Genomic DNA, 72089 nt, shown 5'->3' with positions numbered 1-72089 from the left:
ATCTTGGAATCGGAAAGTATATCGATTAATAATTATACATATTAGAATATACATACATTAATAATATAAAAAAATACAATAAATATTTTATACCTTTTTTAGTTCTAATCTTAATTGACTACCCATTTCACTCATACCCATTTTGTCGTTTTCCTTCGTACTGATGCGATTTTTGCGTAAACACAGGTGCACTCTCTATTCCCTTGTTCTCATAATCCGATGAGACGGCAATCTGACAAGACCGAAAAGAATTCAGGCGCAAGACCAAACGAGGCAGCTATTTCAAGACTAGTTAAGGCGTGAAAGTGTAACAAACAAATTCACTTTTGCATTTAAAATATTCATTAGTATAACACTACTTAACCAATTTCTGTTTTAAATATTTTAATCGAGTTCTAGTTAGCAATAAGACAGCCTATTGACATTTCATGTTCATCCTTTTTTTAAAACTAACTTTAATTTATGTAATGTGGTCTTCAATAAAGAAGATAAATAAAAAATAAATACGACCTCGAAACTAAACTGTCATGACTGCAAGAAAAACATTAATTATTTCTTTTAAGCAAAAGAGTTTTCTCGTGCTTCTTATTCTATAATGTTCCTAACAGTAGTATACAGAATTTGTTCCTGGTTTTGTTTTATAATATAACAAATACTGGTGGTAGGGCTTTGTGCAAGCCCGTCTGGGTAGGTACCACCCACTCATCAGATATTCTACCGCAAAACAGCAATACTTGATATTGTTGTGTTCCGGTTTGAAGGGTGAGTGAGCCAGTGTAATTACAGGCACAAGGGACATAAAGTCTTAGTTCCCAAGGTTGGTGGCGCATTGGCTATAAGCGATGGTTGACATTTCTTGCAATGCCAATGTCTAAGGGCGTTTGGTGACCACTTATCATCAGGTGGCCCATATGCTCGTCCACCTTCCTATTCTATAAAAAAAAAAAAAAAATGTATGTAAACTTTTACCTCATTATTTTTCCAAATTAATATACAATTTCAGCCATTGTTTTTGACAAGTTGATCGATTGACTTGGAATTTTGACAAAACGTTGCTTAACTATAAGCGCGTGTTTTTGTATTACACATTTTTTTTCTATATTTATTTTCATAATATATTCTCATTGTGGACTTAAATATGTATATATAAATCAAAATTATAAATAGTTACAGTGCAAATCATGATCAAGGGGAATGGTGGCAAGAATGCAAGAAATATTCCTGGTTGAATCGCAATTTCGGTCTTCTGAAAAGAACCAACATCCTGTTATGTAAAATTTTTAAAAGCCACAGTTAAACAAACAAAATAAACCAGAAAAATTATAGTAAGTCATCAGATATATCATATTAAATAAAAAAAATCTTAAGTATTATATATATATATAGTTAAAAAAACTTGGTGGTCTTAGTAGAATAAAGAAATTAAGATATGGAACTACTGGAGCATGAAATGAGACGTGTCCGTGCGCCCTGATTTACAAATAGGTCACTGTAATCTGTGGTAATAAAACAATTACTTAGTTCTCTAAAAAAAAACTCTGACTCGTGTTTTTAATTACAGGCTACTTAAATTTAACAAAACAGATTTGATATTACTTTAGAAAATGATTATGAGTTTTAGAATTAAAATTTGTATTAGAAAACAATTTTACGATTTAGTTCGTGTTGATTTTATGATATGGAAAATTAATATTTCTTATTTACTTAGTAAGGTTTTCATTTGTCGTGATATTGTTAGGAAATAAAGTAAGGGACTATACAAAGTGGATTACTTTACAATCGGATGTTTATCTGCTTCTTCCTCTCATTCGAATATCTAATTTGATCTTATAATTGGCGTATTTATGTAATCGGTGTAATATTATATGTTAACATAAAAACATAATTTGTTTTTTTTTATAATACCAGGTGGTGCTTTGAAAACGAGTTAAGTAGAACGTTCTGATTTTCCTAAAATTGCTTTTATGGAGGCCCGTTTATTGCTCGCTATGCAAATATCATATCATAAATTATTTTTTCATATCCCTAATGGTCTATAATACGAGTAATTCGGTATTAGCTCTTGTTTGTTATTGGGTGCCTTTATTTTATAACTACGTTAATGTGTAATAAAATTAAAATAAGTACTTGTCGTATTTCTTGTTTTATGAAAAATTTCGTTTTCATCAGAGATTTTACCTGAATGACACCTATATAGATAAAATTAAAAAGAGAAATCTTATCTGAATACAAAATTTCAGCTTAATCGTTAGAACCGTTTCCTATATAAGAATTGCTCATTTAATATTCTGGTTTAAACGTTCATAGCTTTAAAGCTAAAATATAATAAAAGGTAAATATAACAAAAATGGTCATTGGATTTAGTTTGTTATTTAATAAAGTGTGTATTATTTTGTTTAAAAGAAAATAGATTCAGTAAAGTGCGCTAGCAGCGTCGTGATAAAGATGAGTTCACACAGGGATATTGTTACAACGACTATGTATTATATATACTGTCCAATGATATATAATACACTAAAATAGGTTTTATTATTTATGCTTTTAATATTGACCTTGATTCTGTCAAAATATTACATAGCCTCCAGCAGTTAACTGCCGAAGCATTCACTTCAGCACAGGGCCCTGGGTGACTCTCGCTTCCATTCACTTGCTGTCGATATGGCTTGTCACCCAAGAAGTAGTCACATTATTTGACGACCGCTACATCATTTTTGATTTATCTTTTCGTTATCGTTTTAGTTCTGAATGATACAACCGTAGCCAGGGGCTGCACAGGGCTCTTGTGGTCTTGATTGTGCTTAATTTTGCGTAATGTTATATCTCCTCCGCACTTAGCTAATCTTCATTGAGAATAGTCGCCGTATCAAAAATACACCATCATATTTTTATTTTTTTATTTTAATCATAACATAGAAGGTTTTTTGTTATGAATAATCTCCCATTTGACTAAACAATGGCAGAGATTCCTTTTAAAAGATAAGTTATCTCTTATATCCTTGTTTCCTTTTTGTGTATTTTATGAATTTTCAGTGTGAAGAGTAAGTAAATATATAAAAAAATAAATAATGTATTTGTATCTATTCCCTATGCACACATCCTTAATCCGTTCCCGATTCACGCTGACCCTTCGCAAGCGGACAGGCTTTGATTATCTACAGCCATATTCCAGAGAGACTATCCGTGCTCGGAACCCTAAATTGATATTAATTTATTTATCCGTGCCATAAACGGATATAATGTTCTTAGGCATTAAATACATGTTATCGTATTTTGTACGAATATCACGCTTGATACAAATACTAATGCTAAAATGGAAACTATATACTTACTTTATTTCTGCTAATGATTGCGTTCAGAAACAGTAAATTAGTTATACAATTATATAGTATTAGATCTTGGCATTTTTACTATAAAGTAAAATACAATTTTATCATACAAGTTGTTTAAATATCTGTACGATATATGTTTTTAATTTCTGACATTTATAATAAATTTACTTAAACCTTAAGCGAGCTATAAACAAGATTAGTTACCAACATAACAAACTACCGGACAAAGTGAAATAATTAAACTTAAATCATTTGCAGCACAAAACCTTGAGGCGGTTCAGTGTTGATTCAATGCTGGGATAAGTTTCAGCACCGCAATGTATTTGTCTTAGCGTTGTGAACGCTGTAGATTTAGACTGTCACGGACTCCTTTATGTGTTCACTCAGGGTGAAAACTAAACCAAAATTAATTGTTTTCTTTGTGTAAAATTATTAGAAATTTTCGTTATCTTCACCTGTATCAAATTATACTATATATAGTTTTAAAAAAATATCTTTAATATTAATGACAATTGATTTGTATAAGTATTGTATAAAATCATAGATCAATAAAAAAAGCCACCACTGAGAACTAATACAGACTAAAGAGAGTGAGTTTTAAGTTATTTATTAAAAGATGATGATTAAAAGAAGATTTATTATATTTATTTATTTGCCTATATAAGAGTATACTTTTAAAGAAAGCTTAAAATTTTAACGCTTCGAGTGGTTGTGAAAATTAATTATCTTTCAAATAAAAATCACTCAAACAGAATATTACATTCAAGGCGCTATAAACTAGCGGCAATTTTGAGAGTCGTAAATCAGTCAACACAGCAATACTTACACGTTATCATACAAGTACGTCTGGAGCAAACATCATATGCAAACAAATATGACATTTATGTATACAGAATACCGCTGACTTCGGTTTGAATACAAACAAATTTTAAGTTATAACACACGTGCTACATTGTATGAGTAATTGCTCAAACCGCGCTCTGAATGATTACTGTGACGCTACGTTGCATGAATACGTGTTCATAACAATGAGATGAAGGAAATACAGGAGGTATTTCCTGCTTATTTAACTTTGACAATAAGCAGCTTTATGTTTTTTGTTTACTAATAGTAATTATGAGTTTTGCTAATTCATTATTATCCAAATTTAACAGATTCTATTTTTAACGACCAGTTATATATTAATATTCTTATTGAAAAAAGTAAATTAAAAGTAACAGCCTATATATTATGTCCCACTGCTTCGCTATCGTCCTCTCTGTTTGATAAGGTTAGAAGCTTGTTCCACCACACTGCGGATTAGTGTTTAACAGATTTCAGATCCAAAACATGGAGGTTTATCACGATATTTTCCTTTACTATCAGTCAATCATCCGCCAAAAATCAGTGGTGCCTTCCTGAGCTTAAACCTACAATCTTTGGTTAAGATGCAGATGGTTAAGATGGTGGGCTCGAACCCACTGGGCCATCACGGTTCGAATATCTTTATATATATCACAATCATAATATGTTTAATAATGAAATAATAGTAATATCTTTATTACTAGGTGGAAGGGCTCTGTGCATGTTCGTCTGGGTATGTACCACCGACTCATCACATATTCAATCGTCAAATAGGCTTGGATGGTTGGTAACGTATTGATGACTTAAAGATTGGTTAATATTTCTTCCAGCGCCAACGTCTATGGACGATGGTCACCATTAGATGGTCCATCAATCCGCCTTCTTATTTTATAAGAAAAAATATTTTCTTGCCTTACTAATAAAATGTAAGCTATTGATATTACGTAATAAAATCGCATTTTCTCTTGAATATAACTTTTTTGTGAGATCGAAAATAGGTTTACTTGACCGCAATTTAAATGTCAGGATGTAATTGAGGATAGAACTAACTATTAAGCGCTGAAAATTAGGTATGATGTTAAGACGTGAAAAAATAATAGATGCTGGCCTTTTAGAAACGTTAAGAAACCTTATCTAAATCTTTGTTGATTTAATAAATTGATACAGGAATTAAGTTAATGTAAGTTTCCATTATATATCAAAAAGGCAAATTTGAGAAAATCACTTCCAAATGAGGGTAAATTATGAAATATTATTATTATTTACATTATCGATAATAATAATTTGACATAACTTGTGAAAATCGATTTTGCTTTGATAAAATCATAGAAATAACTACGTCTGGTTCATTTTTCGCCCAGAGAATCGGAATTGTGATTCAAAGAGTAAATGCTGCTAGCATTCTTGCCACGATTCCACATGGTCACGATTTGTACAGTAACAATTTTTAATTTTTTGTATTAAGGCCTTAATGTAAATGGGCTCTTCTGCGGAGGTCGCAAAGAGTCATAGCGGTGAGAGTGATACGTGGGTACCGTACGGTGTCGTGGGCGGCAGTGACACTTCTCGCAAGCGATCCACCCTGTGAACTCCAGGTGGAGGTGCTTGCGGAAGTGTCCGTCCAGGGTCGGCGGAGGTTGAGCAAGTCAGCCTAGCCCAGCGAGCCTTGATTCGCAGGTGAGAGGAGGCCCCCTCAGCATGCCTAGTGACAGTGGGGGCGGTCTGCCCCCACTTGAGTCGCTGGGTGGAACGGAGTCACGGCACAATCACATTCAGGCTGACGCAGGTACATACCGGACACGGTTGTTTTGGTAAGTACCTGCACCGGATAGCAAGGCGGGGGAGGTGACACCCTCCTGCCATGAGTGTGGTGTGCCTTAGGACACAGCGTGCCACACTGTGACGGAGTGTGCCGCTTGGGGGCCTCTGGTGGCTTTAGTCAGTGGAGACCTCTCGCTGTCGAGTGTGATAAACGCCATGCTTGGTAACGAGAGGTGCTAGTTAGAGACGGTCCCCTTCTGTGAAAATGTCATGTCGCAGAAGGAAACAGCGGAACGGAGGCGTGAGGAGAGGGCCCCCGCTGACTCGCTTCGTCGAAGAAGATGCGCTATGCGCATCTTCTAACGTCTCTGTAACGTATACAGATACAAGTTACAAGTTAGAACTTTACATATTTAAAAAAAAAGTAAAAAATAAATTGTAAATTAATCTGGCTTGTCTCCAGATTTACCTCGGCGGAAAAATATATTTTTTATATATTATGGTTTACCAACAAAATACTCGTATTGATTAAAAAACGCAAAATGTTTATTTTTAGAAGGCTTAATAAATATTGAAGATGATGTTGCGTGATATTATCGTGATATAATACAACGGATTTCTTACACGAAACACCATCACCTAATCAGATATGACTTACCTAATCTATAAAAAAAAAGAAATAACATTTGAAAATCCTTTTAGTGTGATCATCAAATTATCAATATCATAGTGACAATAACTTCGGCTCAGTGATGATCTATAAATCACCATATTCTTTATAAAATAACAAATCCCACCCGTGAATCCGTCTGTGTGTGTGCTAGATACCCTAGGTATTAGCTGCATTCATGTCATCGTATATTATGATCGGTTTAATAGTTAAGACGTGAAAGTGTAACAAACAAATAAACAAACTCACTTTCACTTCATCTTTCTAAATAACAAAACTTTATTCAGCGGTTTTAGTTGTGGTTTGCGGTCTGCTTAAATCTGCATCCACTTACCAGTTATCTACCGCAAAATACCAAAGCTTCGATTTGCTTTTAACATTCATGGTGATGTTAACCAGTTAATTAAACATAAAATGGAGAGCATATTTTATTAAGAGATAAGTTAGTTGCAAGGATTAAATAATATATCGGAAACCATCAGCCTCTTTGTTAAATAATTTAATATTGTATATTTGTTGTTTCATTGTGACATTTAAATTTTCGAGACAATGAGTAATAGGGCCAAAAATATTTTAAAAGAGTGTTGCGGTAATAAATTCTAAGTAAGAATTAAGTTAAGTAAATCTAATAAAACATGCAAGTCTACACTTACGTGTAGTGGTGGGTAACCTACCACCAAAAATGGTCTCACCCGAACGGCTGGCCGTAAATGTCTGCCAAATTCGTTCCACATAACTTACACTAAATAAATGAGGAGTGTGAGAGGAGAGAGAATCATGATTAAACTTAAGATATCGTAGCTGCTTCTGCGCAATGTCATACGCAGTCCGTCAGTGTTTTATGCCAGGCAGGATACGAACTAAAGTCAAGCTCTGAAAATGTTGTTAAATTAAATATTTATATTGCAAATGATTTGCGTATAGGTAAATAAACAATCTCATGTTGTTAAAGGTGTACTAAATAATTTTAATAATTTGTATAATAAATCTCTAGGTCCTACTCTCTAATAGTTGATAAAAAAATTATATCTATGGAAATATTTGTTATAGAAAATGACATACATACAAGTTCCTTGTCTGCATTGAAATTTTCTTACATATATCTTATGAGGTTGAGTTATATAAGATGGTGAAATACATATTATTATAGAACAAAAACGTCATGACAAATTACTTCATCTTCTTGACTCGCCCGAAGCGAACGAGAAAATGAAACCGCAATTTTTGATATATGGCGAAAAATATAACATTCATGTTGAGAATATGACGCTTTTGATTTAAAATTGAGCTAAAGCGGACTAAGTATTAAATAGAAGATCTATATATTTGTGATTAAAATACATTTCTTTACTCTATACCTTTTCTCAACCGTTTGTGAACTAATTTTTTTTTTTTTTCGCTTAGCATTTCTTGAATGAAATAAATTTTCAAAAAAATAAGGTAAAAAACAATTGGAATATTTTGGCCATCAAACCTTATGTCACAGCTGCCAACCATGGGACTAACGCAGTTCATACCGTAGCGTAGCTCAAAAAATTAAAATTATTTGACTAGAAACTAGTAGACTATAGGATCTGCTAATTTTGTCCTATGGCATTCTCAATTCTAGCATAGCCTTACCTTAAAATGCGAAGTGTATTTTAAACTTCTCAGAGGAAGTTGATATAATGGAGCTAATTTTGTGAATACATATTTTTGCATATCTCCGCGTGTCAAGGTCACCAGAATCAAAATCCAACGTTTGTATAAAGATATCTGTGTTTGTGTATGTACGTATGCGTGTATGTTCGTGTAATCGATTTGAAAATGTATTTAAAGTTTTTTTATCTCACCCCTGGGAAGTTAGCCATGTGGAATTCACGCGACGTACCCAGCTTATAATATATATTTACTGTTAGTACCCGAAAAGTCTAGTGAAATAGTGATCTTATATAAGCTTTAGTTTTTTTAACAAGCACGTTTAGTAGTATTTAATAAGTGCTTCTATTCGATGGTAGTTATTGTATGCAATAGTTTTATGAAAGGCATCGATAAAATTCCATTTGTAACACGAGTCAGGTAAACAGAACCTCTTAAATCCAACGGGTATTATTGTCGTGAAAGATCAAATAAAGGAAATGGAAAATGGATCGTAATGCCCTCTCTGCATTATATCGAATATATTTTTATTGTAAGAGAAATTCTCTTACTCTTAAACAAAACGTCTTATGTGCAGTAAAGATATTGTTATAAAATTGTTATTTGTAATAATATTTTTTTTTGCATATTGATCAAAGCTGCATAACAAAATAACGCAATAGTTGTCTACTTTTAACACAATCTCTATTATGACTAGACCAAATATTTTCGCTTAAGTTTCTTTAAGCTTTGAGTGAAACCTTAAAACCTTTAGTCCTTTTTTTATTTTAGGTTAAGTGTTTTTTCGAATCGTTGCCATTTAAGTGATGACTAGACACTCAAAATTGCTACTATGTATAATATTTTAGAAAATCTTACTTACCTAGACATTCTTATTATAATTTTACTATAAAGATTAATTTTATAGAGATTCGTATGTGTATATGTTCGCCTTAAGAGTAACAGCTAGTCTTATCTCTTTGATTACTCTAAAATTGTCTCTATAATATTAGTACGTTCAAGTCTACGCAGTTAGAATTACCTAACCGCTAATTTCCTTTGAGAATGTCTATTGATCCTTCGTAGACAGATAAAACAGTTAGCTTTGCACGACGTCTTATATCGTTAAGTTTTATTTGTTCCCAAAGTAATCATTTTATTTTAGTTTGCTATTGAAGTATCGCGATAATGTAAGGGAATATTTTATGAATATTTTTTAGCATAAGCAAAGTGCAATGTAAACATTTGTATTTGTATTTTTTTTTCAATTTAAATAAATCTTTTTAATAAAATATATATAATGAGCAATATTTCACAAGAAATATTTCAATTAATTATAATAATATAATTGGTAATTACAGATATTTTTATAATTTATTATTATTATTAAATTTACATTATTAATTTTCAATTAATTTAGAAAAAGAGAATTAAAAAAAAAGTCATTAAAAGAAACGGTACATGACAATTAATTATTATTTTGTTACGTAAAGCATACTAACAACTATTGAGCCGGTTGGCGTGGTTGGAACATTTGCCTTTCACGCCGAAGGTTGTGGGTTCGATTCCCACCCAGGACAGACATGAACATGCCTGTTTGTCCTGAGTCTGGGTGTAATTATCTATATAAGTATGTATTTACAAAAGAAAAATAGTATATGTAGTATATCAGTTGTCTGGTTTCCATAGCACAAGCTTTGTACAAGCTTAATTTGGGATCAGATGGCCGTGTGTGAAAAATGTCCCAGGATATTATTATTATTATTATTATTATTAACTATAAATACTATTAGCGTTGAGGCGTTCCTTCGTATAAATTACAAAAAGTACTGACAACAAAATAATTATACTTAATTGACGTTTCATAATGAAATTAAAAATATATACGATATTATAGCATTCTTTTAATGTATTGCGTGAGAAATAAATAGGTATTGTTCCAAATCACAAACTATTGCTATCACTGTCAAAGAAGTGGTAACTTGAAAAAGTTGCTTGCGTAATTAATTTATTTTAATATTAACTACATATAACTAATAAGTCTGTTATATAATTATATATTAAATACTTGTAAACAATTTCAACTTTATAATAAAATACAAATACGTACATCAAATACATTAGATAACGTAATCAAAATCATATGAATTTGCTTGTGTGTGTATCATTAAAACATTTAGGCGTGGATTTGAGTTAAACTACAATATTTTATAATTAGTATGATTTATTTAGTATTTCGAGACAGGTGTATATTAAAAACGTATTTAGACGTGTAACTACTTAAATATTTTTTATTATTAAATAATAATAGTAATATCCTCCAGACCGATTTCGGCCACGGCGGCCAATCTCAAGAGAGATTAGCCAACTGCGCTGGACATACTAGTGCACAAGGTGTGCGCAAACACAGATGCGCTCTCTATTCCCTAGCTCTCATTAACAGATAGGACGGTAATTCGACTCGACCGGACTCCGGGCTCCGGGCTGCTACTGAGAATTTTCGGCAGAAAAACTCAATAACTTTTTATTGGCCCGACCTGGGATTTGAAACCAGGACCACCAGGTCTGCGGCCTTACATGCTACTAGATCAACGAGGCCACGACCTTGTTATTAAATAAGGTAGTCTTGTTAAGTCAATTTAAATACAAAATTTACGATTAAAATGTTCAAACATCTCTTAATGAAAATTTAACTAAAGCAATTGTTTCCCTTCTTCACCAAAAAAAAAAAGTTAGTGCCTTCTGCTAATTAAATTGCTAAATTATTAATAACGGTTGCGGACGTCTTTGATTTAATTATTAATATAATAAAAACGTTTCCTTTAAAGACCTAACTTTAAGAGATAAGTTTCTAACTAAATACTAGCAATAGATCCATGAGCCATAGTATCTATTTTATTTTACATATTTAAATAATTATAATGAGCTGAGATAGCGTGTAAATAAAACACTTGAAATTTTACTGAAGATTGCGGGGTTAAAACTAGGAAAGCACCACTTGAGTTTTCATGTGCTTGCTTTGTATTTTTATATAATTCAACTCGTGCTTGGTGGTAAAGGCAAACATTGCGAGTAAGCCTGATTCTAAAGGATATTTTGCCACATGTGATCCCACAGCGTGATGGAAAAAACTCCAAATCTTAAAAGGCACATCAATTGCCTGTTTTCAATTTTAAAATTAAAAAAGTGATGGTACTGTGTCGAACTAAATAGAATGTTCGCAAATAGTTTCTATGTAATCATGTCACATTGAAGTCATGTTAATATTCCGACTGACAATAGTGACAGAGTACATTTCAGCAACACGACTCATATTATACAATTTACATTATATCTGGCAACGCGAAGGAATTGTCAGATAATGTTTCTTTGAGTAAGAGATAAGTAATATTGTAAAGCGTTTGAAAGCGAGATCATGGTCACTAGCAAAAGAAGGCGTTGAGTAAACAAAAAAAAACGAATTAATATAATATTACACAATAAACCTTGGAGATATTGTGTTATTGAAAGCGAGGATGAGCTATGAAATGTGTGTTGAGTTGCGTATAATATTAAGTACTTATTTATAAAAAATATAAAAGTATTTGTTTATTAATTATTGATATAACGAGCCTTCACTATTACAAACGCAAGAATGTCTAATGATTTGGTTTTCTCTTCAGCGAATCTAATTCTACTAACCCAGCGCAGTAGGCAAAAAACCAACAGAGAGGAACCCAATTCAAATTGAATCCGATCAAATTGACAAGTTACATGATTTGTGAGTAGACTAGCTAGACGTGACGTGAAATTGAATTGAATTACTAGAAAACTTTGCATTGTAAAGTAAGTAGTAAATAATTAACAACGCTTAAATGTTCCACTACCGAGCAAAAACCGAATCTCTTCTCGAGCAGAAGTCTTTGGAGCTTTTGTCATAAGTCTGCTTTTTTGCGCGTCGTATTCACATGTATCAAAACTTCGTCATGCAAGACTCAAGATATTTTCCTTTACCGCCGAGTACAAAATTATAGTATACGAATAACGTGGGTTAGATTCAGTTAGAAGGTTTTCATTCGAATCATTCTTTTTGATTTACAGAAATTAAGAATTGTCAAAGATTTTATATGCCGTTACGAGTGCCCTTATAAATCCTATGATCCCCTTTTGTTTCGTATTTGTTTTTTCTTAGATTGTGTTAATGATTTAAATTATAATTTATGGTATGGTTTACGTGAGATAATGATAGTAAGGTAATATGAATAATTAAAAGAGATTTGTAGGGTTGAGTTTTTTTTATGTTATAGATAAGTTGTTGGGCAAATGGGCAACCTTATATTCTATGAGCGGTCATCTCCGCCCATAGAAATTGCTAAGCCCAAAGCGCTAACAACCCCGGGAAAGAAATTTCCCATGTGCCAGTAGTTGCACGAGCTCACTTATCCTTCAAACCGGAACGCAACAATAATAAATATTGATGTTTAGCGGTAGATTATCAGATGAGTGGCTTGCCCAAAGCTTTACAACTAGTAAAGAAAAATAGGGTCTGTTTCTACGGTGAAGGTAAATTATGAATGATAAACTAGCATCTTAACTATTGAAATAGGTATTTTTCTATTTAATTTTATCGCCTTGTAACTAATGCCATTGACTATGAAATATGATATTTCAATACTTTAATAGGTATATTATAAAATAAATTAGAAAGTTATTCATCGTTTCTTTCTTATATTGATAGTGATAACTTTATATTTTGCTCAGAGACACAAAACTATGAAGGCGAGCATAAATTTTTGAACTCCTCATACTTGGTAGTAGGGCTTTGCAAGCCCGTCTAGGTAGGTACAACTCTCTCATATTATATTCTACCGCCAAGCAGCAATACTTACTTGCTGTTTTCAGTTTAAAGTGTGAGTGAGCCCGTGTAACTACAAATACTTTTACTTGTCATTGCACTGGCTGGATAAAACATTTTAGTTCTTAAGATTGGTGGCGAATTGGCGGTACAAGGGATGTCTGATAATATTTCCTATAATTAAATGTTTATGGGCTGTGGTGACCACTTACTATTAGGTGGCCTTATCAATCTGCCTACTTAATACAATAAAAAAAGTTAACCCATAACAATTATAGGACAATCACAACATTGAAAAAGTATATTATATAAAAAAGAACCAATGGCATTTTAAGGGTCTAGTCCATTATAAATTCGAAACCTCATATAAGCAGGGAGCTAACAGACAGTCACTTCCCTCAAGATTATGAAAGAGAAATGACATTACATACTTTATCTAAGTTCGTTTGACGTTTTATTTCCCTTCTCGAAAAATAAGTACTCAAGTAAAATATACTAGATCCTTTTGAGATTTTCATATCAAAATAAAATATGTAACGCACAAGAGCAGGATAAGTAAGTCGGAAATGGGGGCCTGTATACATGAAGTTATCCTGTAAAAATGTTTCGGGAAAAATGCACAGTTGAGGATTATTCGTGAGCGCTATAAATTTCGGGACGCCTACAAAGAAAGTCGTTTCTGTATTTCATATTTTATTAAAATGTTTATTAAAATGAACATGAATATGATACTTTTAAAATTACGCGTCTGCTTATTCAGACTTATTCGAAAGTCGAAAGAAGGTCCTACGGATATCACTGGATTGTACTCTTAAATAAGTTAAGGTATGCTACTCTAAAATATTTTGAGCTAAAATCGGTAATATTGTAAAATTAGAAACTTTTTATTTAATCTTGTAAAATTTGTTTTTATAGAATTATTTTATGTAGTAATCAAATACATTAAATTTAAATTTATCTTTGATATAATAAGCCTATAGTATTCGTAGTTCAACAAATATCTATTTAATGAAATATAAGAATATTTTTACTTTTCTTTTCTATATGTAATATATTTTTAGAAAATTTAACTTTTTTCTTTAATATTTCTAAATAATGATCGAAGGTCATATTTTGCAAGTATTATTATTATTATTATTTTTGTTAGTTAAAACCGTTTTTTTGTAATTTTGTTACTTGAATAAATAAATTATTATTATTAATGCGAATTTATTATACTAGGTAAAGTATAACGGATCAACCACGACTGTTCAAGAAAAGAAAAAACGTGAAAAAAAATTATGGCGAAATATATTATTTATTTTAGAACATACGGCCACACCTGCGATATTTATTGACTACATGTGATCAAATATACTTCGATAACTTGTTATATTATTTGCTCGAATAAACATTCTTCCTAATAATTCTATATTTTCCTTTTAGAAGAATGTGGTGTTTAATATCGCAAGCGCTCGAAACGATTTTCTCACTAATTGCGTTACATTTAATTATTAAACATTATTAATTATTTATCTATAAATAAATGAAAAACACTCACTCTTTGGTAGAATTTTGTGTAAGCCACTTGTTATGGTAGTATTCGAAAGCGATCCCGCGACGCCCCCTGAAAAGACGGAGTGGGTACCGTTGTTGTTTTGTGATGGGTATTCCGGCGCACATTTAAAAAAAGAACACACACTTTTAGTTAATACTCTAAGAACACTGTGATAGTGTTTATGAACAAGGATATATTAAAAATATTGATTATTACCAGACCATCAATTCAGTCGATTTTAATTAAACCAACCGATTGGGAATATCCATAAAATAATCCTTCCAAATTGAGAAGATAATGTAACCCAAAGAGTTGAACGATATGTCCTAACCAATTTCAATATTCAAGTGTAATTAAACTGTTCTGGCTTTTAGACAAATTGATGCAATCGGTGTTAGGAATCGCAGATGGAATTAATTTCTTCGCCGAGGTTTTCACTACAATTGATGTAGGGTCATTTCGACCGTCCGAAAAAGGGTTTCGTAGAGATTCGTGTTTTTGCCGTTAAATGAATCTTTGGTCTTGTTATTTATTTGATAAAATTTCCAAATATAAATTTAAATTTTATACATTAATTGAATATATAATTATTGTACATAGTGTACATAGTAAAGTTAAAATCATGGCTACCTACAATTATAGACTTTAGAGAAATTATTATTACTCCACTACGCTGCTCTAATGTGGCTTGGTGCAGAATTTGATTTAAAACTTGTACACGATGTTTTCTGTCATTGCCAAACATGAGAATTATAAAATAAATGAAACACATAAAAACTCAAACCAATAAGCCATATTAACACAAATCAATTATATGTGATATTTTTGTAAGCCCTATAACTGTATTTTAATATTTTTCCAAATTGTTTTCAATTTAATTTTAGGTATTTCTTTTTTTTCATTATTACTAAGAGTGTTTCTTTTGAATGTCGTGGTTACCTATATATATATATAAGGCAACTTTTACCCTTAGAGCTATTCTAAACTGTTAATTCGAAACTATTACTGTATATCAATTCTATTTTCTAGGCAAGCGCGCTCCACCTTAGACTTTTTTTTTTTTTTTTATATATTCGCCGGGAGGGCAAATGACTCTACTCCACCTGTTGGTAAGTGGTAGTAGAGTCTAAACGCGGACGACGGCCAGTACAGACGGGAAAAACGTTCTGCACTAGCCGCCTTCGCCTTGCCGGCCCGCAAGATGCCTCTTCACGCCTCGTTTGAAGGAACCCGGGTTGTAAGAGGAGGGGAACACGTGAGCTGGTAAGGAATTCCATTTTTTGGAAGTGCGACAAAGAAAGGAGTTGCCAAATTTCTTTGTTCGCGATGGAATTGATGTCACAGTTAGGCGGTGACATCGAGAACCAGCTCGCGTGGACCTAAGAAGGAAGGGGGAAGCAGGAATTAGAGAGAATAATTCCTCAGAGCACTCGCCGTGATACAGTCGATAGAAAGCGCTCAGTGCTGCTATCTCACGACGCAATTGTAAAGGTTCAAGGGTGTTTGTGACCTTTACGTCGCCAATAATGCGTACGGCACGTCGCTGCAACCGGTCCAAGGCCTCAAGTAGGTACTTAGCGGAGCCATCCCAAAGGTGCGAGCAATATTTCACGCAAGACCGTACCTGTGTTTTGTACAGCAGGCACAGTTGTTGTGGCGTGAAAAAGCGCCGCACCTTGTTCAGAACTCCGAGTTTCCGTGAAGCTGTTTTTATAACAGCCTCGATGTAATCCCTTGGACTAAGGTCGCAGCGAACGTCAATCCCCAGCATGGCGATTTTGCTTTGCATCACCAGCGGAGTACCACAGAGGGAGGGAAGAGGGGAAAATGTTGACTTTTTCGCCGTGAGAGCGCATACCTGTGTTTTCTTGGCATTAAACTCAACAAGATTATCAGAGCCCCATTTGGCGATGAGCTCTAACGTCCTATCGAGTTCAATGACAAGATTCTTCCGCCTCTCCTCAATTTCCGCTCGCCCAGCCACTGCGCTTCCGTGGTATCCACCATGCACTGTACTATCGTCTGCATAGCAATGTATGTTCCCAAGAGAGAGCATATCATTGATATGCAAAAGAAAGAGTGTGGGAGATAGCACAGATCCCTGGGGGACCCCAGCATTCACTACATAGAATTGTGAAGCGCAACCATCAACTAAAACACGAAGGCTACGCTTGTGTAGGAAGCTGGCAATCCAGGTGCATAGCTGAGCAGGCAGACCATATGCCGGCAGCTTGGAGAGAAGACTTCTGTGCCAGACCCTGTCGAAAGCCTTGGAGATATCGAGGCTGACAACCAACGATTCTCCATGCTTGTCGATAGCTTCACCCCAGAGGTGCGTTACGTACGCTAGAAGATCACCTGTGGACCGTTTTGGTCGAAACCCGTATTGACGATCATTAATTAAAGAGTGATCTTCTAGGTAATGGATCAGTTGGTTGTTTAAAATCCGTTCCATCACCTTACAAAGTACTGAGGTGATAGCTATTGGCCGATAATTTGCCGGGTCAGACCGATCCCCTTTTTTGCGAACCGCTTGCACATTAGCTCTTCAAGCCTCCGGCACACTTCCCGAAGAGAGAGAAAGTTGGAACAGGCGCGTTAACACAGGAGACAGTTCCGCTGCGCACTTCTTCAGCACTATGGCTGGTATTCCATCGGGACCGCTAGCTTTCCGTACATCAAGTGATTGCAGCTCCGCACGCACATCACGTTGCCTGATTTTAATGTCAGGCATCGTATGGCCACATGCAGGTATTGTAGGTGGCAGTGCACTACAATCATCGATGACGGAATTGTCGGCAAAGAGTTTAGCCAGGAGATCAGCTTGCTCTTGCGAACTGTGAGCTAGCGATCCGTCCGGATTTCTGAGCGGGGGCAGCGAAGGTTGGCAGAAATTGTTTTGCACAGACTTGGTCAGACGCCAGAAGCTACGGGAGCCCCTAGGATGCGAAACAAGGTCATGACCAATCTGTACAATGCACTGTGCATCCGCTCTCGTGTATGCCTTTCTACAGGACTTGGAATTTTTATTATAGTTTGCTTTCAGTGAGTCAATGTTAGATGCCCCGCTAATGCAGCCGTTGATCCACTTGCGATATGCCGCCTGCTTAGATGATACAGCATCGGCACATTCACGAGTGAACCAACGGTTACGCGTACTCCTACTGACGAGATCTGAGCTAGGAATGTAGTATTCCATTCCCAGCATGATCTCGCCAGCAACAGCAGCGGCAATAGCTGTCGGGTCATTCCCACTGAATCAACGTTCCTTCCAAGGGACCGACGCATAGTAATCGCGCATACCATCCCAATCCGCCGACTTATAGTGCCAAACGCGACGTTTGCATACCGCTAGTGGCGGCAGCTTGGCCTGTGGCACTCTGGTAGAAATAAGGCTGTGATCCGAAGAGCCAAGAGGAGCCTGAACCACAACCTGATATTCCACCGGGTGAGAAGTCAGCAGAAGGTCCAGTAGAGAATGTGCTTGCCCATTAATGTCGGGGATCCTGGTGGGCTGATCAACCAGTTGGGTCAAGTCATGTGTGAGAGCAAAAGCATGAGCAGTCCTTCCAACATGGTCAGTTTTGAGGGATTTCAACCAGAATTCGTGGTGAGCATTAAAATCCCCCAAAAACACCAATTCCGCGTTAGGAAATTGCTCTTGCGCAGCATCTGCCACCCGACTAAGATGGTCAAATAATCGGCTTGTCTCCAAGTCACCATTGTGGGATCTGTAGAGGCACACGTAGACTCGGTTCTGACGAACCAGGTCCACACGTACCACCAACATGGAGAAGGAGGGGTCCTCCAAGCAGCGCAGTCGGTGACAGCAAACATCCGTCCTGACGAACAAGCATACTCCGGCTTTCGCTTTGAAGGATTCTTCAAGCGTGTAGCCGGGATAATTAAGGTAGCTGGTATCGGCAGGACGGAGTATTTGTGTCTCCGTGAGAAACAACATTGCTGGCCGTGCTGTCTCGAGATGGTGGTGGACAGCGTTGAGGTTAGTGTGGAGTTCTCTGATGTTAGAGAACTCGACCTCAAACAGCGAGGGTATGGTGGGGGTGTGCACCGCTGTACGACCGTTATTTCTGTTTTGTTGCGCCATTTGGGAAAAATGAAATGGAAAAGAGACGTGAAGCGAGCGATGTATTGCCACGATAGGGATGGGCAAAGCGTGGAGGCGTGTTTTCCTCACGAGCTGGTTAGGCACGCTCGGGCCCCTGTACTATGCCACGGGCGGCTAGCGGAACAGCCGTTTCTTCGGGTCTCCCTGTCCGGCAGGTCAATACAGTTTCCCCCGGCATTGGTTCAACAGCCGTCTCCAATTGGACCAACACCCATCGCGGCAATACTCGCTCGGGCTCTGGCTGTACGCTGGCTGACCTCGAAACGCGGCTGCAAGCCACTTCACGAGTTTTTCACCATGCGTACGGTGGTAACAAGCCAGGCGGATGTTAGCATCCTACCACCAGATGAGCAGATGGTCGCTCAGATATCCCTTAGTCGCCTCTTACGACACCCATGGGAAAGAGAGGGGCAGTGAAATGTATTCTTTCTCCGTCACTGCACGGATCGAACTTCACTTTCTGCATCTTCACTTTCCATCAGGTGTGACAACAGTCAAGCGCTAGCCTATATATTAAAAAAAATCATGTGATGATAATCTTAAATAAATAAATAAATCACTATAATTTGTTAATATTGTTTTACTACAATATTAATTGCAGTAGTATATACAAAATATAACACCTGTATATGCAATACTATAATTTGTTTAAAATTATAAATATAAGTTAATTGTACTGTTATAATTATAATGGTACACAAAACTTTTTAAAGTCCTTTCGAGCAAAATCACATAGAAATTTTGTCCAAAATAAATTTCCGTGTAACAACATTAACACTTTTTGTACGAAACGCCATACAATCGAAACATCGAAACGGTTTCAACGCGGAACTCGCAAAGGTTTTTACGCATAGAAAGTTTTAGTAACTGGGTTCAAAACACTTATTCATCAAAATGTAACATTTCACCAACTTCTCCATTCTACTGTTAGTCAAACTGTAGTTCCGCGGCGCGTTTGACCTCGTAATTAATGTAAGCTAAAGTTTAAAGGGTTTATAAATAAACTATATATATTTTCTGTTGTATTGTTCCAAGCGATAAATTGAAGCCATTTATAGACGTCAGTAAGTTTTACTGGTGGAAGGGCTTTGTGCTAGCTTGTCTGGGTAGGGTACCACCCAGACAAGCAGGTATCAGATATTCTACTACGAAATAATAGTACTTGGTATTCTTGTGTTCCGGTTTGAAGGACGATTGAGCCAGTATAATTACAGACACAAGGGTCATAACATCTTAGTTCCCAAGTTTGGTGCCGCATTGGAGATATAAGCGATGGTAAATACTTCTTACAATGGCAATGTCTGTGGGCGTTGCTGACCACTTACCATCAGGTGGCCAATATGCTCGTCCACCTACCTATAAAAAAAGTGCTACTGTTTTTTAAACTTTAAATTTTTATGAATATAAATTTGTAACAGAGGATGTTGATGTAATGTGGCCGATTTTGTAAATCACCAATTTTTGCAATTTTTGCGTTTCAAGTTCATCAGAATCCAAATCCAATGTTTTTATGAAGAATGTCTGTGTGTGTATAGTATGTACGTATGTTCGTATGTACGTTCGAAGTTATCTGTTATCTTTCTTTCTCATTCAACACATAATAACTTAATTAAGAAGAGAAAGTTTTTAGCAACATCGGTCCCGCTGTTTTTTTGTAAAAATAATAAAAACTAAAAAAAAAGCAAACTAACAGAATTTTGAAATCGTTTTGAAAATGTATTTAATAGTTTTTTTATCCCTCACCTCTGGGAAGTTAGTCGTGTGGACTTCACGGGTCGCATCCAGTTTATTTATTTTTAAGTTAGATACGCAACTAAAAAATATCATAAAAATAAATTCGGTATGGAACCAACGTAACTTCTATTAAACTGAACAATTCTTAATATTATTATTAATACAAAGTACGTGATTATTGATATAAGATTAATTCCATTTGCTCATTAAGATTTACCCTAGTACTCTTCTAAAATGGGGGAGGCACAAACTAGCGACGCTTCTGAGTCAATTTTGTTTATGGATACTTCAAAAATACAATATTTCCGTTTAAAAAATAATAGTTTGAAGCGACAGTCTGTAGCCTTATGTTTTGATTATTGGCACCTCAGTACCTCCCCCATTTTAGAAGTTTAAGTTATAACAGCCTGTGAATGTCCTACTGCTGGGCTAAGGCCTCCTCTCCCTTTTTGAGGAGAAGGTTTTGGAGCTTATTCTACCACGCTGCTTCAATGCGGGTTGGTGAGAATACATGTGGCAGAATTTCAGTAAAATTAGACACATGCAGGTTTTCTCACGATGTTTTCCTTAATTATCCTAGATTTATCCTTTCCTTTCGTCAAGCACGAGATGAATTATAATCACAAATTAAGCACATGAAAAATAAAAAAAGACAAAAGTTGAAGCTGATTATGACATAACATCAGTTTCAGATAAAAAACTAATATCAAATCAAAAGACAAGGTATTTTAATCAGTCCAAATATAACAAACATAAAAACAAAGCCCAGATAGTTAACAAACATATAATTATGAGTCATATACCGACTTAAACGTAAGAATACTGACAGAACGAAAATGCCGAGTACCGAGGAATAAATAAGTAGGACAACTGGAGAGCTTTAAGAAGGATAGTTCAGAAATATATATTTTTATAATGACAAAAGTCTTACCCCTTTCTTTTTTTTGATTGAAGAAGGTTGAAATAATACTCAAAAATATTCTTATAATCAAACTCTATTTCTGTTAATTGTTAAAATATTTACATTATATTAAAAATCCTTTTTAAAATTTTTGCACATCACACGTGTAGAACGAGTATGGAATATTATTCTTATACTAATTGACAAGAAGTGCCTGAAGCCGGCATATCTCCGGATTATCTCCGAAATGTTTTTAAAAAAGTAGGATTACAGTTGCATCACAATATGCTTACAATTAAAGTATTACGAGTATTTACAACAATATATTCTTATAGAACCGGCGACAATTATTCTATAAACACAAAATGTAAACTTATAACACCAAGCTTCCAACATTCGCAAAGTCTTGAGGAAAGGTATCAATTCTCTAAGAAAATTAATCAGATATTTTTAACTTTGCCTATTAATAAATATCAAACTTATATAAAAAAACAAACATTTCTTATATAATACAACTCGAATATAAAGTTGATAAAAGGCATTTGGATTTGATGGTTGTTAATTTCCATTCAGAACATAAAAAACTTAATTGTAAAAAACTAAATTATATATGTGTGTGACTATATATTCTATTTGAAAAAAGAGTTATTGAGTTCTACTGAGATTTGTGCTGGATCTTATCAATAAATTCCTGTTACATGATTTTGAATTGCTTATAAGAGTGTTTTAATAAAGGATATTTTGATTTCAATTTCGTCATTATGAAATAAAAAGTGTTTTTATATTTATTCTTTATAATATAATATGTACATGGAAATGATTGACAAACTCTTAACAATTTGCGTTTTCACCAAAATATAATAATCAAGAAATTATTAATAAATTGATTGCCGCGCCACCAATCGAATCCTAACATTACTAGGAACCATAGTCTCGTCAAAATAAATATATTGGGTACAATACTAACAAGCGCACTTATAATAATGATATATATACATAAATGTATATATTCTATTTGTATTTGAACCGTGATAGAATTGCATTTCATAATGGAGCCAGTTTATGTCCACAACGGACGTTATTTATGATATTCGTAATTAAATAAAATGTTACTCTTCTAGCTAGTTCTCTAATTACTTAAAAATTTTCAGACAATCAAACAATTTACTGTCTCAGTATAATTATAACGTTAGTATAAGCTATATAAATAACTCGTATCTCAACAATGCCATTGAAATAGCAATGTATTGATTGATGGATAAGTCTGACATAATGAAAATATATTAAATAATTATCACTAAGATCGGCAAATGAAATGTCGATAGTGAGCTAGCCTACAAAATAAGAAAAACAAAAGCTCAAGAAAAACCATGCTATATAAACATAATTGCAGACCTCAACACGATGCATGCAAAGGGCGGTATTATCACTCAAATAATGATCTCTTCCAGACAACCCTGCATTACTTGTTGTTCGCTTTTGTCCTCTTTTGATATCAGACGGCAATTAGTTGCTTTGGTTTATATTGAATGAACTAGTGTTTTCACTATGCTTGGTAGTCCGTCCATATGGTCTAAAATGATTTACAATCAATTTGTTTTTGTAAACATAAATAACCTAAATTCAATCAACAAAATGTTCACAAGACCTCTGATCGATGCTGAAATGATTACGAAATTTCATTCAATATCTTAAAATCGACATCTGATTATATATTGGCAGAAAGGAAAACGCGTTAACGGACAGCGATAAGTGAACGTCGATAAATCACAATCCGATCACCGAAATGTTGCGAATAGGAGGATAAAAATATACAAAATATAAATCAACTGAAGCTAAGGATTTTAAATGTCCAGTGGCAAAATATCGCCATAATAATCTGAAGCTTTCAATCAGCTTTCAAGAACACTATTTCTTGAAAACTGACATAAAAATAATAATTATAATTAGCACGAAATCGAATTTTATTTCATACACAGTTATATCAATAACTAAAGTTTGTGAGTTGTTGTGAGCAATATATGAACGTTCCATGTTTATACATTGCATATTACAGCTTATAACTTTTAAATATTTTACAGATCTTAATACTACTAATATACTAGAAGTCAATATTAGCTTAGAAATCGTGATACTTATCATGGTAAATACGGCGCATATACTTACAAACGCATATTAAAGTGTCTATCCTTTTCCATTGAAGTTTCATACAAAATATCGCAATTTTATATTTTGATTCACATCGTATAAGTTATGAAATGGGGTTATTGACAAAACAGCTACATCAGACATATTTTTTTAAAATTATTTTATTAAATTATTTTCATAAAATTTGCTTCCATTTTATGTAATCAATAAGTTACGAAGACAAGTATTAGGTATGACCGAAGAAAATTGTGCAATAATTTGCTCCCGAATTGTGCTATTAAATTGTTTTTATTTTTAAATGAAGCTGCATGTCATGACATATCGCCCTGACAAATTAGACTATGCTTACTTCCACACTCGTAGTACCGTTTTAATCTTAAAAGTACTTTCGTTCCTGTTACCAAGGAATAAGATACTCACATTTTCACGCTGATCCCTGCTCACCATCATGGTGTTTGCATAAACGTTTACGTGGTAATAGGGCTGTTTTCGAGAATTTACACACTTATACTATAGGATATTTTTATATTTGTTATAATATAAAAACCGCCAAGTTCAGGGCAATTTTATTTTTTCTTAAACATTAAGTTTATAGATAAATTACAGTTAGATAACAGACAAAAGAGGAATATTTTTAAGCTAATTACAAATATTGTTATAATATAATAGAAGAAAATATTTACAATAAATTCGATATCTTACATATTTACATTATTAATATATTCGTTAGTAAAATTTGATTTAACAACACTAACAAATGGATATTCAGTATTTTATAAATAAACATGTATATATAAATATTATTTCGTTTTATATAATCAACAAGTTTTATTTTAACAATTGAATCCCAATTTTGATGACTATGTTGCTGCTAACTCAATGTGATATTTATGTTTTCAGAAACTTGTTTTCAGAAAAGAGATGTTTAGATATAAATAACTAGAATATATCCTTCCGGGGTTCTAGCCAATTTCTACCAAAATAAAATTAAAATAAAAATTATACCAAATTTCATCACATTAAGTTAATGGTTTAGCTTTGATTGAAAATTTGATCAGTTTTTTTTTGAGGTCATAATTTATTACATTATCTAGCTTTATGAATCGTACAGACCTGTGCAACCAAGTGAAGCGAAATTCTGTGATAAGATTTCGTTTGTAAAGCTTCGATTATACAGTAACTAAGACATTGTTGAACAGTCGCAATCATAATTATAGTACAAGACAGTTGAAGACGACGTTTTGAAAATAGGAATAAGTTGTTCATTGTTTTAACAAGTTTGTATCGCCTGTTAGTTTCTGTGTCAGATATTAAGTGGATTTGTCAAATCTAGACATTTTAAATCGGTTTTAAAAAAATAAGTTTTATGTTGTTGAAAATATTTTTTTATGTTTTTAATAGACTTTTTATATTGAATAAAATTTATACATTTTTTTCTTATTGATAAATAGTTCACTGTTTTTTTATATGACCTCCTTGAAGTTACTTATATCACGGTAGCTTCTCTTCGCTTGGTTTTAGGTGTTTAAAAATGCTTACAAATCCTTTACAAAAGTAATAAATATATTATATAACAGCAAATTAACTAATTTACTAATATAGTACTCGTAAATAACTTATTTTGAATATTCTAAGAGATTCATTTTGGACACAAGGTTAGCTGTATACCTACATATTTTAAGATAATGTACTGTATATTTTACAATGATTTTCATCACTTGAACTTTGTGATTAAAAAGTTAAAAATTTTGTATTTCTAATTTCGTTTATACAACCAGCATTAAAAATATATTTAGATTAAAAATACACCCACTGTTCACTTTTCAAAATGATGTATCTAACGAATAAAATAATTATATTGTCTTGTGCAATATTTTATAGCTGATTGTATCAAATAAGATTTATTTTTTAATATTTAGTATAATAACTTCATATTCACGATCCAAATAATTGTTGAGGCAATAAAGTATATATAGTTAATAAAGATACAACAACTGACAATGATAAATCTAGACATGATATTGCACAGCCTTGCTGCATCGCTGCTGGATGTTCACCTAAAACAATGAAATACATTATACTTATTAATATATTATTTTATTGCAAATATTTTATCTTTCGTTATCAATGGTAAATAAATGTAATAGTATATTTGTTGAATAGGTAAGCCTTAAAAAGCACTGCTCAAATGAGATAGCGCCGTTCAAAGGAGGCACTGAATCCTATAGTTTTCTACTTGAAACTTTTCATTAAAACTAAATTGGCCCAAACAGGGAAATATATAATAAAAATAGTTATAACCGGGTTATAATTAGAGATATCGCCTTATATGAATCATTGAAGTCATTTAAAAATTAATCGATATGTAATAAACGTAGGTTTCATAATATTTGGAGGTCTATAAATTTAATTAATAATATCCTGGGACATTTTTCACACACGGCCATCTGATCCCAAATTAAGCTTGTACAGAGACTGTGCTATGGAAACCAGTCAACTGATATACTACATATACTACTTTTTTTTGTAAATACATACTTATATAGATAATTACACCCATACTCAGGACAAACAGACATGTTCATGCACACAAATGTCTGACCTGGGTGGGAATCGAACCCACAACCTTCGGCGTAAAAGGCAAGTATCTAGCAACCACGCCAACCGGCTCATTATTCATTATATTATTATAGTACCTAATTTATTATAGTACCTAGTTTTCTTATGGGTTATCAATGTGTTAACGTAAGATGTATTGCAGAAATATATAGAAATTTAAGACTTTCTTCTCATTTAAATTTTAGAATATTGTAACTGCTTGACACACATAACAGGCTCTAATAACATCAGCTGTAAAACTCCATTTCATAATGCAATGAATTATCCAATTATAAATTTCACTTATATAAATATATTGCAAAGCAAAACTTAATCATTTTGCTTTGCAATATATTTTTTTCATTAAGCTGTTTCATACAGGTTATTCAATTTTAAATATTTTTAGTTGAATTTTTCAAGATGAATGAATGACGTCAGATCTAATATTATGAGAGCTAGAACTAGTAACATCTCGGATCTCATAAATCTGAAAATGCTTGAGATGAAAAAGGAATTTAAATTAACATTAGTATAACCTTTTATATTTAGTTATAGTCTAGTTCAATATCTGATTTTGTTTGTATAATACTTGTTGCAGTCAGTGGCTTAACTTGTGTGTGAGGGTGGCTATGTCATTTTCTGTAGCACAGACAACGTACATGTAGAATTCCATGATGATCGTGCGTAGTTAATACGTGAAAGCATAATTTAAAATTCTTGGCTTTGTTTTGTGTAATCTTTTAAAAATACCTTTACTAAAATATTTCTTTATATTTGTTCAGTTAGCAGTATTATAGATTACTGCTAACACTGCAGCAACGTTGGGAATCTCCACCATGTTATATTCAGCGAATCGAAAGCATTTAAAAGAGATTCTTGTGGTATTAAGCGTCTATACGCTACGTCATTTGACTACTATAGTCAAATAATTAAAACGTTACTACTATTGAAATACTTTAAATTTGATTTACTTTAAACTAAAAGATATTTCCTAGGTCGTTTCCGTTCAAAATATTAAATTCTTAATTAGATTTTCCTCGTTTCTTCGTGTCTTCGTGTCTAACATTAAATGAAATGCATCATAAAATAAAAGATCTGTTCTTGTATTTGCTCAAAACTTTGAAAATTATTCATATTTTGGTCATTATTATCTTCTAAAAAGTTATTTCTAAAAACAAGGAGAAAAAAAACAAAAATTGTCATTTTTAGTAAGTCGTTAATAAGTTCAAAAAAGTATACGCGACTCCATGGTAGACTAATCTGTAGTTACATACCACTAATTGACCACTTCCCTAATTATACTTTTCTTTTTGTTATTGTTCTTATATTTTTTTTATAAAATGAGTGCTTAATAAACTTTTACTTACCTTTATTATCTTATGCATGAAGTGATTGCCAGTAACTGAAGTCGCACTATTACTGCATAAGATATGTAAATCATAATTCAATCGAATTTATCTTACGTATACTTTGCTGGCAGTCCAATAAATAAATGAATACACAAACAAAAGATCAAATACGAAAAGTCACTTTCGAATTTATTATGTTAGTATAGCTACGGTTATAATATAATTAGGGAGACTACAAAATAAGTTATCTGGATGGCCGTGTAATATATTGTTTGAAAGACATTGTGCTCATACACAGGCCAGTTATAGGCGTTACATATTGCCTTATTGTTTTTCCATTTGTAACGTTTAATGTAAGTTAAGGTAATTAATAACATGTTCCTGACCTGACTTATGATGGAAAAGTTCTCGCAAAGCAAACACAGAACTTATTATCGACCGGACTATTATCTTTTTTTATGAAATATATTGGTAATTTATTGTTCATAATTTTAACAATATTGAACGTGAATTAGTTTTGTAATCTACTTTTATTTACGTAATGAATTATTTTCATTAAAGACTTAAAAAAGTATATAAAAATTAAAATAGCTAATGCACAAATATTAAAAAAAAACTCTAAATCTACAGATTTAGAGTTTTTATGAGCAGCTATGACAATATATGTACGAGCGTCCTGAAAAAATGCAAATATATGTATTATAGCACCTATTGTATCGCATTTAATAAATCTTTCTTTTTCAAAAGGAATTTTTCAGATATTTTCCAGATAAATTGAAAATATCTATCATAAATCCAATATATAAAAAAATGATCGCAATGATATTAATAATTCTAGGCCAATTATATTAATTCCAGTGCTGTCGAAATTTTTTTTTTAAAAGTTCTGCACAATAGAATAACGGATTTTTTTAATTAGAAATAAAATAATAAAAGGAACAAAATGGATTTCAAAAAATTAAATCAACGACTTTAGCAGCTCTTTCCTTTATTAAAATTATAACAGAAAATATTAACAAAAAAGTGATAATAGTATGTACTTTCTTTGATATGTCAAAGGCATTCGATTTTGTGAATTATAATATACTGCTCATGAAATGTGAAAAGTACGGCATTAGAGGACCCACCCGCTCTAAGTCGGATGAATAGCTATTTAAAAGACCGTACACAACATGTATAAATATCAAAAATAAACAAAAAATCTGAATTAACTACTTATAAATATCTTAATCGACAAAACAATTCTGGCGTCCCACAAGGTAGCGTTTTAGGTCCACTGTTATTTATATTGTACATTAACGATTTACCCAATGTTATAAAATATCAATGTGTGTAAAATATAAAATATCAAATACCGATGACATACCTTAGATACATACGTTAGCTGTACCTCTACTAAAACTCGATTTTGAGGATGATGTAAATAAAGCTGTAGAATCCGTGTTGTCTTGGCTAGAATCAAATGATTTATGTGCCAACATATCAAAAACGCAATTTGTCCAATTTCCAAATTCTAAAACTAAATATTAGTCATCGTGGAATGGAACTTGAAGAAAACAATGATGTAAAATTCCTTGGTGTACAATTGGATTATCATTGTGATTGGAAACTGCATATAAGTAATCTTACTTCAAGAATAAATAAGTTTGTATATGCTCTTCGCAAACTACAACAAGCTGCACTCACTGCGCATTATGGATATGTTGTTTCCTTATTAAATTATGGCTTAATTTTATGGGTAATTCTACTAATTTTAATAATGCTTTTATCTGTCAGAAAAAAGTGTATTTTTAAAATTCAACCTTTAGATTCTTGTAGACCGATTTTTAAAGTTAACAATATCTTGACACCAGCCAGATTGTATATAATGGACTTTGTCATTTTTGTGAAAAAATATCCACATTTATTCGAAAAAGCACGTGATAGAAGCAGGCTTGGATTAAGAGATCATACTATGTTATTGATACCACCTTTGTGCTGTGCTCTCTTTCAAAAAAATTCCTACATAATGTGCATCAAAATATATAATAATATACCAAAAAGCTTAAGGGAGTTACCATTAAGGTTACTAAGGTCTAAACTTAAAAATGGTTAATAGATAAAAAAAATTAATCTATAAATGAATATTTAAAAATTCAAGAATGTATTGAATTAATGAATAATGAATGAATTTAATGATTTATTCAACTTTAGTAAATGGATAATTATAAAGTTTAGTAAATGGATAATTATAAAGTTTTTGTAAGCTTTAAAAAAAACTTTAACAAAAACTTTATCCCAAAAGTATGGTTAACAAGTGATGTTTTTAATATAAGTGAATTAATTTCCTTGTAGGCTCTCGGTAGAGTCTACATTTCGAACCGGTTTTTAACCATGACGATTTGACGGTTAAGGGTGTCTACCTATTTTAAATAAAATAAATGTATATTTTATTATTTATTATGTAACTATGCACTTAAATTTATAAACTTAAGTGAATCATTTAATTTAATTAATTATTGTTAATTTTAAACCAATTTTTATTTTATATACCTATTATTTTATACATATATAAATATAATTATTTTAATGTAAAATTAGTGTGATCTGTATTTAATATTAATTACTTGTTAACAAATATATTTGCGTGCCTATCGTGGGCGAAATGTATTCGATACTTATAAATAAATCATAACATCTGTAAAACTATGTTTCATGCAAATAAATGATTATTATTATTATTATTAAAAAACAATTATTCTGCTAGCAATATTTCCACCATTATTAATATTGATTTAAAAAAATAATTGTATCTTATTTTTAATTATTTTATCAAATATAGATACAAATATAATATTAATTCAAATTGACTATAACTTTTTAAAGGATATTGAGTCTCTTACCGGATAATACATGTACTCTGATTGAAGCTGGGGGAGCATTGTTCGGTCCACATGAATAGGCTCCGGCATCAGATCCTCTCGCTCGTTGAACAAGTAGGCGACTGGTGCTCTTAAGACCTTTTTCCGTCACCAACGATATTCCACCTCTAGCTGAATCGAAGTTTATTATCTATATGAAACAAAAAAAAACTTAAATATTCTTTAGAATGTTAGTAAGATTTTCGAAAATAATCTTTACGCCAATACACAAATAAATTAAATAAACAATTACTGTTGCTACAATATTAAGTAGATAATTCATTTCAGAAAGACAATGACGGAAAAATTCATACCAATAAATAATTTGAAAATATATCTTATTATAAATTAACTTGTGAAATCTAGATAAAAATATTTAGTACTCGTTTTTATAAACAATACAATTATTTTTCAGTAAGAAGAATTCAGAGCTTAAGCTGGCTCATTTCAGTCTAGGAATTAATGTCGGGCAATTTAATTTCAAAAGAATTTAACTCATATTTTTCTTAAATAATAAAATATAATAATAAATAAATAAATTTAGGTCGACTCCCTCGTACCCACGCATTACTCTTTTTCTTTCCAAGTGTTACTGAATTCTATGTTAACATCACATTTTACGTGATTAAAAAAAAAACGACTATCAAATTTTTATAAAAAAAAAAAAAACATTGGAGCATAACTACTTTATTAAATATGAATTGCGATGGTACTATATTTGATTTACTAATTATGAATTGTCAAATAGAACCGCCAATACTGTTAAGAGACAGAGGCACTAAATAATAAAATTGTTGGTAGTTTGAAATTATTGATTACGGTATCCTATCAAAGATAATGCTTTAGAATTGATCCAAGACTAAATTTAGAACATACCAAATCCAACATTAATTGCCATCTGGACTTTGTTCCACGGTATTAATTGTTTCACGTTTTTTTCCGTATGATTTTAAATGAAATGTACATTGAAGTATTTATTATTGGATATCACTAAATGTGCTTTAAACACTTTACATTTTTTTGTTTAAAGTATGTACCGAAGAGTCACGCAAAACATTGATTATTCAAATTTGATAAATAATAATTAATATGCTGTGTTTTTTTTTAACATGTTCAACGATTTACCGTTCGAAAATTTCAAGGAAAATTTGGTAATGTTTCATAAACCTAAATCAACGGATTCTTTATCTTTAATATCATTATCAGATTTCAGTATTATAATGCACTATATTTATTAGATTAATTTTAATACATTACTATTTTTTTAATGTTCAAACTATTGTTTTATTTAAATTTGTTAAGATAAGTAAGGTAGGATAAAGTTAGGTATTACGTAGCAGTCTTTGATGATAATGTATATTATTTATAACTTTAATACACTTACTATTTAAGCATATTTCATGTATCTGAATAAATGTCAATATCATCAAAATTCCATTGGATATTAGTATTATAGACTTATACTATTCCAAGATTGTGAATGAAGATGTCAAGTTAAAATATATTTTAATCATTTTTTTTCTAAGTTTTTTAGAAACACACAGACCACATATACACACAAAAATAATAGGTATATACTAACTAGGGGGTAGGGCTTTGTGCAAGCCCGTGTGAGTAGGTATTACCAAATCATCAAATAGTCTACCACTAAACAGCAATACTTAGTATTGCCGTTTTCCGTGTGTTTTTTCACAACATTTTCATTCCCAAACGAAACTAAATCAATGTATTTAAAAAAAATTAAAAGTCCGTATATATATAATTTATTTATTTATTTAAAGACAACAGTTTGCTCATGTCCCACCGCTGGACGTACGCGTCATCTCCTCTTGAGAAGATAGAACAGTGGGTTGAAACACGTGTAGCAAAATAACGATATAATGTTTTTAATACATAGAGAGAGAGAAAATATATTTGAAGCATGAAAATTCAATAATGCTTGCTTGCTTTTAAACTCGCAATCAACGGCTAAGATTCACGTCTAGCCACTGCGCCGTCTGGGCTCAATTTTATCTATGAACTATAAATTCAAAGCAATACTCGAGTCTGGTTATTCTGTTGGAGTGTAACGGCGGCATCTCCTTGGGGATTTAACCTGCGTCGATTCTATATTATGTCGTCCACTACTCTTTATTTCCAACAGAAATGGATATCACTAAGATATAGAAAATTGCGAGCAGTTTCGTAGAGAATGTAGGAAACTATTTTATACATATAAATGTTATAAAATTACTGAAGTTTTAAATTTTTATCTGATAACTACTTTATACATATTGTAATGTTTTGTCTTCAAATGTCGTTTACGCGACAACATAATATTTCTATCAAGTCGTATAAAATGTTATAAAAAATGGAATTGTTATTTAAAAAGAAATACAATATTAGATATTTGAATTTCTTTGGGACATAAAATGCGACGATGGTCACTGGAGAATGGAAATGTTACTATACCTGATCTCCGTGAGTCCATGTTATTGAGGTGGGTGGTTCGGGGGTATGCCGTACAGTACAAGTTAGATTAATAGTCGATCCCGCCTGTATGAATAATTCTGCACCGCTTGATATCGTTGTTTCTGGTTCTAGGAGTAAATATAATACATAAGATATAAACAAATACGTAAATGTATTCGATCTACGACAACAATCTACATAAAAACAATTTATGTTATTTTAAATCATAACAAGCGCAATCTAACTTGGCCGGCCTGAAGTTAGGTTTTTGTAGACGTATGAAAATTCTTTAATAAATATGACAATTTTCTAATGAATTCACTGTAAACTTATATTGTGTATATTATTTTAAGCTGTTGCTAATATTTATCGTTTGTATTTTTTAAAGCAATCACTAATGACTAAATTCTGATCAGCCAACAAAGATCACGCGGTTTGTGACGATGATGAAGGTGATGATGTCCCCTTGACCGATTTCGGGTTGAGTGGCATTGTGATTGATATGATAGATCAGTCAACTGTGCAAGACTTATTATAGTGTTCAAGTGTGGGTACAAACTCAGATGCACTCTCTATTCCCTCGCTCTCAATATCCGATGGGATGGCAATCCGACACAACCGGAACGAGTTCAGGTGTAGCACCAATGGCTTTACATGCTTCCTTAAGCATTAGAGTGTATTCACTTCCAACTTCAGTCTGGGATTTTACTAAGAATATTCGACAGAAAATCTTAATAACTTTTTTTAGCTGATCCTGGGATTTGAACTCTGGCATTATATCTAACCACTAGACATCTAAAATTACTAATTTTATAATTTTAACTAATTTTATAACAAACTCACCAACAATATTAAGAAAAACGGGATGACCAATCGGCGGTGTTGTTGATATTTGACATTCATACTGGCCTGAATCTCGACGCTGTGGACTGCGTATACGGAGCGCCCACTCTTCAGATCTTGGCTTGTGTTGAGCTTCAAAACGTTGGTCCGATGTATAAGTGTACCGACCTACTGTCAATAAATGAATGTCGCGATGTCGTACCCACGAAACCTGTTGCAAAAAATATGAAGTTTGAAAATCTCGCAATTGCTGTTCTCACATTGAAAAATAAAGACAGAAATGTTTTGTTTATAGAAATGACGTTGAAATGTATAACAAAGTTTATTAATTAACATAAAACTAAAAACCAAACATATACAACACGAACCAAAAGAAGAATCAAATCACAATAATTTTATGAAAATAAGACTGATAATTTACAAACATACGACAACAAAAAGATAAAACAATTATTCATGACTAACAATTATAGAAATAGAACTTGTATGTTTATAATTTGTAATATACAAAATTTGTAACTTTTATAAAACTTTCAAAAAGCTTGTATCTACATATAGCTTGAAATATAATTAAAACACAATTTAACGCATTACAATTATTTTTAATATTTTAAAAGGTGTTTGTAAAATAAATTGCATTTAATATAACCCGGATATGAATTGACGATCTTCATTCATTCAAAATTCTACTAACCACTGAGCCATCTCGATATCAAGATAGTAAGTAAAATTAATCTAGGCAAGTAAATCTAGTTATCCTTGCAGCAACAATAATTTGCATTTATAAAACTTGAGCACTAAATTCTTTGCTCGATTTTATAAAACTTTCCATACTTTCATAACTATGTTACAGTTTAAAAGTTATTTTATTGTTAAAAATTATTTTCTTCATTCTTTGTTTTATTAATTTTTACAATATTAGTTAAGTCTTAAATTTGTAAATGTCACTAACATTTTAATAAAAAAATGTGTTATAAAACATCAATAAATAGATGTAATAAAAATTTATAAGAGTAGTATTTTGGGATAGATGTACCTATTTTTTCATATTATAAACTTACAGGTTTATAATATGAAAAAAAAAAACTAAAAAAATGTTGCATGTTGTTGCTGCTGGCCTAAGCCTCCTCTCCAAAAAGGAGAGGTTTTCGAGCTTATTCCACCACGCTGCTCCAATGCGGGTTGTTGCAGTTGCTACACATGTGGCAGATTATTATCCGACACTTGCAGGTTTCCTAACGATGTTTTTCTTCACCGCCGAGCACAAGAACAATTATAAATTTGAAAATTCAGTGATGCTTGATTGAATTTAAGCCCGTAATCTTCGTTTAAAATTCACGTGTTCACAAGCATGATAAAAGTCATTACCTAACTAATGTTGTTTTCCTGACCAATCACGGTATCACGATACCAACGGGGAATAGCCGAGAATGTCGCATTAGATATAAAAGTGCAGAATTGTGTGCGTCAACACTGATGCACATTCATAATCCGATGGAATGGCAATCCGATACGGCCTGAGTAACTTTTTAAGTCATTGAAACTTATGAAATAGATTTAAGTATGTGGGTATTTTATAAAATGTTTTTTGTCGTAAAAAATATTTAATACTTTAATACTGATACAAGAAGTGACGTTATTTAAAACGACTCCCCGATACTTGCAATGAAAACATTAAAGATACATATAAACTTTTGAATGGATTCCAATTACTTTAAAAACTTTGTCCTTCGATGGCATGGAATGTGGATAATATGTAAAGTAGGATTTTATGAGCGAAATTCATCAAGAATATTTTTGTTATCTTACTTTGCGCACTTGTGTAACAGAGCGAGCTATAAATTAGGTAAATTTACGAAATAATATTTTCTTATCGTCACCGACATTGTGTATTTTATTATGTTCACAGTTTACTTAGTATCTAACTCACATTTTCATTTCTAAATATATTTAACATTTTCTCAGAAAATTATACCAATATCATAAATTAATTATTCTATTCTACTAAATTTTAGTTATAATATTTGAAAAACTAACCAAACTAATTGATAAAGATATCAAATGTATGATTTCTTTCAGTGATTTGGCCAAATGTAGTAACAAAATCAAGTTCTGTTGAATAGTAAGTAAATATCGAATAAAATTACATTATTGTATATTAAAGTTGCAAACTAGCTGCTATTAACTATTACTAATAATGTAATATTACTATAAATTCTAATAAATTCTAATAACCTAGTCTAGGTAACTAGAGCAAGATATGAATATTTATTAATAATTTGAGAACACTAGAAATATATATTAGTGTTTTGATGGGTGAGTGAGAGACTAACTAAACGTCAGTATCAAGGTAAGCGATCTAACCGCCTGCAACATATTCGTGTATTCTAAAAATTTAAAACAACATGTAGATTTTTTTATAAATAATAGATGCATGGATGTAATCTTAAAAGTATTCTTACAAACATTATTACGATATATCAAAGACTAGCTGTGCTAGCGGCTTCACCCGCGTGGAAATTAGTTTTTGACTATAAAAGTTCTAGCTTTCTTTAGGAACACTATTATTTCAGGCTTATTGTTACTGATATAAAATATAGCCCATTTTCATTCTGGATAAAGTAACTTTCTCCAGAAAGTTATAACGTTGGTATAAACGTTGGAGAAAGAATTATTAAAATGGGTTCAATAGTTTCAGAGTGTATCAATTACAAACAAACAAATATTTCCTCTTTATAATATTAGTATAAGAATGTTTACAGTGTGCATAAGACAATACTATACAATACAAAAAATATTAATTGTACGCCGTCAAAACTTTACACTTAATATTGAAAAGCAGTACATGTTTCAATTCATTGAAACACAGCTTCGACGTTCAGTAAGTAAATAAATAAAAAGCACCCACAGTATAGGTACTTTACTACTGGAGTAACTCCAAAAATATATATAATATATGTAGTTCTTGTGACCAAATTAAAATTGCACATTGAAAGAAAATCTATCTGTATTCTATCTATTCAGTGATCTTTGTATCGATAAACACTTATATTCAGACGTTAATTTAAAATTCTCGTCTTTTCGTACGAGATATAATGGAGTCTGAAGATATTTGCAGTCTACGTTTTATCAATAGGATGCTTAAGTGCGCACTTTAGAGCCGAAGCGATCCCTATCAGAAAAGCTAATCATAAATATAAAACCTCCAGAGCCCATAACACTGAACATTTTATGTACGTGCCGAATAAACATGGCTTCAATTTATTAGATACTGATTCCATGGCAAAATAAATTGTAGGCGATTTTGTAAATAGCCTGAATAGCATATAGCAAAGGAACGAAAATCAGGCTTGAAAGGGGCATTTTTTATATTATAATTGTTGCAGAATATGTAAATCATTATGATTATTCTTAGTGTTTTTTAAAAGTAATTGTTATAGTTGTGTTTTGAATACAAACGTAGCTCGACTTTCAATGTAAGAGAGTTTTGGTGATAAAAATATTTTTTGATTTACAAAGACGGCATTGTGCCACCTTAGTTTGAAATTTTATCCATTCATCTGACACGTAAAAATCTTAACCGATGATCGTGGGTTCAAACCCGGGCAAGCACCACTGAATTTTCATATGCTTAATTTATTATTATAATTTCTCTCGTTATTTCTTTACGGTGAGAGAAAACATCGTGAGAAAACCTGCATGTATTTAATTTCACTGAAATTCTGCCACATGTATATTCCACCAACGCGCATTTGAACAGCGTAGCGGAAAAACTTCCAAACCTTCTCCTCACAAAGGCCTTAGCCCAGCAGCGTTTCATTTACGGGATGTTATCATACCAATTATATATTATAATTTCAAACATATGAAGACAAATAAATATGGTCATATAACACCTATCTAAAGTTAGACCAACCTAAGGCACAAACTCATACATCAATCACAAACTTTACTAATCGATGAGATAGACATGCTAACTCCAAACTGCCAACTCACTAAGACCAATAAATATTTGGTTATGTGTTATACGTTTTGAGACGAATATATGTAAATAGTTGAGCAACAATTTCATGGAATACAAAACGGCAGTAGGAAATAGGCTAGTGAATACGTCTAAAATAAAATTCGAAACACGGCAGTGCCCGACTAGGAAATGGAGAAAATCTGATATTGATGATGTGGAGAATCCTTAACGTCAAATTCACCTGATTGATCAACAGAAAGCTTTTTTATAAAACGCTAATGAATCGTCGTTTAACATTACATAATATTAAATACTATCAAAACCCATGGCTTTGACAACATGGAATTTAGTTTGTGACGAAAACCTATATAACACCTATTTCAGTTATACATGATAAAAAACATCAAAACCATTAACAGCGGTAGACTAAAATAAAAAAGTTTTGCTTCTAATAAGTCGTAAATATTAATTTAAAATGGGGCAAAAAACCAATCACGGACACTTCAATTTTATTTATCGGCATATACGGGGGTACGCGACCCCGGACTGCTCTAGCTACTAGTGTCACATTCCTGTATCTTCCGTGATAACAGTATCCTCACCTCTCTCTTTGATACGTTGTTTCCCAAAATTATCCCAGCGTCACGCCAAAGAAGAAGGAAAACTAATATTAAACCCGGAGCGGTGCCTCCGTTTAGGCGTAAGCCAGTCACCTGCGGCCAAACCAGCACCACACGTGTTGACTCGTCATTCCTGCGGATCCTGCTGGGGAGGAGGAGAGGGTGGCATGGGTACTGGGCAAGCCCGTGTTGCCATAAAGTCGCCTGGCCCAGGCGTAGCAGCATCCACGGAGAGGACACTTCGCTCACCTGTCTTGCAGGTGGAAAACAACACGGAGAGTGGCAGTCACCGGTTATAAGTCAGCACGAATAGGCGTAAGTGCGGACGCCAGGGGCCACTCTTGACAGTAGGAGGATCCATCGTAGATCCATTGATCAGTTACCGCCTGCTTTAAGTCGGGCAGCCCCCGATCAATAAGGTACTGATCCGCCTCAGCGTTAACTTGTTCCGCCTGGGTGAACGGAACACAAGCCTTACAGCTAGACGTTGACGCTGTGACATTAACCACCTGCTCAAAGAAACAAAAATCTCAAAACCCACACCAACGCTGCTTACATGCGCTTTGCGACATGGAATATCCGAACGATGAGGACAGGCTTCCCGAACACCTACGGAAACTCCGATTGCGCCCAAAAACTTCGCAAAACCTACAGTATCGACGTGGAGCTTAAAAGGCTCAATATCGATATTGTAGCCTTACAAGAGACCAGAACTGAAGACGAAGGGTCTTTGCGTGAAGCTAACTACACTTTTTACTGGAAGGGCAAGAGTTGCTTGGAAACACGAGAGCACGGTGTAGGTTTCGCGGTTCGAAACCATCTCATCAACGCCATAGAAACACCTGTAGGCGTTTCCGAGCGGATTATGGTCTTGCGTCTAAACACAAAAAGCGGCTTTGTCACGCTAATTTCCGCTTACGCACCGACGCTTAGTTCAAAACCTGAGACCAAGGATCAATTCTACGGCCAGCTCGATGAGACAGTGCGCAGGGTGAATCCAACTGACAGACTGCATATTTTGGGTGACTTTAATGCCCGCGTCGGTCAGGGCACATCAGCCTGGCCTGAATGCCTCGGTGCACACGGCATAGGCAAGCTTAACGACAACGGACAACGACTGTTGGAGTTTTGCTCAAGGCACCAGCTGTGTGTTACCAACACCTTTTTTAAAGGCAAAATGATGCGGAAAGTCTCGTGGATGCACCCTCGATCTAAACACTGGCACCAATTAGACCTTGCTCTTATAAGAAGGAGGGATCTACGGGAAACGCTCCACATGCGGGCGTTTCACAGTGACGATTGTGACACCGATCACAGCCTCGTTGCTACTAAAGTCCGACTTGTCCCACTGAATAATGGACAAGTGGACGCTGACGACGCTGCCTTCGTTGCTCATGACCAAGCTCAACTCCAGAGTCTAATGGACAAATTTGCCAGAGCGTGCGACCTATTTTCAATGTCCATAAACTGCAAGAAGACCGTTATTTTTGCGCAAGGATGTTTAGAGCAACCAGTCATCTTGCTTAACGGCGCACCTTTACAGGTGGTTAACAAATTTTGCTACCTTGGGTCGCATTTGTCGAGCAATCTCTCGCTTGATGCAGAGATCGACTTCCGCATCGGCAAATCAGCCTCTACGTTCGGGAGGCTCTGTTCAAGGGCTTGGGATAACAGACACCTTACGGTAAAAACGAAAATGCTTGTTTACCAATCATGTGTCCTAAGCACACTCTTGTATGGAGCAGAAACGTGGACAACGTACGCAAAACAAGAACGCCGACTAAACACATTTCACTTGCGCTGTCTTCGGAACATTCTGGGCATCACATGGCAGGATCGCGTGACAAACGAGTCTGTTCTAGGCGAGGCACAGCTGCCTAGCATCATGGCCATTCTCAAAAAAAAAACGGTTACGGTGGCTGGGACACGTGCATCGAATGGAGCAGACCCGTCTTCCAAGGCAAATACTACTGGGAGAGGTTGTGGATGCAAAGAGATCTGTTGGGCGGCCTATGCTCCGTTACAAAGATTGCGCTAAGCGTGATATGGTTGCGTTTAACATCCCTAGCAATCGATGGGAGGAACTGGCAGAGGACCGTGCCAAGTGGCGACGCCTTATTCACGAAGGTCAATCAAAGCATGACAATGACTGGTTTAAACTACTAAAAGAAAAACGCACTAGGCGTTATGAGCGGGCTTCAAACCCCCGCCCATCTGGGGGCGCATACACTTGTCGGAAGTGCGGCCGGAGGATCCTCTCTCGCCTCAGAGGCCTATATATATATATAGGCCTCTGCATCTTTAAGCAGCATCGCGAATTAATAATACTCTGTTAATAATATTATAGAAATATAATATTATTAACAGAGTATTTTGTTTGAAATATTATCGACAAATTTAACAACTTTAATTTTGTATTAATGGTTTTATTTTAAGCTACATAATAGATTTTCATTTGATAAAAACCAATCAATTAAGTCAAGTAGCAATGGTAAGTTTTGAATCTTTTAAGTGTTAAATTAGCATAAATTACGTTCAGCTAGTAAATTACCAGATAAGAGCTAGCCAGTCCATAATTTTATATATTTTTTTCAAAAGCGATTTTTGTATTATAAAAAAAACAAGCGGATATGACGCTCCTGTTATTTCGCTTAATTAATAATGGAGGTAAATAAATATACAACTAGAATGATAATAAAATTCTGAAACATTTATAATGGAACATGTATATTATTTAATTCCGACCAAATTGGATATTACTTACAATTTAGGCAATAATACCTAACTTCATAATTGTAGAAAGCTATTTAACAAAAAATCTATTTAGAAGCTCATCTAGTACATTTTGTATTTATGTAATAAAATATAATCAAAGGTAAACTTCAAACAAGCCTGAGCCCTAAAAATAATATGTTAAGGACTAATTATATTATTAAGAAAAAAATCATTAGTGTTAAAAATTGTAAAATTATACAAAGCTAAGATTATAAATAGGTTAGAATACGAATCTTAACCATATTATATAATATATTATAGGCAAAAGGGATGCAATACCTTAGTTTATTAAGTTTATAATTAGTTTATAAAGTTGGTGGTGCATTGACGATGTAAGGGATAATTAATGTTTCACCGCCAATATCTATTCGCCTTGATGACCACTTACCATCAAGTGGCCCAAAGGTGATCTAGTTATAAATAATAGCTTTACATAAGAAACTGGTAAATTGAGAAACTTTTTTCTATCCTTAATTAGAGTAAAACCGTATAGGTTATTCAGTTTTCGGAAAGAATATTTTAATACAAGGGCTTAGAACGATAAAGATCCACGTTTTCTTAGACGAAGATAATAGAATTGTCAATATTTGTTATAGGACTACATTCAAATGAAAATTTAATAATTTAAGAACAGCTTCTTTATTTTATAACAATGCAATCTACTAATTTAACTGTAATAATAAATTAAACATTAATTATAAAGGCATGAATATTAGAAACAATATCATATCAAATATACTAAATAAATGATACTTACAGTTCTATTTTGTAGATTTTTAACTCTGCACAATAATCTAACTGGATGCCCAACCAGTCCAGTAATATTTCTTGGTGTACTAGGATCAAAATATGGAGCATCCTGAGCACCGTGCCACTCTTGGAGGAATTCAGAACGGAACTTCTTTGATGAAATATCCATTGTCGTGTTATCTAATGGAGCATCTGTGCCGGAACCAGCTATGAAAGAAGAACGACCAAGATAAATACTAGTATTAAAGATTGTGTCAAGCAAAAGCTCTTCACTAATGATGGTCGTACAGATATTTGTGTTTCTATGTAATCCGGAAAACATTTTATCAAGTCAGTTAACAGTTAATTGCAATCGATCTTTTTAATAGGTTATAGTTTTTATTATATAACCATATTTTGTGAAACATATGTTTGTTATTAGACTACAACACCGTTCGATCTATCATCATAAAAGTTGGTATATGGGTATATTTAAACCAAGTTTCTGATGTAATTATTAATAACATTGTAAAATAAAATTAAACGTAAAAAATATTTGCAAAATGAAAGTTTTCAATAATTTAAAAATAAAGTTTTACCCAATCCGTATTTTACCGACTCGGTAAATTGAAAATAAAGTATTGCCGAACGCGGTATTTTGCGATTTGGTGAACAAGTGCTCCCGCCAGTAGTCCCGTGATATAAGCGCTGTAGTGGCCTCAAGGTTGCCCGCGCCGTTAGTGGATCGAAAGTGTTATGTCGCAGGTGTTATCCGAACAAGACTAGTAAAGCAAATTGAAAAACAGCAGTAAATATAAAAATAAGCTTCCTCTCATACATTCGCGTATATAATACACGTAAATATATAAGTTCCCATAAAGAACCAAACATGAATCAAAATCGGAATTAAGTCCAATAATCTTTTCTCTATCTTTAGTGTATGTAGTGACCTTTACTCCTTATTTTCAACATATTAAAAAAAGGATTTCGGACTACTTCGTGATTATTGAAGCATTTATAAGTACTAGTAGATATTAATGTAACTACATTAGGATCACTGATAACAAAGATTAATAAAACTATCAGGATAAAATGTAAAATAAAAGAACTGTGTATATATATGTCGCGGATTTAAATGGATTGCCATTTTAATGGCCGCCATTGTTGTCCAATATGTTTATTTTATTAAATCAGTCTGTGCGCACGTCGGGCGCTGGCGCTGTCCTGAGAGCAAGAGACCAAGGGGTCGCTCGACAAAATGATCACACGCGCTACTGACATATTCCTTTATATTTTATATTTCCATCAGTCGGCTACATAATAAAATAGGCACACGTCTTATATTTTTCACACTTCACGTCTGACAACAGACCAACCTGCATGAAATACATCACGTTATGAGGTGTTGCTATTCTAATAAGTGACGTCGTATACCCGCTTAAATTTATTATCTCTGACATATACATATTAAAAAAAAAGAGAATTATAAAGAATACACTGCCTACAAGAATTTTGAATGTATTTAATATAATTCTGAAATATATCTAACATGTTATTCGATTTAATCTTTACAATATATGTTATTTCATCAACCAAATACCGAGTCATGTCATGTTTTCATCTTTCACTACAATGAAAAGCACTTAAAGAACAAAGAAATTCTCTAGCTACGGAGATCTTGTTTATATCGTAATAGAACATTGATTATGCGAAAAAGTAAATATGATAAACATTAAATTATGTCGACATACGATGCTCTCTTAATTAATAATCTTAGGTATTTTTAGAGATACAAAGAGCGTGCCACTTAATTCAACTTTATAGCAATCTTATTGAGCTTTCTGTACATTCAAAGTCATTGGGCCGGGTAGAAATAAATACAAAGTCTCCAAGTCAGAGAATTATTTACAACTTCGTCCGTGAAATGAAATCGGGCCAAGCCTATATTTGGAATGGATACAGTTAAACAATCCTGAGCAGCTTATAATATTTAATTTAATATTTAATTCATGGATAACTTTTATTTTATTTCCTAATAGGCTACTGCTAACTTAAGACATTAATTAGCTAAATAAAATTTAATCAATTTAACTCTAACACACTAAGAATTTTCATAGCCAAACAATTACGTCGAAATATGGAAATCTAAAATGTGTTTATTTTAATAATACAACTCAAGAGCAATCACGAAATTCCAGACGCACGAAAATATTACTTCGAACTTAATACGTGCTTTCACAATCAAACCTTAATAAAAATCGATTATTAAAATTACCATTTGAGACCTATTTTTAACATATTAATTACACTCCTGATGGTAAGTGGTCACATCCACCTACATACATTCACTTTGAGAGACTAATAAATAAGTACTGTCACCGTAAATAAGCCTTGGACCGAAATCAAAGATTTTACATCAATTCAGCCTGTAATTCTAATAGCTTACCGACCAATCCGAAACACAACAATAAGAATTATTAATGTCTGTCGATATAATAATTGATAAGTGATATTCCCAAGCTAAGCCTGTTCAAAGCCCTATTTGTAATTCAAATTTAAAACAGTTCTAATTGGAACAGTCATTTAGGATTAAATTATGCAGGCAAAAAGAAAATTAACTTTAATTTTAGCAGATGTAATAATAAAAATAGGCTACACATTTATTGAAAATATTCTGATGATATTAAAAATGTTATCTTTTTTTTTATACGCTTCACCCTAATGACCTTTCTAAGCCCTCGTGATATTAAGTTTCGTACGTACCAATGAGAAAAAGGCATCCATGCAGAAGAGATATCCACAATGCGGATTTGGCTCCACTTGCCACTTGTCCCATGTTTCACCACCTACTTATCTGTGAATTAATTAAAATCATTTCATTAAAATTGTTTAATATCGAAGTATTTATACATATACACAAAATTAGGCTGCTTGTGTTATTTACAAGTTACCAGAATCAAAACAACTATTTTTTTTATATATATTTGTCTGTGTGTCTGTCTGTTTTTTCGAAGGTAATCTTTAAAACGGGAAATATTTTTTTGATCAAGGTATTCTTTAGACTTCATTCATCAAAATCCGTTAAGTCAGAAAAGCTATAACAACTTAAAACATTTACATAATATATTTACCGCTATTTTAGGAACGTAAATGTACTCGTAATAACTATTATCTCTAATAGCTCAGGGTATATTTGTATTTATCTGGGATAGGATTAGAAGCTTTGTTATGCTTTCGTTAATATTCTTAGGTTTTTGTATTTATTATTAATCTATAATATAAACTGAACGTGGGATAAAACGAGGGGCACTGCGACTGTTAAACATAGCTATGAGCATTTTTATTGTTGGCTCAATACCTCTAATTACGTAAATGTTGAGACTGAAATAGCCACTTAATTAATACAGTAACCAATTTCAATCAACCTTTATAAAGTAAGTCGAAATGTTTTAAAATAGTTTGTCAGCCATACAATTTAGTGACCAGATGACGTAACCCGCGTGGTATTTAATTCACACACGGATAAAGCTACACAATAGTGCTTTTTCTTCGGACTTGCTTTACAATTACCATTATTTTAGACTTAAATATTTTTATTACTGAAATAAAATATAACCTGAGTTAGTTCTGGATTAAAGAGCCTTTTAATGAAGAAAGAATTCTTAAAATCGTTTCAATAGGTTATCGATTATAAACAAATAAATCTTACCTCTTTAAAATAAATAATAATATTGGGCAATAAGAAGAAGATTTTGATACCAGATTTACATATTTATTTATAATATTTATTTATACACTTGTTATATTTGACTTGAGTTTCTTAATATCCAAACAACAAATCGTCTAGTTATGTTAGCTAAAAGCATGAAAATAATAGAGGTAAATTCTTAACAAGCGTAATTCTAGGAATAGCCTCACTACTTACTATTACGCTCGAACATATGATCCCAAATCATATGTTCGAGCGTAATAGTAAGGATCTGGGATCATCATGGATTCGATTGGAAAATGTCACATCTTCCAGTCGAGTCAGTTTTTATTATTTAATTCATTCAAGATTTCATAATATCGCTTATAATCTTAAATATAGCTGTAGGCTAATGCATGCGCTAAAAGAAAGAATGAGTATCGCTGGTTTTCAGTCGTAATCCGGCGCACTCAGCATTGATGAGTCACAATCATAACCCCTCGTAACGTGTAAATACGTTATTTCAGCGAGATAAAAAAAGGCAAAAGTGTGTTTTGCTAAATTCATATAAGTGCGAATTGCTACTGTACACAAAATATGTCGCAAGAACATTAATTAAAATTAGATATTTCGATATCCTTGTTTTATTTGGCAATAATACTTACAATTAGCTAGAAACACAAGCCGAGATGGCCCAGTGGTAAGAACGCGTGAATCTTAACCGATGAATGTGGGTTCAAACCCGGGCAAGCACCACAGAGTTTTCATGTGCTTAATTTGTGATTATAATTCATCTCGTGCTTTACGGTGAAGGAAAACATCGTGAGGAAACCTGCATGTGTCTAATTTCACTAAAATTCTGCCACATGTTTATTCCACCAATCCGCATTGGAGCAGCGTGGTGAAATAATCTCCATACCTTCTCTTCAAAAAGGAAGAGGAGGCCTTTGTCGAGCATCGGGAATTCACAGGCTGGTACTACAAAAAATAATATTAGAAACATCCTCGACAACACTACAATTGGTACAAATTACCAAATTATAAACAAATTCGATAGATTTTTATTACGAGAAATTTCATAAGGTATCTCTTACGTATAGCTTGATAATACGCCATATTAATTATTTATGTCAGGCGAGGAAGGTCACGAAATTACTCTACAAATATTTCAATTACGGAATCTCCATCAGCTCTACAAATATTTCATTAAATTAGTCCTTAAGGGACGTTTCCGTTCTATTAAATTGAAGCCAAACAATCGGTGACAGAATTTGACAATTACTCACAGCTTGGTATTTCAATTTTAAAAATGATTCGAGAATTTTATTCGCCGCAGGAATAATAAATTTCAAAGTTGAATATTTACGTTTAAGGTTTTTATTGGTGGCAGGGCTTTGTGCAAGATTGTCTTGCAGGATTATCTATTAGTTGTGGTGGCAACTTCCTAGGAAGGCTAATGATTGTTGAAACCAAATATTGAATAGGGTGATGGCATACGTTCATAATATACTAAAAAAATCGTTATTGTGAATAAAATTGCGTTGTGGTATAAAATTAGAATATATTTATATTTTATTCATACATTGGTATAAATATATAATTAGAAATTTTTTTTTTTTTTTATATCGCCGGGAGGGCAAATGACTCTACTCCACCTGATGGTAAGTGGTAGTAGAGTCCAAACGCGACGACGGCCAGTACAGACGGGAAAAACGTTCTGCACTAGCCGCCTTCGCCTTGCCGGCCCGCAAGATGCCTCTTCACGCCTCGTTTGAAGGAACCCGGGTTGTAAGAGGAGGGGAATACGTGAGCTGGTAAGGAATTCCATTTTTTGGAAGTGCGACAAAGAAAGGAGTTGCCAAATTTCTTTGTTCGCGATGGAATTGATGTCACAGTTAGGCGGTGACATCGAGAACCAGCCCGCGTGGACTTAAGAAGGAAGGGGGAAGCAGGAATTAGAGAGAATAATTCCTCAGAGCACTCGCCGTGATACAGTCGATAGAAAGCGCTCAGTGCTGCTATCTCACGACGCAATTGTAAAGGTTCAAGGGTGTTTGTGACCTTTACGTCGCCAATAATGCGTACGGCACGTCGCTGCAACCGGTCCAAGGCCTCAAGTAGGTACTTAGCGGAGCCATCCCAAAGGTGCGAGCAATATTCCACGCAAGACCGTACCTGTGTTTTGTACAGCAGGCACAGTTGTTGTGGCGTGAAAAAGCGCCGCACCTTGTTCAGAACTCCGAGTTTCCGTGAAGCTGTTTTTATAACAGCCTCGATGTAATCCCTTGGACTAAGGTCGCAGCGAACGTCAATCCCCAGCATGGCGATTTTGCTTTGCATCACCAGCGGAGTACCACAGAGGGAGGGAAGAGGGGAAAATGTTGACTTTTTCGCCGTGAGAGCGCATACCTGTGTTTTCTTGGCATTAAACTCAACAAGATTATCAGAGCCCCATTTGGCGATGAGATCTAACGTCCTATCGAGTTCAATGACAAGATTCTTCCGCCTCTCCTCAGTTTCCGCCCGCCCAGCCACTGCGCGTCCGTGGAATCCACCATGCACTGTACTATCATCTGCATAGCAATGTATGTTCCCAAGGGAGAGCATATCATTGATATGCAAAAGAAAGAGTGTGGGAGATAGCACAGATCCCTGGGGGACCCCAGCATTCACTACATAGAATTGTGAAGCGCAACCATCTACTAAAACACGAAGGCTACGCTTGTGTAGGAAGCTGGCAATCCAGGTGCATAGCTGAGCAGGCAGACCATATGCCGGTAGCTTGGAGAGAAGACTTCTGTGCCAGACCCTGTCGAAAGCCTTGGAGATATCGAGGCTGACAGCCAACGATTCTCCATGCTTGTCGATAGCTTCACCCCAGAGGTGCGTTACGTACGCTAGAAGATCACCTGTGGACCGTTTTGGTCGAAAACCGTACTGACGATCATTAATTAGACAGTGATCTTCTAGGTAATGGATCAGTTGGTTGTTTAAAATCCGTTCCATCACCTTACAAAGTACTGAGGTGATAGCTATTGGCCGATAATTTGCCGGGTCAGACCGATCCCCTTTTTTGGGAACCGCTTGCACATTAGCTCTTCTCCAAGCCTCCGGCACACTTCCCGAAGAGAGAGAAAGTTGGAACAGGCGCGTTAACACAGGAGACAGCTCCGCTGCGCACTTCTTCAGCACTATGGCTGGTATTCCATCGGGACCGCTAGCTTTCCGTACATCAAGTGATTGCAGCTCCGCACGCACATCACGTTGCCTGATTTTAATGTCAGGCATCGTATGGCCACATGCAGGTATTGTAGGTGGCAGTGCACTACAATCATCGATGACGGAATTGTCGGCAAAGAGTTTAGCCAGGAGATCAGCTTGCTCTTGCGGACTGTGAGCTAGCGATCCGTCCGGATTTCTGAGCGGTGGCAGCGAAGGTTGGCGGAAATTGTTTTGCACAGACTTGGTCAGACGCCAGAAGCTACGGGAGCCCCTAGGATGCGAAACAAGGTCATGACCAATCTGTACAATGCGCTGTGCATCCGCTCTCGTGTATGCCTTTCTACAGGACTTGGAATTTTTATTATAGTTTGCTTTCAGTGAGTCAATGTTAGATGCCCCGCTAATGCAGCCGTTGATCCACTTGCGATATGCCGCCTGCTTAGCTGATACAGCATCGGCACATTCACGAGTGAACCAACGGTTACGCGTACTCCTACTGACGAGATCTGAGCTAGGAATGTAGTATTCCATTCCCAGCATGATCTCTAGCTGTCGGGTCATTCCCACTGAAGCAACGTTCCTTCCAAGGGACCGACGCATAGTAATCGCGCATACCGTCCCAATCCGCCGACTTATAGTGCCAAACGCGACGTTTGCATACCGCTAGTGGCGGCAGCTTGGCCTGTGGCACTCTGGTAGAAATAAGGCTGCGATCCGAAGAGCCAAGAGGAGCCTGAACCACAACCTGATATTCCACCGGGTGAGAAGTCAGCAGAAGGTCCAGTAGAGAAGGTGCTTGCCCATCAATGTCTGGGATCCTGGTGGGCTGATCAACCAGTTGGGTCAAGTCATGTGTGAGAGCAAAAGCATGAGCACTCCTTCCAGCATGGTCAGTTTTGAGGGATTTCAACCAGGATTCGTGGTGAGCATTAAAGTCCCCCAAAAACACCAATTCCGCGTTAGGAAATTGCTCTTGCGCAGCATCTGCCACCCGACTAAGATGGTCAAATAGTCGGCTTGTCTCCAAGTCACCATTGTGGGATCTGTAGAGGCACACGTAGACTCGGCTCTGACGAACCAGGTCCACACGTACCACCAACATGGAGAAGGAGGGGTCCTCCAAGCAGCGCAGTCGGTGACAGCAAACATCCGTCCTGACGAACAAGCATACTCCGGCTTTCGCTTTGAAGGATTCTTCAAGCGTGTAGCCGGGATAATTAAGGTAGCTGGTATCGGCAGGACGGAGTATTTGTGTCTCCGTGAGAAACAACATTGCTGGCCGTGCTGTCTCGAGATGGTGGTGGACAGCGTTGAGGTTAGTGTGGAGTCCTCGGATGTTAGAGAACTCGACCTCAAACAGCGAGGGTATGGTGGGGGTGAGCACCGCTGTACGACCGTTATTTCTTTTTTGTTGCGCCATTTGGGAGAAATTAGATGGAAAAGAGACGTGAAGCGAGCGATGTATTGCCACGATAGGGATGGGCAAAGTGTGGAGGCGTGTTTCCCCAAGTGGTTGCCAAAAGGAAAAATACACTGACCCGCCGGACGGAAGGGCCCCCGAACCCCCCCGGAAGTGGCAGCCGGGACCCCACCTACCGGTCACCAACCGGCACGACGGTCCACCCCGAGATTATGCGTGGCCTGGTGGGGCAGCCTCACGAGCTGGTTAGGCACGCTCGGGCCCCTGTACTATGCCACGGGCGGCCAGCGGAACAGCCGTTTCTTCGGGTCTCCCTGACCGGCAGGTCAATACAGTTTCCCCCGGCATTGGTTCAACAGCCGTCTCCAACCGGACCAACACCCATCGCGGCAATACTCGCTCGGGCTCTGGCTGTACGCTGGCTGACCTCGAAACGCGGCTGCAAGCCACTTCACGAGTTTTTCACCATGCGTACGGTGGTAACAAGCCAGGCGGATGTTAGCATCCTACCACCAGGTGAGCAGATGGTCGCTCAGATATCCCTTAGTCGCCTCTTACGACACCCATGGGAAAGAGAGGGGCAGTGAAATGTATTCTTTCTCCGTCACTGCACGGGTAAAAGAAATTAAGTTAAATTATTATAAGGGCATGATCGCTTAATGAATGATGAAATGAATAATAATTTTTAAATATATACTATATTGATTTCACTAATTGAATATAAAACTGTAGACAATAATTTCGTTTCGGTAAATTAAATTATACCTTTAAACGATATTAATGTCGGTAACAGTAAAACTAGGGCAATTTCTAACCATATTTCATCTTGGTAACTGGACCAGATAAACAAAAAGTAAACGCTCATGTACAGATGTTGTTGGAAACTCATACCAATTAGTCTTTGCTAACTAAGGACAGACAAACGAGTTCACATTATTGATAATCTATACGAAACTCACTTGAATTTGGTCTTTATATATCTTTCAATTCAATTGCATTTAAAGGTTGAAATTTATATAGGATATAGGATGGAATTTGATGTGCAGTTTTTTCATAATTATTATTTATTCTTATGGATTATGTTTTATGTTACATTTAAAGTACGTAAAAATTAACTGCATCTCATATTATAGGTATTAGGAACATTTTTCATATGAATTATTTAGTAATTAGTTAATTGTTGTGTTTCAGCTTATAAGGTAAGCAAGCAGTTTATAAGGTAGCTTAGCCTTCTAGGTTGGTGGCGCATTGGCGATGTCACTGGTCTATGAGCGGTGATCACAACTAGCCATCAGGTTCATATCATCATTAACATTAGTTAATCTGCTTACATGTTTATTTATTTTTAAATACCTAAATCAAATCAAATAAAACATTTTTTTTTTCTTCAGAACACCCACCACGAGCGAATCCCTTTGATTTATATTGACAGTATTTTTATAGAACCACGCCATTTCGAAATTTAATTAAACGTGTATACGGCTGCCATCACTGACGTAATAACAATTTTAATTAAAAATAGAATCATTATCGGTTTTATTACACAAGGACGACCGAAACACATTTGAGCACAAACTGTCACATTTCTACCCCCAAATCCATATCTTGAAAACGAGACGCACTTAAAATGGCACTTTTAAAATTCGAACATTAATATTTTTAACAAAATAATATCATTTTGTTTTAAGAACAGTTCGCAAATAATTTACTTAGTGATATGTGTCTTATATAAAAGAGTAATTAAAATTAGTAAACGGTTTTAGGATTTCATACCCCTTTTTCCTATAACTAGCTCCCTTTCATATCTAACAAACTTTACATGGTATTGATGTTTGGCGCTAGAGTAATTAAGAGTAAGCTCGGTACAAATACAGTCAACATATATTGGTATTGAGACTCTAAATAGTTAGATCATAATATCAAATACAATTTTCTATGGTAATATAATTAAAATAGGTATATTATATGAGAAAAATCCTGTAATTTATAAATAATGTCAAATTTAACTCAACTTGATTTATTTTTTATTTTTTGTAGATTTAATATTGAGGCCTTATTATCGAAGACAATTGGTAGCGTCTGTTTAGAAAGAGTACCTTTTATCTATATAAGCCAGCCACTCGTCATATATCCAACCACCCAACAGCAATACTTAGTATTGTTGTGTTCCAGTTTCAAGGGTGAGTGAGCCAGTACAACATTAAATCTTAGTTCAGATGGTTGGTTGCGCATTGACATTGTAAAGAATGGTTAATGTATCTTACAGCGCCTTTGTTATTCATGAGTGTACTTAAAATTACCTTTACATATGATCATAGCGAAGTGAGACATTATATTTTTTTTTATTAATGAAGTAAACAAGAATAACTACACATCATGAACTTAAATATATTTAAGAATAATAAATGTGGTTATATTTAAAATTTAACACGCGTCATGGAGTTATGTCACCATAAATACAAAATTGCCTTGTTTTGGTCGAGTCACGAAAGTAACGTTTGTCATGCAAAATATAAAACTAAGAAACAAATTCATACTTGCTTTGTCATGTGCATTTTCAACAATCATTCTAAAATTATATTTTATTCTATATAATCCTTTCATAGCTTTGTTACGTCGTCGGTGTGGGTATCTTTATATTCAGAACTAAATAGGAAACATTTTGTATTGTTATATATCTTGAGCCACTGAACTATCTTGCACGTGAACCTTAACTACCTTAAGGTACAAAGTTGGATTCCATTTCCTGAGTTTCCTTTTGCGTATTTTGTACTTATAATTCATCTCATGTTTGGCGTTGGAAGAAAATATCGTGAGGAAACCTGCCTTATGTATTTACTATCCCGCTGTATTCAACAGCACCGTAGAAGACAAACAGACAAACAAAACTTCTAGAATTCCACTACAGTTCCTTAATTAATAAGTTTTTGTAAAGCTTTTTCAAAATATAAACCGGATATTTGGTTAATTATTTCACTTTTTTATTTTTTCGCAATTGAATTCCATCGCAATCAAAGTCTTTGGCATAGTAGGAATAATGAGAAGACTAAAACCTTCCTAAAGACATAAGAATGTCTAATGTATATTGATAATTTTTTTATTATAACTTTACATTACCACCAAATTAATCGCAGATTCGTGAATGAAAATGCATGTCAAGAAAAAATAAATAAAGCTATAGCATTGCAAATTGTCAATTTTCAATTATGTTGGTGGGAATTAGTGCATTAAGTGTGCGAGGCGCGCGTACACTATTGTTCATGATAAAACAAAAGGGTTCCCGTTCAAAATTCATTTTCTAATTTATCTATCCTTTACAGTTTAAGGTGTGTTTTCTTTCCGACAGTTATTCCCCACAGTTTCCTACGTCACCTGCTCTGATTTATCAATTCAAAATACGTAGACGAACTTTTTACCGTCTTTTTTTTAAAAATAAAAACAATTAAATCATTAAAAAATATAAACTGGAGTATTCTAAAAAAAATAGTATTAGTAGTAAATCCAACTATCTTATAGAATCAATCAGTTTCAATTTGTCAGTTTCAACTAAGTATCACACGGTCCATTGCAGTTATAAACGGTGGAGTAATGAACTAAGTAAATAGGATTGATTTATTAAAATAATTTTATTAGACTGTAATAAATTGTGGTTTAATGATATAATTGATATCACGCCGTGATGCCTTGGCATTGTTCAATTGTTAAGCGATTCTCGCCCTGGCCGGGATTTTCCGGTACGTATTAGGTTAATCCATTAATATTAATTGAGGCAATTAATAGAAACAAGCTCAGATTAGCTAAGCACATTACCGTACTTATTTACCAAGTAGAGCTATTTAAATCATTTTGTATTCACATTTTGACTGCAAGCTGTGAACTGCCTATAATAACTTTAACAAACATAGAAGTAGTAACTATTTAATTAACTTAATAAAAAAAAGACTTTTACTGGTGGTAGGGCTTTGTGCAAGCTCGTCTGGGTAGGCACCACCCACTCGTCAGATATTCTACCACAAAACAGCAGTACCTGATATTGTTGTGTCCCGGTTTGAAAGGTGAGTGAGCCAGTAATATTACAGGCATAAGTGACATAACATCTTAGTTCCCAAGGTTGGTGGCGCATTGGCTATGTAAGCGATGGTTGACATTTCTTACAATGCCAGTGTCTAAGGGCGTTGGTGACCACTTACCATCAGGTGACCCAATTGCTCATCCGCCCTCCTATTCTATAAAAAAAATGTTATATAATAAATGCGTACATTTCTTATGAAATCTTTTACAGCCTTCTTGTCTTCTTGCCTATTTGATTTGTCTATATGATTTTCTAGTACAATTTAATTAAACTAAGGCTTAAAAATATATCAGATATATCAGATTGATTCACTATTTAAATACAAACGTTTATCGTAAATGAAATTGGATTGGACCCATTGGTGTAATAGTCCGACAATTTAGCACAATGTAATCGCCTCAAGGGATTTGGTACAGGGCTTTTTTATGAAACACATTTAGACTAGATGTGTATTTTGAGTATATTTTAAATTAATTTTGTATACCTGTGTCTATGGCATTGATATAAAGTTCCGTGCACACTAAACCCAATTCTGAGACTTTCTTCTCTCTTGTCGTGTCAGATTAATTTATACAGAACTGAATAATTTTTTAAAAAAAAATCTCACGTGTAATGTAAGTGTTAATTTTAAATATAGTATTAAGTTCCAAGGTAAGTGAATTTAATTTTTATGAGAATAATAAAGTTATTAAGCCAGGAAACAATCATTATGATTGATCTGGCTGCATCTACTGTTTTTTATAATTAAAAATAAAATAAAAAACACTACCAACATCAACTCAATCAAAAATAATCTATATAAAAATCAATAGAATTAGTATATTTTAAAATAATTGCCGTAAATTAAAAAGTCATCCTTAATCCTCCTCCAGCCCGATTTCGGCCACGGCGGCCAGTCTCAAGAGATATTAGACAACTGCGTAGGATTTATTGTAGTGCAATCTCAATTCCCTAGCTCTCATAATCCAATGGGACGACAATCCGATATGACCAGAAAGAGTTCAGGTGCAGAACCAATGGCTTTACGTGCTTACCAAGGCACTGTTGCTACTGAGAATTTTCTGACAGAAAAACTCAATAACTTTTTATTGGCCCGACCTGGGAATTGAACCCAGGACCTCCGGGTCAGCGGTCCTATATCTAGCCACTAGACCAACGAGGCAGTCATCCGATCTTACCGTTCACCTCACGTCTTTTTTCTTGTCTTAAACGTTTCTTTGAATATTGTACAACATATACAGAAGTACTAGTAGTCTAAATTGCATGTTGTAGCAGTAAACTATATTACCAGAAAATTATATTTTAAATTTGTTATTAATTATAATAAAGAATAATACTTTCAAATATAGACCTACAGCTATCGAAAAGTGGTGACTTGCTGACGGTAAATGTGAGTAATACGAGAAAATTAAAGCATGTTGCATTAGTATTATATTATATTGAGAAACAAATCTCATGGAAATAATACATTAATAACTGTTTAACAAACAGTTTTGAAATCAGTCAAAAATGAATAAAGCCTCGTGAAATAGATGTACATTGACCATTTTGTTTAAAAAAATTACATATGTACATCAACATACAAAAAATCGTCAGTCATCCTACCGGGATGTCATTTTGAATAATTAATAAAAATATTACGTTACTAGATTTATATAAGTGACGTTTGAAGGTTGACGTATCCCAAATTAATAATTGCTTTCGTGAAAATTATTTTATAATCAAATCAAAACAAATTATGCTTCATTTAAGTAAGCTCTTGCGAGCACTTTTGAATTGTCATTTTACAAAAATCAATTAAATTTAAAGCTTACCCCGGTTCGGAATATTTTTTTTATGTAACAAAGGGCAAACGAGTAGGAGAATCACCTGATGAAGTGACTTCCATCGTTTATGGATATCCGCAACACCCTTGGGCTTGCAGGTGCGTTGTAGGCCTTTTAGGTAAGAAACTCGGTAAATACTCTTTTTCGACAATCAAATTTCATAAATACAATTAAAAAGAAATGATGTATCATAAACTAATAATTAAATATAAGAAATAACTTTAACGTAAAAAGGTAGGTCATTAATGCCATGACAATGTCTATGAGTGATGGCCACTTACCATTAAGTGTTCCAGTTGCCAGTACCTTTCAATTATATATTAAAAAATAGGCTAAAATCCATTTTATTCAAAAGATCTATTTTGTTTTAGATGATGCCTATGACCTAGTCCGATTTCAATTGCTTTCATTTTTATAGTTTTTATCAAGTCAAATTAAATAACATTATATATTTTAATTTCATTTCATTTATTGCTTAATAATATACCTTAATATCTTAATTTAAGCTAAGTTACTTTGATCTCAATCCAAGACGGCGTTTATTAATCAAACAAATATTTCAATTAGTCTAGGTGTTGATATTTATGTTAAGTGTACGTTTCGGGTTCCCGGCACAGGGGTTGTTTAACATGCGGCTTTATTTATTTGTTCTTCAAGTTAAAGTAAGCAATGGCAACATTTACTCAATCTGTTAAAGTGTTAAAGTTTTGATGAAATAATTATTTCTTTAGAAAATAATTAACGTTGGAAGTAATAAAATTTATGTATTTATTTACCAAGAGAAAAGTGTCTAAAACTGCTGTCACTTCAGCGATCCTGAACCGTATGCTGTGGTTTCCCGTCTTCTTCATATCGTCAATCAACCTGGTCCATCATATACTCCTGACAGGAATATCTAATATTACTATATATTATTTTTTTCCCTACATATATTTATATATTCGTCTATATTAGGCTTTTGTACCGATAGTTATGAGCCCCGTAACATAATACTTTAAGCATAGATGGATATTCGTTATTGATTGACTTTATTAATTTATATTTTAAAAATATGAACATCAAAAAACTATAAGCTTTAAAACATGGAAGACTTAAGTAGATACACTCGTTAAGGTGAATGAAATTCATTCATTATCATTTGAAAGAGAGCTTAAGTTGCCTAATTGAATTACCGTTTGACTTTCCATAATGTTTTTTTTTTCGCTTTTTAAGTAAAGTTGAGATCGTAAACGCTGCATTTAGAAACATCCTCAAATAGAAATAAGGCTATTCCGGTTTGAGTTTCTTTTTCATTATGAGGATAATTTTATACTCAACTTGGCGCAAAGAAGCATTAACAAAGAAGAAAACTCAGCTAAGTTGATTGTGATGCCTTCAGATATGCATAGAGTGAAATAAAGTTCATGCATTAAAGGATTTTTGCTATTTAAATGTGAGTTTACGTATAATATGTCATTTAAATATTATTTTCATTTCATCTACTGCCGACGTTTCGTGTACTTCTCGTGCAATTCCGTTTTGTTGTGTAGTTAAGTACAAAACAAAAATCAATACATTTTTTTTACAATTAATAATATCTTAATTTTTATTAAATTTAAATTTAATATGCTTCTCATAATTTTCCATATAAATTTTTTTACATGAATTAAACTCAGCATTTTTAGATTAATTTAATTTATTTTACGAAATAAAAATGCTGTACTTACTATACCTATTTATATGATTGATTCACTAAAATGTAAGTTAGAATTATTATTTTAGACATTTATTATGATATATATCGATACATTAGAGTTTCCCTAAAGAGAATGAATTTATTTACATTTGTAGATATTGAGTATTAGGAGATTGTGGAATATCAAGACAAAAAAAAGATGAATTGGACCACCTCCAAGAATCCGCAGGAACCTTAATCGAAAATTACCGGTTCAAAGACGGTTAGGTACCACTTCATAGCTTTATTTGTATTTATAATTGTTTTATCTTTAGTAAAGTCAAATTTTGCCAAATTTATATCTACGAATCTACTTAGGAACAGCAGTAGCATGATCGAATAAGCTCGAACCTTCATCATCAAGTTGAGAGAACATATTTGTCCAGCATGTGACATTTACAGGCTCTTAGTTTACTTTACTTGTAAAGCTTTGTTTTTTCCACCCACTCATGATAATATGTCCTATCGTTAAATAGCAATTCTAAGTGTTGTTATGTTCCTGATTGAAGGGTTACTGTACTAGTGTAAAAACAGGCAAAAGAGATATAATATCACAGTTTTCCAGGGTGGTTGACGTTATAAAGGATGGTTAATATTTTTTACATTACCAATGTCAATAAACGGTGGCCTTTATAATTATATAACGTTAAAAAAATGTTTTTCACTGTACTAAGATAGTATAATCAAATAATTACATATAAAATAATATTCTAATTTATTAAAAGTATTTTAAATATTGAAATTTTAAATATTAATAAAATAGAAAATAATATCAGTTACGAATGGATTTAATAATAAAATATTTAAATTTTTAGAGCTCATCCGGCAGTTTTTCTACGAAGTCAAAGACTGATATCAAGTTTCTGATCTAGTGAAGCACCCGCATGTGTAGTACGTAGAAAACTAAGTAGGTAATAGAACCTCCTCTAACCTTCAAAGTGGGTACTTTATTCACATACTTTGTGATCGAGCAGAAACTTTACCACGCAGCATTTTTGTACCAACTGTAAAAGAGGTACGATTTTTACTAAAACTATCCTACATACTATGAAGACTCCAAATAATCTAATACTATCTTTTTGAAATGGGCTCATATCAAGCCTTCTACTTAAAATATCGAGACCTTAGGCTAGCTGCGAGACATTTACAGGGACTGTTACTTTACTTAATTTTATTTTGAGATATAGATAACTAAACGTCCTCTTGACTGATTTCGGCCACGGTGGCCAATCGCAAGAGAGACTAGTCAACTGCGCAGGACATATGAAAGTGCGCAAGTGTGCGCAAACAAAGGTGCACTCTCTAATCAATCACTCTCAAATTAATGTCAAATTTTAATTAAATTATAAAATTTAATAAATCGAATATATATATGTAGGTATATTGGATATATATAAAGTAAATTAGTCCTCACGCTAAATCAATTATTCTGCTTGTTTAATGCAAAAATTAATTATAAATTTATACCAGAAGGTTATTAAATACTAACTGTGCCCGCGGTTTTACCCGCGTATAATTTAAAAAAAAATCACTAAGTGCAGACTTATAATATTTCAGTATATGCAACATATTTAGTTCTATTTTCGCGAGATATTAGTATTTATTCGGTTATTGCCGCACCTGGATCTAAATGCGGTAACATACAATTCGAATTGCGTTCTGTTGCGTTGATAAAGGCCCCCGGTAAAAGTTTTACTCATATATCTTCCATGTACAGACAGCGATTAGTTACAGATTTGTTATATATACTATGTATATTCTTCTTCCGTAGGTTTTTAGGTATTTATTGACTATACTTGATTCTGAACACTAACGGAATATTGTAGTTCAACTTTAACAAATCCATGAATACTGATAATATTTTGCAATTTATATTGCAAAGTGAGCATACGAGTATATGAGCAAAACAAAGGTTTTCTTGAGCAAAGCCAAAATCATTGTATGACTTTTCATTCGACTACACATTGGAGCGATTTGTTATTTAAGTCATGTGCAAAAAGTTTATCGATATTTACGCTTCAATGATCAGGTTACACCATAAAATGGTGAACCTACATTATTACGGTTTTATGTATAAATATATACAATACTCTGCTGTACCTACCTTTGATCTGTTTTGATCAGTTTTAATTGAAATGAAAAATGTTTTATGATTTAATAGATTATACTCCATTTAAAAAATATCTAAAACAAAATCATCATAGCTTATGTTTTTAAAACAAATTTCAATAAACGAATATGTTTACTTATTATCGTCATATTTCGATAGGTCCTACGTCAAGAATCGAAAGTAGTACATACATCTTTTTACAACTTTTACGGCAAAGGCTTTCATAATTTGTATTATAATAATTATAATATGTTAGGTAAACCAAAATTGTATCTGAGTTGTATATCCAATTTTAAAAACGGAACAAAAAGCCCTTTTTGATATATATTTACAAACTTATAATATAGTTCTCCTGTAAAATTAACTTATTCCAATTACGACTCTTTACGTAGGATCCTTCGATAAATATTATTTAAAATTTTGAATAAATAAAGTAGTAATGTGACAAACCTAAAAATAGTAATAGAATATAAGTAAAGCTACTAATTGATAACAAAAAATTTATCGAAAATATTTTATATCACAGTATCAAATACAATAGCATCAGTTATAACGATAAAAATATCACCGTTAACGTACAGCAAGTCCATTCTACGTTATTTGTGGGATGGCAGCCGCGTATCCGCCTTTTATCCAATTTGCTACAGGATAATAATGGCAGAATAAAATACATCGTTCGCTAGATCGTCTCATTCACTCCGCTTTGAACGGTGCAATGAAAAAGTTACACCCGTCACAACGAAAGGTCAAGCGGTAATCGTTGGATTGACCTTTGTACTGATTTCAATGTGTGGAGTTAAAGATCTAGTACGGTCAGAGTTGAGTTTTGTGATTGAATTCTTTTCAATGTAATATTATTTTTTTCTATTTGTAAGAATTTTCATTAAATGTTAGGCAAAACCCGATACGGATTGGCAAATATAAATAAAACCACCACATTCCACAGGCGGTTTATTTACCTAACCGCTGATCATCATCATCATTGATCATTCATCGTTTGAAGTGATGCTTGTAATATTTTTCGTTAGGTTCGTTCTTAATATATCAATAAAACTTATTATAAGATTATAAGCATTATTCGTGATTGCAATTTTTAATTATATAAAATTATATATACATATGACCGGCTGAAGTTTTTCAATTGTTCTAAAAATAATACGATCTACTGCAAATTCCAAAACAAACTTGGTATGACGCAGATTTTGTCCGCTGAATACAAAAGCCGAGTCCAAAAAAGTAGTCAGCTCAGTGTAAACAAATAAATCTTATAAGGAATTCCGCCCCTCGACCAAAGCAAACCACAACCACAAACATTCTGAATAGTTTGTTTGCTTAATATCAAAGAATTTGAATTGGATTTTAGGAAGGAAATTTTTTATTCCCTATCTGAACAACGTTAGAATTTATTATTGTGCTATTTTACGAAAATGTTGTATATGAAGTTATAGATATTAAAACGAGACTATTATATTAAGAATTAAAATATTAAATAAACGATTTAAAATGTATAAAAATAATTTCTTTGTTATAATTAAAAGATAAATAAGCAACCTCTTAATATTTGATTGCTGGACTAAGGCCTTCTCTACTTTTGAGGTGAAGGCTTAGTTCATAATCCATGTTGCTCCAATAAGGCTTTGTGTATACACAATTTGTGGCAGATCCGTCAGTATCCTCCCTTTTCTTCACCGCCAATTATAAAATTAAGCACGTGAAATTAAGCACGTGAAAATTCAATGAGGTTTGTCCTGGGTAACCCACAATTTATTAAGACTGTTCTAATAATTTCATCTTAATCAAGCCATCTTAATGTTATAATAATTGTTTTATCATTATTTATATTATATGAATTTGATAATTTTGTTTTAATATTATTGATTTTATTATGACAATAAAATATACAGTAACAGCCTGTTAAACTGTCCCACTGCTGGGCTAAGACCTCCTCTCCCTTTTGAGGAGAAGGTTTGGAGCTTATCCTACCACGCTGCTCCAATGCGGGTTGGTAGAATACACATGTGGCAGAATTTCAATGAAATTAGACACATGTAGGTTTCCTCACGATGTTTTCCTTCACCGTCAAGCACGAGATGAATTATAAACACAAATTAAGCACATGAAAATTCAGTGGTACTTGCCCGGGTTTGAACCCACGATCATCGGTTAAGATTCACGCGTTCTAACCACTAGGCCATCTCGACTTAAATAAAAATAAAAAAATATATTTATTTTTACTTAAATATTTTCACGTTTTGATGTAACAAAAATTAATGAAGACCTAGTTTTATTCTTAGTATGTGACGTCATCTAATAATTTTATAACTTTGTATAATCTTTGTATAAAACAAAAAAAAATGTACATGAAAACATTTTGTTGGTTTTATTATTAAAACACTTTTAACGTTTTCTGTACACACAAACGAATACATTGTCTCTTAAAAGAGTTACTGACTCAATGTAGCCGAATAACAGGCGAAACAATTGTGTACTCATTCTTTTTTTAATGTTGTGCGTATTTACAATTGCTAGGGAAGTTGTTGATGGTTTTTCGAATAAAATTTCCAATTAAAAATAAAGAATGAAACTTGAAGTCTATTTATTATTTATTCCAATGAATATAAAAACATTAGCAATTGTTTTAAAAAATTATTTATTATAGTTTGTTTACTTATAGTTAAATAAAAAAATGCAGACGATGAAAGGCCACGACTTATTAGTATACAATATATATATGTATCAATAAGTATCAGTATCAGTAAATATCAGTAAGTAAGTAGTAATAGTGTATATATATTTCAAATAGGTTGGCAGACTGTCAAACGAGCGAATGACGATTGCATGCGAGTCGGTGTTACCCCAACAGTTCGCCAATAGTTCCACTAACTACTACTAACCGGTAATTATTTTGATGATTCAGATCATCATAATTATGTTGTGTTAACAATCAAAGAATTCTAGTACCAGTTTTTTCCTATATTGCAATACGTTAAAAATATAAAACCTTTGTTATTGTTTTCTTTTTTAAATTGTTATTTTTATTATTTTCGCCCATAAGCCTTGTCAGCTTGTTTGGGTGCTGCTTAAACTAACAAACATGAACTCTAAATAAACTAACATATATAATTAAAACACACACACATCAAATCTAATAAAAAAAACAAAATAATATACAGGTGAGCTTTCACTAAATAAAGCAAAACAAAGCTATTTTAATATTGTACATATTATGAGCGTGCAGACATACAATATTAAATATTATTACAAAAGTATTATTCGTTTTGACATTGAACCGTTTAGCAAATATTTTTTGAGTTTATACTTAATATTCTGTCAATCTCGCTTTAAAATCTAATGGAACTACCATTATTAGCTTTAGTAGAAGATAATCTGCAGTTTGGTTTCCATAAATGTTGTATGCTTTAAATGTCTGTATCTTGTTATAGGCCTTGTTGTGATTTTATGTGTTATAAAGTTTCTGTTGTAGTAAAAATATTTTTTTAAAAAGGAGTACATGATTAATTTTTTTGTGTACTGATAGTACTTTAAAGTATTCGAATACTTCTACGTTGTCGTTTTCATTATCATTGTTTGTAAAAGGCAATCTCATTTAGATATTTTTTTAACCAATAGTATCTTGGAAGGTATACAAAATGTTTTACATTTTAGCTTAAAGAAAAATTACACATCGAATAATCCGCCACATTTCTTATTAAAAGATTATCAAGACAAAACAAAATTTCTTTAAAGATTTATTTTTATATTCGAATGTGTTGTCATGTTGAAATTTCCAACTTTGAAGAAAATAAATTTATAGAATTATAGATTGACGTAACGTGTATTTAGATTTTTTCATTTGAAACTTTTGTTTTATCGATTTATTTGTTTATATCTGCCGAGGGGACCATTTTTTAATGTAGGAAATGTGCTTCAAATATACGTCTTAATTTATACTTTCAATCTGTCATAGGCCACTTAGGCTGAAATTAATTTTGTATAAATAAATCTGGCAACTAAAAAGGATTGGACTTTATCTCCAAATTTACTAATTGATAATGACCTCTCAGCGAAATAACATAATACATGTATTATACATGTAAATTTTTCTATATTTGGATGCATACAATTCAATCCCTCTCTTCCATATAGGAATCCATAGCTTATTGCCAAAAAAAACTATAAAAAGTACAACTAAAGTAAATAAAAATTATGTAAGATAATTAAATAATATTTGTATAAAAAGTTACGAATTCCCCGAGTCCCGTTTTCCCGTCTTTTGTTAGAAAGTAGGCCCAAACAAAAAGTCACGACTAAAATGAATGACATTCGTTGGAACATTTTCCCCGTAACTTACAATTTAAACTTCGCAATCTAATTTACCGTCACTGACTGAACGAAGATTTCTGAAGACTTCATAATGTTTTTATGCTCCCTAATAAAAAAAAATCCACAGAATGAAGCTTATGATAATAACACTGCTTATAAAATGCCACCTTAAAAAAGCAAATTAAGTCACACCGAAATGAGCAGGTAATATTATTTAAAGGCAACGATTCAATTTTGTTTAATGGAAGGTAATCACGACAATTTGCTTTTAATAATATTTAATTGAGACGATGTTTTAAGGTATTTTTCTACTTACTCGACGAAATTTTCCATTTATTAATTATTTATTTAGAGTTCGTCCAATGTAATATACTTGGTGGTAGGTGCGTAAGTCCGTCTATGTAGATACTACCCACTTATCATATATTCTATCACAAAACAGCAAAACTTAGTGTCGTCATGTTCCGGTTTGAAGAGTGAGTGAGCCAGTGTAACTACAGGTACACTGGACATATCGTCTTCGTTCCCAAGGTTTGGTTGGGTTGGCGACATACGGGATGGTTAATATTTCTTACAAAGTCAATGTGCGATTATGGTAAATGGTCACACTCTTACCATCAGGTGACCTTTCTCAGTCTGCCTACCTAATACCATAATATATATATATATATATATATATATATTGAATATATACACATTGATTGAGTTCGAACCTGGGCCAGAATCACTGAGTTTCTAAACTTGACTCAAAAACATATAAAGTATTTTAAATTTTTTTCGTCGAACAAACAATCTAAACGCCTTAAACCATGATTTGTAAACGCACAAACATATTATTAATATTTTTGTTCGCAAAATAATGATTTCCCGTAGTACATAAAAAAAGACAATACCATTATTATAACACACAATCTTGTATAGCGATTCATGATAATGATATATCCAATTCATTGTTTGTTTGACCGATGTTTACGTCGATACATATCCTGTTCAAAAGCTAACTCTTATTATGAAAAACCTTATACATTTCCTCGATTGCTATTTCTTATATTTTTTATACAGTGGTAAGATATTCTGTTTGTTTGATCAGTTATTTATAATTGCGTACCATTATTCCATCCGACATATTAACCATATCATTGTATGTATGTTTATGTGTTCTGCTTTTAATCACCATGCCTTCATAGATTCAGATAAAACTAATCTACTTTTTATATGTAAATCAAAAAGAGCTGAAGATTCAAGTATTAATCATAAAGTATTTATCATTATAAAAATTTAAAAATGTAAATAATATTCGCTAAAACTATTATATTACAAAATTTTTGGTAGAGATTTTAAAAAAAGAAACACGATGTAAGCGTTAACATCTATTAGCACTGGCACGGGTGAAGTGATCGTTTGGTTCGATACTGATATTTGTTTATTTATCTTTATTAAGTAACATCGGAATGGTGTATCATATTTTTAGAGCAAGTTTTTTTTTATTATTTTTATATCGATCAAACGAAATATTTCTTTTACGAGTATAAAACTATTTTTGATCCTATTTAAAGAGGCTTGGTCTTTGTAAGTGGTTTTTATTTAATTTGAATTGTAGTAAGATATTTTAAATTTCGTGTGACTTCTATAGTTATACAACAATTTTCACAACAAAATAAGGAATTTTCTCTACAATTGTATGTAAACATCTTGAAATCAATTATGTTGGTATATACATATATATCAACATTATTAATGTGTAATATATACATCTCTTTTCTAAAAAAAGAGGGTGAAGTACATGTTCGCACCTCCAATTTGAATACTAATTTACTTAAGAAAACTACTTCTCTATGTAAAATACATAAACATTGAATTGACAAGACACTGTGTTGTTTTGAAATCAGTTAGTCCAAAGATATTGACAAGTTAGGTTAAATAAAAGCTTACACGTCTCTTTACCAGCCGTATAAGATTAATTAAAATGTATCTAAATCGATTAATTCACTAACCGTGGGCTTAACAAACAATGGTCATGTGTATACTTCTAAGGTTTTGGGCAAGCCCGTCTGGGTAGGTACTCATCACATGTTCTACCGCAGAATAGCTTCGCTTAGTATTATTGTGTTTCGATTAAAAGAGTGAATGAGCCAGTGTGCGTCCAGGCTCAATGGAAAACATCTTAAATCCCAAGGTCAGTGGCGCATTGTCGATGCAAGTGATGGTATTGATAATATTTTTAACAGTGCCAATTTCCACACGGTGGTAACCACTTACCATCAACTGTCTCATTTAGCAGTCTACCTATTTTAAATAAAAAAAAACATATATTTTTATTATGTATAAAATAAAAGGAATTTTCTAGAATCGTAACATTTTAATATATTCTTGAATACTACGTGGATAAACATTGTTTTACTTTTATCAAAGAATGGAGCTACATTATTCATGACCTCCGTTTGTTTTCTTACCATTAACTATGGCATTATAAGTCATATTTAACTAACATTACATAAATACACTTTGTTTTTTGAAACAACTTAGTGTATTTTATTTTGTTTTTAATGATCAATGAGAGATATTTAAGGTAGAAGATATTATATATGTCATAATATATTATAAAATGCGCTTCATCTTTCGCGATAGTGAAAATAAATAAAGTAAAATTTAACAGCCTGTAAAGGTAGTACTGTTGGGCTAACTACTCTACTTTTAAGGAAAAAGCTTATAGTTTGTTCCATAATCAAATATAAGGCAATGTTCAATAATATTTCTGTGACAGATTTCAATTAATATAATTTTACTAACATTTTAACATTGCCTTCTGTTAATTGCTTTAATTCGATAAATTAACGTTTTATATACTTGAAATAGATGGATTAATATTAACCTTCGTGGGACCCATCTCATTTCTATGTCATTAAGGAGTCACATCTCAATTAATATATTACCAAAGTCCAATGACATACTTAAACATTAATATTAAGCAATTAAAATATGATGTATTTAGTGTTTGTTGTTAAAATTATGCTTGTTTTACAAGCAATACTTGATTATATTTAATTTATATAAATACGTATTTTAAAAAAGTTCTTATTATTTAAAGGGAACTACAATTCAAGAGTTGATAAAAATTAAATCATAATTTCTTATTTGCTTCAAGCTTATAAGCTATTATACTAAATGTTTAATACATTTTTAATTTGTTCGAAACATATACATACATACTTGAATAATTTGAATTTGTAATAAATTTAAAGGTTTAAATAAGTTACTGACATTTGCAGCTAGTTTAAAAGTATTACTTTCATATTAAAATCATTCGCTTCGTTATCTTTTGGAATAATGTTATATTTTCTTATATTTAAAATAGTTTTAAAAGCATTTAAATAGAACTTATCTATGAAAGTATAAAATAAAAAAGTTTTAAATAAACTTTATAAGCGTTTCCTGAGAAGTATATAGCTCGAGCTCTCACATAGATTTGTAATATTCATATTTTATTTACGCAGTATATGAAGAGAATCCATTAGGAGCACACGAGTCATGCTGACTCGTCAGAAAACGGGAACCACAAAGACCTCTAATATTTACGATCATTCATCTCATGTCACTTTGCAATGACAGATTGCTCTGAATTTACAATAAATAAAACTTTACCTACCTAAGCACATCACTTAAAAGTGGTTCCGGAAAGTTGATTAAAGTTTATTGGGTGGTGTAAACTTTACGCCATATTCGTTCGTGTTGTTAAGGTGTTAATCAATTAGTTATTTTGACGTGAGGGGAGAGCGGGGAGCGGCAGTCCCGACGCGGTGGAACGCGGGTTAGTCGCAACGCAGCGATATCAACTGCGGGGTTCGAAGAGCGCGCCAGACGCGTTGTACGCACGCATGCGTCCCAACTTCAATGACGTTGGCCCCAACCGCAAATTTTTCTCTATGCCAGTATCAACTAAATTGCAAAACCGCAGCCGAAGGTAACGCTTGGGGATTTCTGCGTAATGTAATCACCAGAACAACATGAATATAACGTGATTTTTTTCCCTACCGAGTTATGCAGGGTTAATCATAACGACTGGAATTAGCATAAGGCCGTGCTGAGATATTTGATTTCGCGGCTAAAGTTATATTATAATTCAACAGTTTTTTTATCCGGTCCAGTTAACTATTAATAATTAATATTTATAATTACATTTAGTTAGAATATATTAAATTAGGTTAATTATTTACTTATTTAAAAGAAAAAATAAAAAAAAAAGATTTTGGTATTATTTAGTGATGCATTTTGCTTTTGGCTATAGCATTTTATCTGGAGTAGATTTTTCAGTCATTTTCTAATGTTGGTTCATTTATTAAAAACATACATTAACAAATTTTATTTGTGTGCACGTATCTTTATTATTATATGGGCACGGTATATTATGTCATTAATAAAAACATTTAAATAATTAGAATAATTTTTTAAAATGTTTTCAAAATAAAATTAAAGAAAACATAAAATTAAAAAAAGAAACATTATTGCATACAAAATAATAATTATTAGCGGCCCTATGAGCTTTAGGCAACATCTTACAAACCATCTTAAGTTCTACAAATAATCACAGGCACAAGAGATATAACATCTTAGTTTCCAAGGTTGGTGGCACATTGATGATGTAAGCGATGCTTAACATTTCTTACAATGCCAATGTCTATGGGCATTGGTGACCACTTACCATCAGATGGTATTCTATAAAAAAAAATGAAAAATGCTTTTCTGGTATCAAGCACACAATGACTCTTATTGCTATAGTTTTATATTTATATCTAAGAATTATGTTTTAGTTTGTTTTTATTATATGAAATATAAATGAAGATTTGTAGGTAAGATTATAAAATTACTATATAAAAGATAGATAGATATAAAGATGTATTTATTAGATATGCCAACACATATCTTGCCTGAGGAAGTATGCATTGATCTGTAATTCAGCCTTATAAAATCATATTTACTTTCTCTCTTGTAAAGTGGACGTCACTGCTTATAATAATAGCATTGTGAAAGATACGGTGATGCTTTTATTTATTTAATTATTTAAAAGTATTGAAACACTTTTCATGGTCAATCAATATTAAAAAATACATAGATTCAGGTATATAAATGATTCTTTACAGAAAATTGTAACAAACCGGTGTTCCAATTTGTGAAAATTACCTTATCTGTGAAAATTCACTCACTTAAAATATAAATATCATATCCTAAGTTGTAGGTTCGATACGTTTTATCCCCACTGGATGATAGACTATTTATTTTTAATCTAAGTATCTATAAGAACTAGTGTTCAAGGAAAATAACATCAATAAGCCCATTTCAAGTCACTAAATAATCGCTAACACGAGTTGCACTGGGGAAAAAACGACAATAAAAGCCAAAGAAAAAAGGAGTTCGCATAGCGAACGTTTTAATGCTCTTTAAGACGATGAATAGTAAAAATATTTCAGTGAAAGCGCGTCACGTAGGACCTCCCGGGAGGTTCGGGAAATGCCAACGCGTGTTCCACTTCGATATGAAACGCTCGAGACAAAGAGGTTAGGTATTCTAAAAGTGCCCTAAATGTTTCACAATTTTTTTTATAGAATATGAAGGCGGACGAGCATCTGGACCACCTGATGGTAAGTGGTCACCAACGCCCTTAGACATTGGCATTCTAAGAAATAGCAACCATCGCTTACATAGCCAATGCGCCACCAACCTTGGGAACTAAGATTTTATGCCCCTTGTGCCTGTAATTACAGTGGCTCACTCATCTTTCAAACCGGAATACAACAATATCAAGTACTGCTGTTTTGTGGTAAAATATCTAATGAGTGGGTGGTACCTTCCCAGACGAGTTAGCACAAAGCCCTACCACAAGTAATATGGTTAAGTATTCCAATTTCACTTACGTAATTTATCAAGAAATGCTTGCAGAGCATTTGGTTATGTGATCTATGAATAGTAGAATTTATAAAACTAATTTTGTAGTGTAAGCCACTGATCGGTAAACACAGGTCACACCGTGCCATCCAGTAAGGTGAACCGATGATCTGAAGAAGTTAGTAACATACGGAAGAAGGAGAACTAGGCCCAACTTGTAAGAGGCTTATATCCAGCAGTGGATTTCGATTGACAGAAGATTATGATGATGATGTAAATTTATTTTCTTAGTAATAAAAGCCTACTAAACTTAATTTAGACGTGATTATTACATCGAGATAAATGTAATATACTTTTTAACGTTATCGTATAATATGCAAATTTTAATGAAAGAGCCTATTCAGCCCTATGAGTAAAACATGTTCTTATCTTATCTCAATCAAAATTAGCATTAGTTAAGAATAATTGTGAGTATCGTTGACTTATAAAAAATCTAGCGAGGCTGGAAATTGTCGAAAAATTTCAAAAACTTCTAGTAAAAGTAAGTCTTCAATATGCAAGTAGAGGCAGCTATCTCGTGTCGCTATCACGAATTACATTCGGAGCGTGCGACTTCTGAGTCGTCGTCCTCACCTGATATTCAAAGCCATGGGTGAATTTGATTAACCCATGTTATTGAGACATCTCTGAAAGCAAGTTAATATAATCAATAAAATGAAAATTACTTCGACATGAAAAACTCTAAAAGAAAACTTTCAAAGTCTATATTACTTAAAATATTTTTTTTTAAATATATTTTTATTACATATATATTTAATATGTTCATATTATGTATATTATAATGTATATAAAAGAGCAACTGCTAAGGTTTTGTTACTTTATTGATTTTATCTATATTGTTATCATTATGTAATCCCGTTTCAAAAACGTATATAGAGAGACTAGCTTCCACTGTCGGCTTCGCTCGCGTATGGGGTAGGGTTCTACGTCTCTTTCAGTGCTCCTCACAACGCGCATGAAAAATTTAATGATGATCGGTTAAATAGTTGAGATGTGAAAATGTAACAAACAAATAAACAAACTCACTTACTATACTATTAATGCATTCATAATATAAGTAAAAATACAAGAATTGATCATTCAATATTAACTGAATTCATATTTTCACATTGATTATGGTTTCGTTTCCAATTTTAAAAATGATGTAATTTTATTCTCATTTTTCGAAGAATCTAAAATTAGAAATCTTAACAGTTCGGTGAGGTAATATAAAAACCGAGGGTACTTGACAACGAGAACACTTTTCCTAAACGAGTAAAAATTCATGAAAATTTTATGTTACTGTTACACCGCAATGACTTGTCTCGTTCATGTAGAAATTTCACGAGTAATAATATGTATATGAATAAAAAGAAAGAAGTATTTACCGAATTAGAAACTCAAAAAACAAAGCCCTAGTGAATTTAGTACGTCAATCTTCACCGAAGATTCGAATCCGGACTAGTACTAGTTGTACTAATATTTAGTTTCATCTCTTGTTTGATCCGGAAGAAAAAAACCAGTGATCAAATTTGGACTTGTCAGATAAAATTCTGCCTGATGGAATAAGTTCGAAGTATTCTCATTATGATTTAAAAAAAAAACAGACAGAATTTATTTCAATAAAAGTATTTAATAAATGCAATAAAATTATAACATCATATCATTGAAAGTATAAAGTAGATAGGAGTTGAGGCCATTGAATATTCAAATAATTCATTAGTAGGTTTCAACTTTCAGGTTCGGTTTTCGCTGGTCTAGTGATTTTCATTACAATACTGGCGATAAAAAGGTGAAAAAAGCAAAGTAATCGAATATAATAGCTTGAGCGTCGCGGATTTTATCAATATAGTCAGTTGTACCCGTATTCGTGTTTCATACATGTGTATATTAAATTTCATTCGAATAGTTCTTACTACTGTTGCATTGCTAATAATATTAAATCAGCAGAAATTATTGTTTTATTTTTTGTATTTATTCGTTTTGTATACAAATATAAAACTTCACCAAAGCTCGATACACAGTCAATTAAAAACGTGCAAATGTCGCCTTTACCGTGACAA

The 72089-nt window shown here is 33.1% G+C and overlaps 1 protein-coding gene across 1 annotated transcript; it reads right to left on the bottom strand.

The window, feature by feature from the left end:
• Positions 1 to 25438: 25438 nt before the first annotated feature.
• Positions 25439 to 67911, bottom strand: LOC126771210 (hemicentin-1-like). The gene is made up of 7 exons (XM_050490966.1): positions 67754 to 67911; positions 44496 to 44586; positions 41761 to 41960; positions 33645 to 33855; positions 32802 to 32929; positions 30333 to 30501; positions 25439 to 25560 (listed from the first exon to the last, which is right to left on the bottom strand). Exons 2-7 carry the CDS (start codon positions 44566 to 44568, stop codon positions 25439 to 25441), a joined length of 903 nt encoding a protein of 300 aa, XP_050346923.1. The 5' UTR covers positions 44569 to 44586; positions 67754 to 67911.
• Positions 67912 to 72089: the final 4178 nt, after the last annotated feature.

The sequence above is a fragment of the Nymphalis io genome, chromosome 10 (assembly GCF_905147045.1).
Source record: "Nymphalis io chromosome 10, ilAglIoxx1.1, whole genome shotgun sequence".
Lineage (NCBI taxonomy): Eukaryota > Metazoa > Arthropoda > Insecta > Lepidoptera > Nymphalidae > Nymphalis > Nymphalis io.
Note: the sequence above shows the minus strand (reverse complement) of the source record. Positions and strands in the feature narration are given on the sequence as shown.

Excerpts from the sequence above, each read along its gene's own strand:
- LOC126771210 (XM_050490966.1), bottom strand. The coding sequence starts at position 44,568 with ATGGGACAAGTGGCAAGTGGAGCCAAATCCGCATTGTGGATATCTCTT. Across the intron at positions 33,856-41,760 it reads AAAATCTACAAAATAGAACT|GTTTCGTGGGTACGACATCG; the intron begins GTAAGTATCATT and ends TTTTTGCAACAG. Across the intron at positions 30,502-32,801 it reads CATGGACTCACGGAGATCAG|ATAATAAACTTCGATTCAGC; the intron begins GTATAGTAACAT and ends TGTTTCATATAG.